Raw genomic sequence first — 72089 nt, forward strand, 5'->3', positions numbered from 1 at the left:
GAACTTCATCGAGTCGTTCTCGTTCAAACCAACCTCCTAATCTCATTCCTCCTCCACCTTCATCTCTATTAGGATCTTGTTTTAACATGTCTGAGTGTCGTAGAGACGAATTGTACACTAGGTACAGAAATTCTTTTCAATCTTATAGAATCCGGGAAGAGCGTATTCCTTCTCTTCAAGCTATGATAGATATTGATTTTAAATACCTTCCGATTCTTAAAGCTTGGAAGTTTGATAAAATGTTTCAGCTTAAACCTATCGTTTATCAACAGTTAGTTTGCATTTTCTATTCCAATGCGGTATGTATTCAAAACGAAACTCAATGTGTGACTATAGCCATTAGATCCTATCTTTTAGGCCAATATATTAATATTGACCCCGAGACTATATCTTTCCGTTTTGGGTTAGATGATGATGGGTCATATAATGAGACTAAAAATGTAGAATATCCCTATGTTCCAAATTCTAGTGTTAGTACTCTACGATCTCATTACGATCGTTTTCTTCATTTGATGATCTCTTGGTGGTTTAGACCATCCGGAGGTAGGTGCTCCACTCTTCGTGCTAGGGATTTATGGTGGATGCACTGTATTAAAAATAAGATCAAATAAATCTACCCCATATTATTTTTAGTCAACTAGTGGACATCATAAACATTGTTCCTTCAAAACATGTTGAAACATTGATTTATGGATGTCTTCTGAGTAACCTTTTTATTAAACTCGGTCTAGACGTCTCTCTTGACAATCCTATCTCACTCCAAAATCAAATCAATCTTACTTCCTTGAAGAAAGTGGATTGGAAACAAGACGAGGAAATCGGTCTTTGGGTATTTCGACCTGGTAAGCAAACCCCGGGAGCTAGCTCTTCACTAGCTGCTCCTAGCTCTTCTCGTGCTCCTCCTCCTCCTCCGACACCGGATGCTGACGATGATCCTGATTTTAAAAAACTTATGCAAGATATCGACGATCACGTTTCAGACGATGAGCCTGCACCGGAACCGGCACGGCAAGAAGATCAAATGACACCATATTTTTTTATCCTTCTTGGAGTCGTTTGATCTAAGGTTTGCCTCCATGGAGTCTCAGATTACTGAGTTTCAACGGGAGATGCGTGAACGTATGGACGCTCTCACTCTTAAAGTTCGAGCTCATTATCCTCCTCCTCCCGATCCTCCTATGGAGTGAATTTGTTTCCTTGTTATGTTTTCTTGGATTTTCAAACTTGGATTATTTTGATGTTTCTGGATGTTTAAATTTGATGGTTATTGGATGTTTTGAACTAATTTGTTGCTTTATGGATTTTTGAACTTAATATTTATATATATTTGGTTTGAATTTTCATTATGAGCTTAATGTTTATTAATTTTATTTTTACATCATTTACATACTAGTTACATTATGACCAATTATGCCATTTCACATTTGTTTATGAATATTGGTTATGTAACTAATGGCTAATCTCTCTTTTGATTGTGATCTTAGCAGCTTAAGCTATATATATATATATATATATATATATATATATTTAAAATCAATTGGCTATGCTTTTCAAAACCTTGTTTAAAACATTTTAATGTCTTTTTGATTTAACAAAAAGGGGGAGAAATATTAAGTGTTAAAAGAGAGAAATGTTATAGTAAGGGGGAGTAATTTTTCAAAATTGATTTCAAATTTTTAGAAAATCTTAAAATAACACAAATGTTTTGTTATATCAAAAAGGGGGAGATTGTTGAAAACATTTTTGTGTTTCGATATAACAAATTAAGTTTAAATAAATTTTAAGATTTTACAAATGATTTTATAAGTATATTCGACACAATTATTTGAATATCAAATCAATTACTCCAAGTCTTTTCAAGATCAAATTCAAACCTTACCAAATGTGTAAAATTGTGTTTTATACTTAATATATTTTTGAAAGAATTTTCACAAAATATTTTGAACCAAAATCAAGCCTAAAATCTATTTTTCAGAGTGATGCACCGATGCACCAATCCATGCATCGATGCACTATGAATTAAATTGAACATCGAATGCATTTCATGCATCGATGCACATACCATGCATCGATGCACTGAGGATTTTATGAAAACATCGAATGTATTTGATGCACCAGCCATGCATCGATGCACTCTGGCTATTTTGAAACATCGAATGCACTTGATGCATCGATGCACTCTTAGTGCACCGATGCACTAAGGGTCCAACGGTCAAAATATTTGAATTTTACACTGATGCACAGATGCACCATGGGTATGCATCGATGCAATGACGCTCCCAACTGAATTTATTAATTGTTTTCACACTTAAACGACTCTATTGACTCCACTAAGTATCCCCAACATTCAGAATCATTTGAAGGTGTATTTAAACAAGCTTAGAAGCCATTGATCAACAACAAGAAACAACAATCAACTAGAATCAAGAGAGAATCAAAGAGAAAACATCAAACCTCAAGTTTGAGCATTTCAAGCCTATTTTTCATTCAATATTCATTTTGCTTTCAAGAACACTACTTTTACTCAATTGTATTCATTTTTTAGTATTCTTTTGTTTGTTCTAGAATTGTGCAAACAATCTACCTTGTGAGGATTTCCTTGTAAGTTTGTAAATTTGTAATCTTCTCTTTGAGAAAGAGTGTTATCAAGAATTGGGGTATATTCTTGAGGGGGTTGTAAGGTTATCTCTTTGGCCTCAAAAGAAAGAACCAATTAGTGAATTTGTTGGAAAATCCTTAGTGTGGATAGCTAAGGTAGTGGACGTAGACTTTGATTCAGAAAGTCGAACCACTCTAAATCGATGTGCAATTACTTTTAATTTTCTGTAAAAGCTTCCACCAAAATTTTAATTTCCAATTCACCCCCCTCTTGGCCGATTCCGTCGATCGATGAACTCAACAGAGGAAAAAATAAAAATAAAAATAAAAAATATAATAATAATAAAGTAAATAAATAAATAATATTTCTAAACCTGGACAAAAACGGGTGTCTACAAAGTGAAATAAAATAAGTAAATAAAAAATAGTAACTAAATAAATTAAAATAAATAAAACAAAAAGGCCTCAATTAGGATACTTGAAAATAGAAAACAAGCAAAGAAATTAGATAAAATATTAAGTAAAAATAATATAATAATAATCGATGATAAAAGAACTAAAAGATGAAGCAATACAACAAAAAACAAAGATTAAAGCCAATATGATAAATAAATAATTAACAACTAAATAAAATCGAAAACAAATTAAATATGATTGAGAAGTGAGAAATTTATATATTACTCGAAAGAAACCTGAGAGAAAATAAAAGGAAAAAAATGTTAGATTAAAGGCTAAACACAAAAAAAAAATCTAAAATAAAATAAATTATGATAGATATAGAATATGGACCAATATAAAATGAAAATAAAATTGAATGACTAAGTTAAATAAACAAAAATGGCAAAATGGGTTGAATCAAATTAATGGAGAAAGTTGGAGGTATGAGGGAATGATTTTACCAAAATTCTTCAAAATAGGTGGATTACACCCTGAAATCCTGTACACACTTTCAATTGATTTTGACTTTGTGAGAACCAAAATTAAAAATTGGTTCACTCTTTCTCTTTCTCAAAATGTGAAAGAGGGGCTTTCTCTACACTGCTCCAATTTTCAGAAACCGGCGATGGAGCTGCCACAACGAACGTTGTTGGTTTCGATCCGTCGTCGTTTTTCGCAGTCCGCCGCATATCATCGACATCCATTGCCACTGTCCACCATTCGCCAGGCTCAGATGGACACCAAATCAAATCGGGAAGCTCGCCTCGACGAGAAGAGTCCAGATATGGAGTCGGAATCACCAACAACAACTCTGATTAGCATAGATCGACCTTCGAACGTTTTGGTTTCTTCTTCTCTTCCTATCTTTATTTTCGCAAATCACTCTTTTAAAAAGTAAAAAAAATGCATGCACGATATGTAGAAAGAATGAATCAAAAAGACATTTTATTTCGCTGTTTTTTTGAAATTACAATGGTCCTCCATTTCACCCTCCTCCCTTTGTGTGTTTCGTATAAAATTTCTGAGTAAAAATCCTCCCCTCAAATTCGTGTAGTTACATGTTTATTTATACTAAAAAATGCTATTTTTAGAATCCTATTCCGAGGAGTTCGGCGTTGGTTGCGTGAGAAGAGAGGGTTTGACAAAGTTGGGTGAGAAGTGACGCTGGGGAGTCTTCGGGGTGAAAAGCTAGGGTTATAAACCCTAATTGGTTCGGGTTGCTCCTAACATCTGGGTTGCATGTCGGGCTTCAGTGGTTCCAGTTACCTGTTGGTCTTATTGGTCACCGTTTGGGCTTCTAGATAATGGGCTTGGGTATGTAAAAAAAATAAAACATGTATTATTTTAAATATAATATATAATATATGTATGGATGAAAATTAATGTCCACAAGTATAATTAATAAAAAAATTGAGTGAGACAAAATAAAAAAATTAAAGTTCTGTTTAAGTAATTCTTCATGTATTCTTTCATGATAATTTTTTTTGTAGAGGGTAGTTGCCCCCAAACTCCTACCTACCTCCGTCCCTGTCTAAAAGCTCTGGGTGGGTTCGAATGAAAATTGTTTTAGGATGTAAATGAAGTTATAAAATCCTGTCTAAATAGATTTACCAGATAAGGTTTGTTCTATCAGCTACAGTATTCTTTTGAAAAGTTAATCAACTACAGTATCTAGCTTAATTATTAATGCTTCCGGTTAGTAGCCAGTGAGTGTGGGTTCAAATTCCATGAACATCACGTTTTTCATTCTTTCTTAATTTTTATCATTTATTACCAAAGGTGTCACGTTTTTCATTCTTTCTTAATTTTTATCATTTATTGCCAAAGGATGTTGGTTAAATTCGGTTTGAAGCCCTTCATTTTACTTTGTGCTACTGATTGGTTTCCAAATTCTAATAAAGTCTTAATTTAATCCTAATATTCCTTTAAGAAATTTTTATTATTGTTACCTCGGAAAATTGGGGTGTGACAGTAGAAGAGAGTTTAATTCACCGTATAGATTTACAGTGTGAAGGATTCAAAAATTATTATTATTGTTTACGCCTTATTTATGAGAAATTATTAGATAAATCCTTTCCACCACCTCATCCATAGTCCTTAACCAATTAAATGAGTACACATCACATTTATTTTGAACGTCATATTTCCTTAAAAATTAAAATTTCCAAATCATCATATTCTTCTTCATCCTATCCTTTCCTTCCCCAATTTTAAAATATCAAATATCCATGTTTTGCTCTACTCTTTCTTTAATTCACCATTATAATCTAAATTAAAAATCACCACTTCTTCTTTATCTCGTCCTTTTCTTCCCCAATCTTAAGCATTAAATCTCCATGTTTTGCTATGCTTTTTCTTTGGTTCACCATTATAATCAAGATTTAAAATCAATACAAAATTTTAAGTTTCTTTCAAATTTATTATTTTCTTATTATATATTTTTATATTTATTTATTTTTCTTAACCAACAAAATCTCATTAAAAAATATATATGAGAATTTCTAGATTGATGTATGATATATGAGAATTTCCTTCTATATGGCACAATTGAAAAGGATTAATGCTTAAGATGGATTATAATGGTGAACCAAAGAAAGAATATAGCAAAAACACAGAGATTTAATACTTTAGATTGGGAAATAAAAGGATGAGATAAAGAAGAAGTGATGATTTTTAATTTAAATCATAATGGTGGATTAAAGAAATAGAAAAGCAAAACATGAAGATTTGATGTTTTAAGATCGGAGAAGGAGAGGATGGGATAAAGAAGAAGATGATCATTTGGAAATTTTAATTTTTAAGGAAATATGACGTGGAAAATAAATGTGATGTGTACTCATTTAATTGATTAAGGACCATTGATGAGGTGGTGGAAAGAGTTCATGTAATAATTTCTCCTTATTTACGGCTGAAGACATAGACATCGTTATTGTTCAATATAGTGTAGTGCGTGATTTAGTTGTTTATGTGTGCACGTTAATGTTAAGTATTGTTCCCAATGTTTTCCATATTCTCATCATAGGAATGCTTCAATGCATGTACTCCCTCCCAAGCTTCTTACAATTTCTTTTATAAGTTGAAAACGCCTAGTCATCACAAAATTCAATTAATACATTTATTTTTTTCCTTTCAATTTTCACATTTTTTTTATTTTTATTTTTTCATGGCTCATGCACTACTTCCATCTACATACTGCTAAACTTCTATAACGAGTTTGCCCATTAGCATTGATCTGAAATCCCTTTATTAGATTATACATCTATTCCGGGATTTAGAGAATATCCTAGATCCATAGAAACATTTGCCCTTCTTGTGTTGAAATCTCTGGTCAGTGTATTGATTTCAACTTCGGCGAATGTAGCCCCCGTAGGTATAATAACTAAACGGCGTTCCTTTACCGGTGCTCCAATCAAAGCCGATATCAGGTGTGATATAAAATCCATGTGCAGAAAGGTCTATTCGCTCCAGGTAACATGCAGACCAGCTCGGCAAAAGTACAATTCTGACATTTGGAATCTCATAGACATTGTCCGAGTGAAACATAGCACGCTCAAGTACCCCAGGGGAATGATCCACTGAATTTCCAGCATTATTGTATATTTCAAGATCCAAAGCCAGCACTTTTGCCTTACTTGTAAATCCAACCTATATGAAGTAATTTTATTCTACTATACAATATTGAAAAGTTTCTTTAGATTGATCCATCATGTTATCCCACTTAATAGTCGGTACCTTGTAGTTTCCGAGAAAGCTGTGGTACTGCCCTGTTGTGATCATGTCTATATCTCTATCCATTTTCAATTTCACTGCCCTATTCATCAGATAAGATGGCACAGCAGCAGCAGCGGCAATGAAAGCTGATCGAGTCTCCTTTCCACTGAATCCACCACCAACCCTTTTAGTTTTACAAACTACTTTAAACATAGGAAGACTCAGAACACGAGAAACATATTTCTGGTGCTTTTGAGGAGTCTACACACAAACAATGACAATTACACTATCTACAAAGCATCCTACTTACCTTTTAGGTCGATTCGTGTAGTAAATTTGTTAAACATAGATATAAAGTATAAACAGAGTTAACTTGGGATGCAAGATATCCATCCATTCACCAACTTGAGGGTGAATGATTAATTATGCAGATTATACTCGAGAGTTTTTGTGTTTTTAGGAGTTTCCTAAGATAAAGGGAGTCATTATCTTTATCTTTAGAGAATTTGTCATCTTTATTTCTAGAGAGTTTGTTAGGGAGTCTATTAATACCAGATAACAATCTATAAAAATGGTAGTGTTACAACCTACTGAAATTAATATAGAACAATTTTACTATCACAGTTCTGTCATTATGAAATAATAACGTTGTTTTCGAACTCCAAAAGGCCTCTGAAGACAGATATCACTCACTGAAATTATAAGTTCTGGCAATCTTACTTGAGTGGCTGAAATCATATGAACTTCATTACCACTGTCCATTGTCCAAACCAAGCTGGTTTGTGTCTCCGTGTAGAAGTGTTCTTGACCTCTCACTCAAACTTTCCCCTCTATGATCTTTTCACATTGATCTGATTGGAAACATAGATCTACATCCCCTTTTCTCAAAAACCTCTGTGAGTTGGGATGAAAACCTTTTGCACTGATTGTATCCTCTAGTGACAAGATTGAAGGAAGCTCTTCATACATGAACTTCTCCAGCTGCTAGTTTAGCATTCTCATGGGTATCAGCCACCACAATTCCTATAACCTGTATAAATTATAAATGCAATTTCAATAAGATTTTTTTACAAAAACATATCAAGGAATTTGTTCGAGCACTGATTATTAAAGTTCAGTTCAGCGTAAAAAGCTATCTCAAGTTTCCACCAGTATCGCATGGATGTCACATCTGATGTACCTTTAGTAATTGAAGGTTGAAGATTGGTTTTAGTTGCTTTCTCAAGCATGCAAAGGAGCCTCTTTCTGTCCTCTCAAGGTTTGCCAAGGATTCTCACTAAAAATTGTTGAACTATATAAATTGTATTCAATAAGCTTATTTACCTGCCCCACACAAGTGACAAATTCTGAAGCAAATAGCTCCTCATCCAAGACAACTGATCCAATTTTATTACTGCCAGGAACATCCTTGGCAAAGAAGACGCCAGCAAATCCATGTGAAATTCGATGGATAATATTTGAGCATAGGGCTTTTTGCTCAAAACTAATACTGTATGCAGAGCATTGGGAGGCATTGGCACGTCATCGGTATATTCTGCCTCTCCAGTAACCTAAAGGATATGGTACCATAAACACTGTCATGAAGATAGTCTTGGAGATAAAACTCAGTGAAAAAGTAAGAATCGAAAGCACTAAGTCAACATCAGTTGGAAAGTACAAACCCAGTAGTAAGGAGTAGCTTGTGAATTTTGCATACCTGAAGCCTGGATGATAGATGAACCTCAGGAGAACCTACTGATGTTCCATGGTTCCTGATTTCGTAGTCCTGACTTGCAACCAGTGGTGGGCGGTGAAACGACTTGATGGCTGATAAATGCGATAATGGTACATTTTCCTTAATGGATTTCTTTCCCTCAATTTGATGTGAAACCCAAAGGAAGAATTTAAAGAAGAAGCTAAGGGTCAAAGATCTTCGAAACTCCACCATCCCACCAAGAGCATGTTCATTGAGCACGATATCGGTTCGTAAAACATTCAAAGCACCCAATACATTCCGGTTCAATTTCTTTCCGATTAAAAGTTCCTTTGTTTTGCTTGCATGTAAAGAGAGCGTATTAAGAAAACAATTAAGAGAATAGGGAAATACAGATGAACTTTATTGAAGAATCTGAGCTCTGAATACAGGAGTAAGCCTTGAGCTTTACACACAAACTGTAGAGCTGACCTAACTCAAAGTATGTTATAACCAACGTTATAACCAATTCTCAACAGATTGTGAGTTAGCATAACTGACCAACTTACAAGCTTCTAGACTAAATCCAACATCCTCCCCACTTTTCTTTTTTCTCTTCTAAAAGCACACAAACCCCCAGTTTTTACCTAAACATTGCAAAGTAGTCTTTGGTTAATGCTTTCGTTAAACCGTCTGCAACTTGGTGCTCAGAAGGCACAAAGTTGATCTTGATTTTGTCTGCTGCAACCTTCTCACGTATGAAATGTACATCCAGCTCCACATGTTTGGTTTTTACGTGATACACCGAATTCGTGCTCGTGGCTATTGCTCCCATGTTATAACTCCAAACAACTGGAGTAGACTGCACCTTAACCCCCACGTCACTCAACATGGAACATGCATAAACTGAGCATCAACAAGCGCGTTGCCAACATCATCTCTAATAAGTTTCATAGTTGCTATCATGGGCGTTGGTGTTAGTGTGGTGTTGTTCGTACGTGTCTTAACCAACTCCATATTGTACTTCTTCTGACTTAAGAACAACATATCATCTGTTCGTTTCACCTCAATGCTAAGAAAAAATTGAGCAGTCCTAAGTCCTTGAGAGAGAACTTTTCACCAATCAATCTTACTACATTTTCAACATCATCAATCACGCTACCAGTAACAATGATATCATCCACATATGTCAGCACATATGTTACTCCTATCACTCATTTCTTAACAAACAAAGAGCTATCTGTCTGAGAACTTTGAAAACCAACACTTATATGGTATTCTTTCAACTTGGAATACAAATTTCGGGCCTGCCTTAATCCATATAGTGCTTTATTAAGTTTATACACCATAATAGATCCATTAGCTGCCCTTGTCTCAAAAACTTGAGGTTGTTGCATGAATACATCCTCATGCAACTCTCCATTTAAAAAAGCGTTGTTCAAATTGACTTTCCTCAAAACCCATTTATGTCGATCCTCCAACAATAAGACAACATTAATAGTAGCAGGTTTGACTACCAGATTGAATTATCCAGGAAGTCTTGCCTTGGCATGTGCGAGAACCCTTTGGCCACAAGTTGGGACTTATATCTTTGTATCGTGCCATCTGCGTTTTTTTTATCTTGAATAGCCACTTACAGTCTACCACCTGCCTTCCTTCAGGCAATGACACCAACGACCAAGTATCATTATTCTTAAGAGCTTCATACTCTTCATGGATTGCCTCCCTCTAGTTCGAAGATTTCATGGCTTCATGTACTCAGTTGGGTTCAACTTCTTCACCAACTTGCATGGCCATATACATTTTGGTTTGAATATCCCATGTTTGCTTCGGGTTATCGTATGATGTCTACTTGACGAGATTGGCATATCATTCACATCATTATGATGGCTATTTGATGAGGCTGGTGCTTCATTCACTTCATTACAATTATTATTTGATGAGATTGCTTCTTCATTCACTTCATTACAATTTCTATTTGATGAGGCTGGTTCTTCATTCACTTCATTCTGAGAACCAAGACTTGCCACTGTTTGTTCCAACGACTCCATCCATTGACTCAACCATACATTCATTCTGTAACTGAACATGCATACTGCTCACGTAATCAGCAGATTGTTCCGTGCCTCCATATCCATATTATCGCAAGCTAGATAACTCTATAACAGGACCCATGCAAACCTTACTTGCACCATCAACCATAGGCAACTCATCTGATGACTTGACTTGCCCCGTATCAAGATCACCACTATTATTAGCCACGCCTGCAAAAGGAAAATATTTTTCATCAACTACCACGTGTTTGGAATTCTTCCATCTGAGGCCATGCACTAATAGCCCTTTTGCTGCGAGCTGTATCCCAAGAACGTACACGGCTGTGACCTGAAACACTACTTATGATTTTTGTATGGTCGTAAATGAGGAAAGCAACGACACCCAAATTCTCTCTAAAACCTATAGTCAGGTTGTTTTTTGAACAACAACTCAAATGAAGACTTGCCATGCAACACCCAAGAAGGCAGACGATTTATAAGATGAACTGCTATGCTCACAGCATATGCCCAAAACTGAAATGGCAAAGAGGCTTGAGCCAATAGAACAAGATCTGTCTCAATAAAGTGGTGATGTTTTCGTTCAACCACACCGTTTGCTCTGAGGTGTGGGGGCATGAAAGACGGTGAACATTTCCATCAACTTCAACATCGAAGAAAGAGGCCTATACTCACCTCCCCAATCGTTGTGCACTTCCTTAACAACTATATCGAATAGTGTTTTAACCATATTATAAACATATAGAACGATTGAAGCACTTGATCTTTAGTTTTAAGCATGTATACCCATGAGTGTCTAGTACACGCATCAACAAAAGAGACGTAGTATCTAAACCCATTCGACAAAACAAGTGCTGGTCCCCAAACATCAGAGAATACTGGTTGAAATGGCTTGTCATAAACAGTTGTACACTCAATGAAGGGAATTTTATGGCTCTTGCGCAATCTACAAGGTACACAAACATCACTTTCAATTTTATTGCTTTATAAAGGAAACACTACAAGAATTTGTTTACATGCTTGCACAAGAACAACATGAGCAGGGTGCCCAAGCCTTCTGTGCCACAGATTATACGCTCTACTATTACTATGGGATTCCTCAAGCTCTACATGGTTACAGCTTCTAGTACTATCCATCGTAGTAGCAAAATGATACAAGACATTGCTTTTTTGCCCCAATAACAACACTTCATTCGTCCTTTCATCCTTAACCACACACACATTTGCATGAAACTCGAAATTGACTACATTATCATTAGCAAACTTCAAAATAGAAAATAGATTTTTAGTCACCGTAAGTACATGCAAAAGATTATTAAGAATCAGCGTTCTAGACTTAGCAACAATCATAGAACTTCCAGCCTTTTTAATGTTCAAAATATTACCATTACCCATAACTAGTTTACCTGGTCCCATGTAGTTAGAACTCTCAAGCACTTTAGAACCATCAATAGTGACATGATCTGCAGCCCTTGAGTCAACCAACCAGTGATCAGAATCAGTGGAGACAACATGTTCTTGGGCAGAGTTGTTGCATGTATGCCATTCATTATTCGTATCTGGAGATGTAACATGCACCATTGCCAAGTAATCCTTGCCAGCTAGAACTCCGACGAAAATCTTGTCAAACCTATGCTAACAACGATCCACCGATTACCCATTCTTCCCATACAACTGGCATTGCAACCTTACTCATCCAAGACCTCGACCTCCCGTTCTACCACTAGCGTACTGTTGATTTCCATTATATTGAGCATATTGATTGACTCCTTTATCATCACTTTGAACCCTAGCCATGATAGCACTCATAGGAAGTTGCAACTCTAACTGCTTTAGTTGCGCCTCAACATCAACTAACTTAGACTGCATACCATCCAGAGTGAACCCTTCGCGACTAGCCGTAATAACCGCCATAAATGACTGATATTCAAACAATAGACCAACAAGATCGTAACTACTTGGTCAAGATCAGATACATCACTCCCATATATTGATAATGTAACATCCTCAACCCGTATCTGACCCGGATCCGAGTTCGAGGTGTCACATTGACTTTTCAAAAATTCTTTTATTTACAAATCCACCAAAAATCTTAAATTCATCATTTGAGAAAGTGAGTACTTTTTAGAAATAAATATAATCAAATTGTTTTACAAACCAATAAGAGCATATTCAATCCAAATCTTATAACTACATGCCAACTAAATTCTATAACACAAAATATATATATTCCATAGATTTCTGATCTGATATTCGTAAGGAAGATGCTAACTTGTCTTGCTACTCTTAGCTTCTCTTCTCGTTTCTGTAACCTACGTGTGAAACAACCACACGTTAAGTTTATGACTTAGTGAGGCATTGAAATTATAAAAGAACTCTAACTATTTACACATGCATGAACATATCATCTTATAATGCCACATCAAAATAATATAACATTATATATAACGTACTATACACATATACATATCACACATTATTTCCATCTCTAACCTTATTCCACTATCAATATTCTTATCATTTATATCTTATAATTATATCCTCTTATATCTATTCTTTTAATCAACATATGATTCAATTAACCAAACAATACAAACATCATCATATAAATCATATCAGATTATCTAATAAGAAATACATGCATACATATAAATCATCATTAGTCACTTATCATTTAATCACATAGCACATATACTTAACCTTCTTAATCATATACTATACCCAGACCTCATCATGTCATTTCTATAACATTTATCATATCACAACATATATTTGTTATTATCTCTTGTTTAGCCCATGTCTATATGTGAGAACTATATATATCTTAGTCTCTAGGGGTTGTGCACTAATGTTGTCACCACAACTCGTATAAATGCACCGAAGTGCCACGTAGAATTGCACCGAAGTGCCGTGTAGAATTGTACCGAAGTGCCGCGTAGAATTGCACCAAAGTGCCATATAAAATGTCCCTAAGGACCACATAGAAAATTCCTTAAGAATCATATACATATGCCAAGGACCAAATATGTGTCTCAAAAGACCTCATACATGTTCCAAAGAATACATATATGTCTCGAAGGACCGCATATACCCTCGACTCTTGGCATGCCAACTATACCTCTAGCTCTCTTGACACATAACATGGGCATTAATATTTAGATTATATCACATTCACATATATACATTTAGTCTCATAGTTCTTCCACATAACTCATTATCACATTTCCATAAGATCACACATAGTCACATAGTTCATTTCCATATAGTTCACATGTACTTATTGTAACATCCTTAATACCGGGTTATTGACTAAATTGTAAAGTTTCAGAATTTGGTGATTAAAGTATAATAATTGAATAGTTAAGGACTTATATGAAAAATATGGTGTAGGATCAAATTGAAAAGAAGAAGGAATAGAAGGACAAAATGGTCATTTACAAGGGAAATAATTTAATTGTTATGGTTATATATGTTTCCATGTAGAGTGAAGAGAGAAACATATAAGCTTCCAGAGTTCTCTTCTTCTCTTCTATTCTCCACACGTGAAGACTTATATCAAAGGTGATATTTCTCATAAGATGATTGTTAGTTGAAATTTAAGTTTGGTTTTGATCATTAAATGATAATTAAGCTTAAGGAAAGTTTAATTTGCCTCAAAACAACAAGATGAAGGGTGTAGGAAGAATTAAAGGTTAGGAGTTCTTGAATGAAATTTTGAAATAAAGTTCATAATGAGAATTGGAAGTTGAATTTGACTTGTCACCAACTTGATTGAGGGATATGAAATGTTAGAATTAGATTTAAAACATGTTGGAATTTGAGTGAGATTCTTGAATTTTATATGGAAGATTGGATTTTCAAGTTTTAGAGGTATTGAATGGATAATAATTAGTTTAAATAGGTGTATGCAAGTTAGAAAAAGAGGTGAAATATGAAGTGTTAAGAGGATTATAAAGGGATTTTCGTGCTCAAAATAACATTTCTGGGCTGTGTGCATCGTACACATTCAATGTGTACCGATGCACTCTCAAATAAATAAACATCGAATGTAATTAGTACATCGATGCATGAGGAGTGCATTGATGCACCCCCTTAAAATACAAACATCGAATGGGATTTGTGTACCGATGCATAGATAGTGCATCGATGCACACGTTAAGGGATGCATCGATACACTGTGTAGTACATCGATACATACATTTATTAAGAGATGAAAACTAGCCTTTCTTTTAGTGTAAGAAGGGATAGTTCGAAATATATCAATTAGTATACTGATATGTATCAATGTATTACTATGTAGATTTAGAGTGTAATCCTGTTCCGGAATAATCGAAGGATTAGAATCGAGTAAAAACAAGACTAAAGTGAGTGCATATCTCATAGAAATTGTATTGAGATAAGACTTGCGATGAGTCTATCTCTTATAGTTAAATTTATGATTTCAAATTAATGTACATGCATATTTATATATGTATTAATGTTATAGTGCTTTCATGCATAATTTATTCATGCTTTAATATGAACTTATTTAAATGAATGCAATTATATGAGAATCCATTCAGGTATGGGAAATAATGAAAATGATCATGTGTACTCATATGAAGTGAATTATGTGTTTATGTGAAAAGTGATAGAAGAGATATGAAAATGAGAATTGTATTATAATTAAGCCCATGTTACTTAATGTGAGAGCTGTAGGTATAATTGGCATGCCAAGAGTCGAGGGATTATCAGTGGTCTTTCGGGACATAGTGGTCTTTCGGGATATAGTGGTCCTTCGGAACATAGTGGTCCTTCGGGACATAGTGGTCATTCGAGACAAATATTCAGTGCCCCTAGTGGGATTTTATTCAAGCTGTGGTGACAACATTGTGCACAACCTCAGTGTACTCACGTACCTTTGGTTCTCAATAACGTACATGGGCGATCCAAAGATAAATTAAAGTGAAACTAGCATAAGAATACAAGTTTTATATATGTGCATATTATCATCATATATGTTATAGTGTAATAGATACATGCAAGTTGAAATGTCATGATCAATGGCAAGAATGCATGTTCATGAATTCATTGTTATATATGTATATACATATATTTATGTTATCCCTCACTAAGTCTGTGACTTAGCGTGTAAGTGATTTACACGTATGTACCATGAATCGGGAAGAACAGAAATAAGAGTGGCAAGAACAACAACACTGCTAGAAAATCAGATCAGAAGTAACTGATAAAAGTATGTATTTTATTGTGTATAATGTGTTGGCATGTAAGAAAAGTGTTAGTTATGAATGCTCTGATCGATTTTGGTTATTTTGGTCAATTTATGTAAATAAATTACTTTATTTTAATGAAAGTTTTAAATTTTCCTTGAATTTTGTCAAGAGTCAAAGTTTGAAAAGTCAATGTGACGCCTCAAACTCTTATTCGGGTCGGGTACGGGTTGGGGGTGTTACATTTAATGGTATCAGAGCTACATTTTAGTTGATTCCCGGCATAAAATGAAGTCTAGAGAGTCTTCTAATGTATACATGCCAACAAAATAGTGAAAACTTCTGATCTGATATAATAGTAAGTATGTTGTTTTGCTAATAGAACGGTATGATTACATTTTTATAGATGTCCGGACATGATAGTTCTAGAAGTGAAGCGGGAGATGATAGGCCCGCTGAAAGTAGCAATTCACCTGCCCTAGCCAGGCAAGGTGAAGAGCATGCACCTTCTAGAGTGCCTGTAGCGAATCAATATGTATTCTTTAGGACTTTGGATGCGGTATTGGCGCGTTTTCATCCTTCTGTTACTTCAACTCTGAGAATGAATGTTGTAAAGTAGTTGAAGAGTTTAGGAGCACCAGAGTTTAGAGGTAAAGCTAATGAAGGTCCTGTTGCCGGACCTTTGGATCAATGATGTAAAAATCATGTTGGAGGGACTTCATTGCTCCGATTCAGAGAAGTTAGATGGGGTGGTTTCTTTGCTTATAGGGAAAACAAGGATTTGGTGGACAAATGTTACACTGAGAATGAGTAGTGATCAGGTAACATGGTCCTTGTTTCTAGAGAAATTTAAACATAAATACATTAGAGACCAGTTCATCCGACAAATGAAACAAGAGTTCATGAATCTGAAGTAATGGAACCGTACAGTTTATGAATACGAGTATGAATTCAACAAGCTGTGCCGTTTCGCTGCTGAGTTAATTCCTACAGAGAAGAATGCTTGCGAGTGGTTTATAGAGGGATTGTGTCCTCGTTTAAAAGAGATGCTTATTGTGTTAAACTTATCTTTATTTCAAGAAGTGGTGAATTGTGCTAAAGCTCTGGAAAGAGATCAAAATGAGAGGTTCAGAGATTCCCGAGCTCATACTTCAAAAAGATCGGGCGCATCATCGAGTGGTGCACCATCAAAAAGAGGAAGAGATGTGAGTTCTCGACCCCAAGCGAGATCAAAGTTAGTTGCATCTTCTGCGAGTGGATCAAATCAGATGAGGGGTCGACAAACAGAGTTAGTGGGATCTGGAACTGGGAGATCTAACCCAAGTCAAGTCAGACAATATCCACATTGCGGAAAGAATCACTCGGGGATATGTAGGATGATTTTTGGAGCCTGCTTTAAATGTGGGGACACCGAGTATTTTGTTCAGGATTGTCCCATGTTAGCTAGTGAATCTGCTTAGCCAGAAAGGTCTACCTCGGCTACCCAGAGGGGAAGAGGTTGAGGTAGAGGAAGAAGTCAGTCAGAGTCCTCAGCTCCACAAGAGATACGTTCTACAGCTCGTGTGTATAATCTCAAGACTAGCGAGGATCGAGATGACCCAGAGATTATCGTAGGTATTTTTCAGTTGTATGGTAAGAATGTGTTTGTACTGATCGATTCGGGGTCTACTTATTCTTATATTTACAGTAAGTTAGTAAAAGAATTAAATATTCTGTTAGAATATATTAGCAGTGAGGTGGTAGTGACTAATCCGTTAGGGCACAGTGCTCGAGTCAATATGATGTGTCGAGGGTGTCCCATACAGATTTAGGGAATTAAATTCCCTGCTAATTTGATGGAATTACCTTTTGGCAAATTTGAGGTGATACTGGGAATGAACTGGTTATATTGTTATTACGCTAATATTGATTGTAGACTTAAAAGAGTAACGTTGAGAAGTTCAGAAGGTATAAAAGTTATTGTATTTAGTGAAGGATGGAACTCATTCGCTAATGTTATATTAGTGATGTCAGAAAAGAAGTTATTGTTACAGGGATGTCAAGGGTTTATTGCTAGTGTGTTTGATGTTAGAGCTAAAGAGAAGAGGATTGAAGAAATTCCTATAGTTAGAGAGTTTCCCGACGTTTTTCCTGCAGAATTACCGGGTTTGCCTCCAGAAAAAGAGGTAGAATTTCAGATTGAGGTAATGCCAGGAACTACACCTATCGCCATGGCACCATACAGAATGGTCCTAAAAGAGTTACAAGAACTAAAGATCCAATTACAATAATTACTAGACAAAGGGTTTATCAGATCGAGTGTCTCACCATGGGGAGCTCCAATTTTGTTCGTCAAAAAGAATGATGGATCCATGCGTCTTTGCATTGATTATAGACAACTCAATAAAGTGACTATCAAGAACAAGTATCCTCTCCCCCGAATTGATGATTTATTTGATTAGTTAAAGGGAGATTCAATGTTTTCGAAGATTGATTTACGTTCTGGTTATCATCAATTGAAGATTCAAGATAAAGCTATTCTAAAGATGACATTCAGAACGAGATATGGGCATTATGAGTTTATTGTTACGAATGCACCGACTGCTTTCATGGATCTTATGAATAGAATATTCTAACCATATTTGGATCGATTCTTAGTGGTGTTCATCGATGATATTTTAGTGTATTCAAAGTAAGAAGAAGAGCATAGTTCTCATTTGGAGATTGTTTTACAGACCTTGAGAGAAAAGAAGCCTTATGCTAAACTCTCTAAATGTGAATTTTAGTTGAAGGAAGTGACGTTCCTTGGACATGTGATTTCTGTAGAACGAATTCGAGTGGATCCCCAAAAGATTAAAGCCATTTTAGAGTGGGAAGTTCCAAAGAATGTGTTAGAAGTCCAGAGTTTTCTGGGGTTAACAGGCTATTACCGAAGGTTCGTTAAAAACTTTTCGATAATAGCATTACCCCTAACTAAATTATTGAGGAAGGAGATAAAATTTGTGTGGACTCCGGAGTGCCAAGAGAATTTTGAAAAGTTAAAGAAGTTTTTTATAGAAGCTCCAGTCCTAGTTCAACCCGAGTCTGGCAAGAACTTTGTGGTATATAGTGATACACCTCATAACAGTCTAGGATGCGTGTTAATGTAAGAGGGAAAAGGGGTAGCGTATGCATCGAGATAATTAAAACCGCACAAAAAGAATTATTAAACGTGTGATCTAGAGATGGTTGCAGTAGTGTTCGTACTTAATATCTGGCGTCACTACTTGTATGGTGAACGTTGCTACTTGTATACTGATCACAAGAGTTTAAAGTACTTAATGACTCAGAACGAGTTGAATTTACGACAGAGAATGTGAGTACAATTTCTCAAGGATTACGATGTTGTAATTGATTTCCATCCAGGGAAAGAAAATGTGGTAGCGGATGCCTTAAGTCGAAAAATATTTGCAGCCTTACGAGCTATGGATGCCAGACTATCGTTAAGTGGAGATGGTGCAATTTGTGCAGAATTGACTCTCAAGCCATCATGGTTAGAGAGAATTAAGTAATTGCAAAATAGAGATGAAAAATGTTTGAAGAAGTTGCAACAAGTAAAGGACGAGAAGATAAAAGACTATAAGATCAAGTCTGATGGGAATTTGTATTATCAAGAAAGATTAGTGATTTCTGATAATGATGAATTGAAGAAAGACTTGTTAACGGAAGCTCACTGTAGTCCATTGACCATGCATCCTAGAGGAAACAAAATGTATATGGATCTCAAAAGTCGATATTGGTGGCATGGAATGAAGAGAGATATTACGAAATTCGTATCCAAATGTTTAACGTGTCAGAAAATTAAAGCTAAACATCAGGTTCAGTCAGGATTTTTGCAACCAATGTCTATTCCTCAGTGGAAATAGGAGAATGTAACAATAGATTTTATAACGGGGTTACCTTTGACTCTGAATAAAAGAGATTCAGTCTAGGTGATTGTTGATAAATTGACTAAATTAGCTTATTTTATTCCGGTACGAGTTGACTTTTCTATGGATAAGTATGTCGATTTGTATATCAGGGAGATTATATGTCTACATGGTATACTTGTTTCTATTGTTTCGGATCGAGATCCTAGGTTTACTTCACGGTTTTGGAAATCATTACATAGAGCGTTGGGAACTAGGTTGAACTTTAGTACAGCGTTTCATCCTCAAATCGATGGGCAATCCGAGCGAACAATCCTAATTTTGGAGGATATGTTGAGAGCTTGTGTTATCGAGTTCAAATGATCATGGGAGAGGTACTTGCCACTTTCCGAGTTTGCATATAACAACAGTTATCAATCAAGTATTTAAAATGGCACCTTATGAAGCTCTTTACGGAAGAAGATGTCATACGCCTCTAAATTGGTTCGAGCTTAAAGATAAAAAAGTTCTTGGTCCTGAGTTGATCCAGGAAGTGAAAGAAAAAGTCCAAGCGATACAGAATAACCTCAAAGCTGCAGTTGATAGACATAAATCTTATGCAAACTTAAAAAGAAAAGAAATTGAGTTTCAAGTGGGAGATAAAGTGTTTTTAAAAGTGTCTCCATGGAAGAAAGTTTTAAGGTTTGGACATGAGGGAAAACTTAGTCCAAGATTCATTGGACCGTATGAGATTGTTAAGAGAGTTGGACCAGTGGCATATCAACTGGCTTTGCCACCTGAGATGGAAAAGATTCATGATGTCTTCTATGTCTCAATGCTTCAAAAGTATCAATCTGATCCCTCCCATATTGTGACTCCAGAAGATATCAAGATACAACCAGATTTGACGTATGCAGAATAACCGGTTCGAATCTTAGCTCATGAGATTAAGCAACTAAGGAACAAGACTATTCCATTAGTCAAAGTATTGTGGAGGAATCACAAGGTAGAGGAAGCAACATGGGAGCGTGAAGAGGATATGAGGAATTAGTACCCCTATCTCTTCGTGTAATGAAAATTCGAGGATGAATTTATTAAGTGGGAGATTTGTAACATCCTCAATATCGGGTTAGTGACTAAATTGTAAAGTTTCAGAATTTGGTGATTAAAGTATAATAATTGAATAGTTATGGACTTATATAAAAAATGTGGTGTAGGATCAAATTGAAAAGAAGAAGGAATAAAAGGATAAAATGGTCATTGACAAGGGAAATAATTTAATTGTTATGGTTATATATGTTTCCACGTGGAGTGAAGAGAGAAACACATAAGCTTCTAGAGTTCTTCTTCTCTTCTATTCTCCACACGTGAAGACATATCAAAGGTGAGATTTCTCATAAGCTGATTGTTAGTTGAAATTTAAGTTTGGTTTTGATCATTAAATGCTAATTAAGCTTAAGGAAAGTTTAATTTTCTTTAAAACAACAAGATGAAGGGTGTATGAAGAATTAAAGGTTAGGAGTTCTTGAATGAAATTTTGAAATAAAGTTCATAATGAGAATTAGAAGTTGAATTTGACCTGTCACCAACTTGATTGAGGGATATGAAGTGTTAGAATTAGATTTAGAACATGTTGGAATTTGAGTGAGATTCTTGAAATTTATATGGAGGATTGGATTTTTAAGTTTTAGAGGTAGTGAATGGATAATAATTAGTTTAAGTAGGTGTATGCAAGTTATAGACATAAAAGGAGGTGAAATAGGAAGTGTTGAGAGGATTATGAAGGGATTTTCGTGCTAAAAAAATATTTTTGGGTTGTGTGCATCGATACACATCCAATGTATACCGATGCACTCTCAAATAAATGAACATCAAATGTAATTAGTGCATCGATGCATGAGGAGTTCATCGATCTACCCCCTTAAAATACAAACATCAAATAGGATTTTTCTACCGATGCATAGATAGTGCATCGATGCACACGTTAAGGGATGCATCGATACATTGTGTAGTGCATCGATACATACCTTTATTAAGAGATGAAAACTAACCTTTCTTTTAGTGTAAGAAGTGATAGTTTGAAATATATCAATTATTATACTGATATGTATCAATGTATTATTATGTAGATTTAGAGTGTAATCCTGTTCCGGAATAATCGAAGGATTAGAATCGAGTCAAAGCAAGGCTAAAGTGAGTGCATAACTCATATGAAATTGTATTGAGATAAGACATGCGATGAGTCTATCTCTTATAGTTAAACTTATGATTTCACATTCATGTACATGCATATTTATATATGTATTAACGCTATAGTGTTTTCATGCATAATTTATTCATGCTTTAATATGAAATTATTTGAATGAATGCAATTATATGAGAATCCATTCAGGTATGGGAAATAATGAAAATGATCATGTGTACTACTCATATGAAGTGAATTATGTGTTTATGTGAAAAGTGATAGAAGATATATGAAAATGAGAATTGTATTATAATTAAGCTCATGTTACTTAATGTGAGAGTTGTAGGTATAATTTGGCATGCCAAGAGTCGAGGGATTATCAGTGGTCTTCGGGACATAGTGGTCCTTCGGGACATAGTGGTCCTTTGGGACATAGTGGTCATTCGAGACAAATATTTAGTGCCCCTAGTGGGATTTTATTCGAGCTGTGGTGACAACATTGTGCACAACCTCAGTATACTCGCGTACCTTCTGTTCTCAATGATGTACATGGGCGATCCAAAGATAAATTAAAGTGAAACTAGCATAAGAATACAAGTTTTATATATGTGCATATTATCATCATATATGTTATAGTGTAATAGATACACGCAAGTTGAAATGTCATGATCAATGGTAAGAATGCATGTTCATGAATTCATTGTTATATATGTATATACATATATTTATGTTATGCCTCACTAAGTATGTGACTTAGCGTGTAAGTGAATTACACGTAGGTACCAGGAATCGAGAAGAACAGAAATAGGAGTGGAAAGAACAACAACACTGCTAGAAGATCAAATCAGAAGTAACTGATAAAGTATGTATTTTGTTGTGTATAGTGTGTTGGCATGTAAGAAAATTGTCAGTTATGAATGCTCTGATCGATTTTGGTTATTTTGGTCAATTTATGTAAATAAATTACTTTATTTTAATGAAAGTTTTAAATTTTCCTTGAATTTTGTCCAGAGTCAAAGTTTGAAAAGTCAATGTGACAACTCAAACTCGTATTCGGGTCAGGTACGTGTTGGGGGTGTTACACATATACTCATATAGCTATTATCATTTCTCCTGTAATCACATAGATCACATCTCATAACATACATCATGTACATATAGTAACTTATCGCATATCATATAACTTATTGTTTGTACTTTTATACTTACATCATTTATATACGAATTTCATATATTGCCTTAGTTCAATTTCACATAGTTTATCACATATACATGTATTCTCATAAATTATCATCAAATAGCTCCTATAACATCTTCTTATGGCTTCATTTGAGCCTATAAATCTTTCTCATATAATTTATCTCTTGTTCTCATATGTTTATATTTATCATACAACACATAACTTTTATTGCATATTTATATCGTAATTCTACTTCATAATATAATTTATATTGTATCATCTATCTTATTCTTTATTTCTTGGTATGTACTTATATTACATAACATATGTCATATTTATAAACATATATCTTATATTATATATGTATATCATCACTTTATATACAAGTTACTAAGTGATATATTATTCCCAGTTCATTTTATAATTCAATCTTGTCTAGTTTTCTTAAATTCTCATAAATCATATAATATCTAATACATTAATTCTCATAATTGATCATATCACTATGTACTTGTCTAATTCATGTTTCCATTTTTCATATAACCTTTTTACATGTTTACCTAGTTCCTATTGTTATCATGAATTCAATTTCATCATATTCTATTATTATTCATATTTTATCATATAACCATATATTCACATAGTCTTGTATTTCATTATCATATAACTTATATTTGTTCTCTTATAACTCTTCATATTCATATATTTTCATTTCCATAAATTACATAAATCTTATCACATGATTTATCCTTTATACTCATATAATTTATGTAAACATTTATATAATATTTATACCAGTTCTTATATCTTATCACACTAACATAAATTCATACAAATCATGTTACACATACAATAAATATATTACTCATACACCCATAACAAACACATACTCAAGTTCGTGAATTCATGCATAATACTATTGGAAATAGACTTGTCGCAAGTCTTATTTCCATCAAACATCATATAATATCTAATAAGTACTCATCTGGCCTCACTAGTCAATTCGATCTCTTATCTTTCCCTTTATCGATCTTACTTGCCAAATATTTCGGAATTGCTTTAAGCTCAGAATCTACATAAATATACATTTTAAGACAATTTTTAGATACCTACACCTTATAATTTGATACTAGCAACTTAAACAAACTTAATAAACCAATATTCACTTTTTCCTTTAGGGGGTATCGATACCCTCCTTAGGGGTATCGGTACCCTCATTGCATTCTGAAATTTTTTGTTTGAGAGGGTATCAATATCTGTTGAATGGGTACCAATACCCCTAGCTCAGAATTCACATTTTTAGCACAAAAATTACTTCATTTTAACTTAAACACTTCATAATTCAACCCTTTTTTATATACTAAACTCAAACATGCATACTTAAGCCCATTTGTACTCATTTATCCCATCTTAAGTCTCAAAATTCTATCTTCCATTAAGAATTCAAGAATCATACTAAATTTTCTACTTGCTCTAAATTCAATTCCATCACTTCGCATCTCTTAATTAAGTTGAGGAAAAGTCAAATTCATCCTTAGAATTTCAAAAACCATTCTATATCAAAATTTAATTTCTAAACTCTTAATAGAAATTCCTTTCTAATTTTCTCTTCTTGATGTTATAAGCTTATATAAGCTTTCCTTAAGCTTATATAACCCCCAAAGATTCAAAACCAACTTATAAATTCAAGAAATTAACAGCTAAAAATCAAATTTACCTTTAAGCTTGAGCTACGGGAAGAAGAAGAAGAGAGGTAGAAGAAGGCTTCCAGAAATCTCCCAAAACCCATGTGTATAACTCTTATTCAAAGGGAAAAAATATCCTTAAACTGAAAAGACTAAATTGCCCCTTTAATTATCCATTTACGCTATTTAATCCATCATCAAAATTCTTCACTTAAATCCCAGAACTTTTATCTAATGTCAAAATTGAGCACAAAACTTTCAAAATTCTCATTTTTTGTCACTAACCGAATTTTGGGATATTACAAATCTCCTCTCCTTTAAAGAAAATTCGTCCTCAAATTTTCACTGCATACCTTTATAATATCATGTCTTCTAATATTTTCATGTTGCTTCCCTTTCTTAATCTTTCCTGCTACCGCTAGCAAACTTACCATTTTCCCATACTCAATTCTTCATATACGTCCACATCTTTATAAGTCCATATAATATCATTCATTATATAGATAGTAACCCCAATTCTTATTCCTCAATATTATAAATCAATTGATCTTTTTCATCATTCTCTATGTGCTTTACACATAAATCAAACTTTTGCTCATTTCATAATCATTGTCGGTATTACTATACACAGAATCTTTTCATATAACCCTTACGTATTTGTTCAAAGAATAGTCACCCGTTCTCGTTCTTCTAATAATTGAAAGTTGTATCATTTCAATATCAAGCTTATAACTTATATCTCAATATACCTTTTGTCATACTTGATCTTTCAAACTCCATCTTTGACTTTTCCTATCCCTTTATTCTTTCATTCCTTCAAAAATCAAAATCTTCTTATACACAAATCACATCGTTCCTTTCATGTTCACATACTCTTGTCCTATCACATATACTCATCTCTGTGTACCAATCTTCATTGCATCCTCGCAACTTTGATAACCCAGTTTACTTATACAGAATTTCATTCTTTACGGTCTCTCATACTTGTATTTTTCCTTCCTTAAAGTTCCATACAATACTTTTCTCCTTATCTACATCATAGTTATCTGATTAGAATACCCAACTATATTCAGATTCACATCATAATTGATTAACTCAACTTTATCCTTTCTTCCAATCTTTATAACTTTATCACCTTTACTCTGACAGCTAATCCATAACATCTATTCAATCTAGGGAACAAGCCCTAGTCAACCAATCATATACATCCTTTCCAATCAAAATTAATTTACTTAACTAATCAAATTCACCTCTATTCTCATACATCCTGTAATTTTCATTTTTCAAACTCAATATTCTAACTTACTTTGTCTTATAAATTGATCATCAATATACCCATTCATAAACTCTTCGTATCAATCCTTAGCTTGTATCCATATCCACTTCATATTTATTTATCTTAACCTGACAATATCTTATAATCTTATAATTCTGGTACATTTTTATCACATACTCTGGTTAGCCAATGCTAACTCTTTCCCTCTTAAGTGCAAACCCTTATCATATACACATTCTTGCTTATACACAATATTATTTCTTCGTTTCAAACTCATAAGCTCTGACTTTATACATCTTATATGCTTGTCACTGATACACTTATTCTTGAACTCTTCTACCAATTCTCACTGCATCATTTGATCTTTTAACGCTCTTATGGTGACACTTGTTCACCATATTCTATCATATCCAAGAAATAACAAAACGAATCCATGTCACATTTCCGATTCAAAACAATGAAAACTTTCTATCATTATTCAGATATGATTTCAACTTTCTAAAATCAACCCTTAATCTTATAAGACACTTCTGAGGTTTCCGCTCTTCATCCTTACTCGCCAGGGCAGATGAATTGCTATCACCATCAGATTTGTCACCTAACGATTCACTTCGACAATTTCTATAATCAATTTCTACTATAACATACAAATTTTATTCTATTAGCAAGACAACATACTCCTTACACTATCATATCAGAAATTTTCACATTTAGTTGGCATGTACACATTTTTAAACCTCATTTGACTTCGGTTTAATCCTAGAATCGACTAAACCTTAGCTTTGATACCATTAAATGTAACATCCTCAACCCGTATTTGACCCAGATCCGAGTCCGAGGTGTCACATTGACTTTTCAAAACTCTTTTCTTTACAAATCCACCAAAAATCTTAAATTCATCATTTGAGAAAGTGATTACTTTTTATAAATAAATATAATCAAATTGTTTTACAAACCAATCAGATCATATTCAATCCAAATCTTGTAACTACATGCCAACTAAATTCTATAACACAAAATATATATACTCCATATTTTTTTCTAATCTGATATTCGTAAGGAAGATGCTAACCTATCTTGCTCCTTTTAGCTTCTCTTATCGTTTCTGTAACCTACGTGTGAAACAATCACACGCTAAGTTTATGACTTAGCGAGGCATTAAAATTATAAAAGAACTCTAACTATTTATACATGCATGAACATATCATCTTATAATGCCACATCAAAACAATATAACATTATATATAACGTATTATACACATATACATATCACACATTATTTCCATCTCTAACCTTATTCCACTATCAATATTCTTATCATTTATATCTTATAATTATATCCTCTTATATCTATTCTTTCAATCAACATATGATTCAATTAACCAAGCAATACATACATCATCATATAAATCATATCAAATTATCTAATAAGAAATACATGCATACATATAAATCATCATTAGTCACTTATCATTTAATCACATAGCACATATACTTAACCTTCTTAATCATATACTATATACCCAGACCTCATCATGTCCTTTCTATAACATTTATCATATCACAACATATATTTGTTATTATCTCTAGTTTAGCCCATGTCCATATGTGAGAACTATATATATGTGAGTCTCTAGAGGTTGTGCACTAATGTTGTCACCACAGCTCAGGACCATAGACCCTCGACTCTTTGCATGCCAACTATACCTCTAGCTCTCTTGACACATAACGTGGGTATTAATATTTAGATTATATCACATTCACATATACATATAGTCTCTTAGTTCTTCCACATAACTCATTATCACATTTCCATAAGTCACACATAGTCACGTAGTTCATTTCCATATAGTGCACATATACATATACTCATATAGCCATTATCATTTCTCCTGTAATCATAGATCAAATCTCATAACATACATCATGTACATATAATAACTTATCGCATATCATATAACTTATGATTTGTACTTTTATACTCACATCATTTATATATTAATTTTATATATTGCCTTAGTTCAGTTTCACATAATTTATCACATATACATGTATTTTCATAAATTTTCATCAAATAGCTCCTATAACATCTTCATATGGCTTCATTTAAGCCTATAAATCTTTCTCATATAATTTATATCTTGTTCTCATATGTTTATATTTATCATACAACACATAACTTTTATTGCATATTTCTATCGAATTCCTACATCACTAATTCATAATATAATTTATATCGTATCATCTATCTTATTCTTTATTTCTCTGTATGCACTTATATTACACAACATATGTCATATTTATAAACATATATCTTATATTATATATGTATATCATCACTTTATATACAAGTTTACTAAGTGATATATTATTCCCAGTTTATTTTATAATTCAATCTCTAGTTTTCTTAAATTCTCATAAATCATATAATATCTAATACACTAATTCTCATAATTGATCATATCACTATGTACTTTTATAATTCATGTTTCCATTATTCATATAACCTTTTTACATGTTTACCTAGTTCCTATTGTTATCATGAATTCAATTTCATCATATTCTTTTATTATTACATATGTTATTGTATAACCATATATTCACATAGTCTTGTATTTCATTATCATATAACTTATATCTGTTCTCTTATAACTCTTCATATTCATACATTTTTAATTCCATAAATTACATAAATCTTATCACATGACTTATCCTTTATACTCATATAATTTCATATCTATTCTTATATCATCATATAATTTATGTAAACATATATATATTATTTATACTAGTTCTTATATCTTATCACACTAACATAAATTCATACAAATCATGTCACACATACAATAACATATTACTCATACACCCATAACAAACACTTACTCAAGTTCATGAATTCATGCATAATACTATCGGAAATAGACTTGTCGCAAGTCTTATTTCCATCAAACATCATATAATATCTAATATGCACTCACCTGGCCTCACTAGTCAATTCGATCTCTTATCTTTCCCTTGATCGATCTTACTTGCCAAATATTTCAGAATTGCTTTAAGCTCAGAATCTGCATAAATATACATTTTAAGACAATTTTTAGATACCTACACCTTGTAATTTGATACTAGCAACTTAAACAAACTTAATAAACCAATATTCACTTTTTTCTTTAGGGGTATCGATACCCTCCTTAGGGGTATCATACCCTCATTGCATTCTGAAATTTTTTTGTTTGAGAGGGTATCGATACCTGTTGAATAGGTACCGATACCCCTAGCCCAAAATTCACATTTTCAACACGAAAATTACTTCATTTTAACTTAAACACTTCATATTTCAACCCCTTTTTATATATTAAACTCAAACATACATACTTAAGCCCATTTGTACTCATTTATCACATTCTAAGTCTCAAAATTCTATCTTCCATATGGAAGTCAAGAATTATACTAAATTTTCTACTTGCTATAAGTTCAATTCCATCACTTTGTATCTCTTAATTAAGTTGAGGACAAGTCAAATTAATCCTTAGAATTTCAAAAACCTTTATATATCAAAATTTTATTTCTAAACTCTTAATAGAAATTCCTTTCTAATTCTTTCTTCTTGATGTTTTAAGCTTGTATCTCTTAATTAAGTTGAGGACAAGTCAAATTAATCCTTAGAATTTCAAAAACCTTTATATATCAAAATTTTATTTCTAAACTCTTAATAGAAATTCCTTTCTAATTCTTTCTTCTTGATGTTTTAAGCTTATATAAGCTTTCCTTAAGATTATATAACCCCCAAAGATTCAAAAACAACTTATAAATTTAAGAAATTAACAACTTACCTTTAAGCTTGAGCTATGGGAAGAAGAAAAAAAGATGAAGAAGAAGGCTTCCAGAAATCTCCCAAAACCCACATGTATAACTCTTATTTAAAGGGAAAAAATATCCTTAAGCTGAAAAGACTAATTATTACCCCTTTAATTATCCATCTATGCTATTTAATCCATCACAAAAATTTCCAGAAATCTCCCAAAACCCACATGTATAACTCTTATTTAAAGGGAAAAAATATCCTTAAGCTGAAAAGACTAATTATTACCCCTTTAATTATCCATCTATGCTATTTAATCCATCACAAAAATTCTTTACTTAAATCCCAGAACTTTTAACTTATTTCAAAATTGAGCACAAAACTTTTAAAATTCTCATTTTAGTCACTAACCGGATTTTAGGATATTACAGATAATGCATCACACACCTTCTTGATTTGAGTCAAATAAGTCCTCATGATTTCATCACCTTTCTTGATGGATCTAAGCTTGCAATGAAGACCTGTGAAACTTGTGTTAGAGCGATTCACAAAGTATTTTAACATCGTACGCCAAACATATGCGACTGTTTCAACACCCACGAACTGTGGCAAGATGTGATATATAATCATAGAAAGAAGCCACGATGCCAATACACTGTCTTGCACAAAAAAGATCTCATAATCGCCATTAACAACCAAATTTCCTTCAATGTTAAGAATCTTTTCTTGTGGACCACTCAATTTGCCTGTGAGTATCCTTTCTAAATGATGACTGCGCATAATAAACATGACTTATTGTTTCCATAGCAAGAAATTCATCTCATTAAGCATAACATTGATCTTCTTATTTATGAAGACTTTGCCGCTCCTGGACGATTCTACTAGATCAAACACCTGACCAGTACTATTATCAACCATCTTGAACACGTTCTTAAAGGGCCTCAACACACAACAAATTTGTAGTGGATATAAGAAAGAAAAAACTCCAATATCAAATGGCAAAAGATACCATATTAAGAAAACACTTAAGAGAACAGAGAAAGAACGATGAACTTTATTGAATAATCTGAGCTATGAATACAGGAAAAAGCCTTGAGCTTTATATGCAAAATGTAGAGTTGATCTAACTCAAAGTACGTTATAACTAACGCTATAACCAATTCTCAACAGACTGAGTTAGCATAACTTACCAACTTACACAGCTTCTAGACTAAATCCAACAGAGCAGCGCCACCCCGCCATAAACAACCGATGCATCTGAAACAACCAACTTTTCACCTTTCTCCTCTAACTAGACATGCATTCCAGCATTCACAATTTCAATATCATCATCCCTTCTATGCGCCTGTTTAAATTCTTTGACATATTCAAAGGGCCTAGTCCAAGGTAAGAATATTGAAAATAATATTTCATTACTATTCAAATCCACTTTACAGTAGACAAGGAAGAAATTTTCTATAAGAGTAGTTATAACCAGGGTTTCAAAAAACGTTCCAAAAATGCGATTTCGTCCGTGATATAGCGGTTTCACCGCTGTCCGAGTTACCCGTTACACCGTAATAGCACTCGCGACGGCCGCAATCACAGTAAACCTGAAATGACCGAAAACACTACTGCGATTTGAAACCCTGGTTCTAACATTCCCATTACAGTTAATGATTCAAAATTTTGCTCTAACGACCATTCAGAGTAGGTTCATGTCTAAAATTGGACTAGCCGTAAATATATTTCCCCTAACAGATGCAACATTTATTTTTTGTGTCCCAGTAAACCACTTTAACTACTCAATGAAGGCCTTGCATGTTGATGTTTCATAAGCCGGATGTAGGGTCACTGCCTCTCGAAATAACTTCATAAGTACAGTCATTTGAACTGCAACACCTATCTCTATTCCATCATTCTTAACATTTAAAATAGCAAGTTCAGGAACATGTGCAACAGAGATCAAAACTTTATATGGAATTCTCTTCGGCGTCATCTCAACACCGACTTCGGTATTATTCCCTACTATTAATTTTGCAGTTGGATATTTCTCCTTCAACTCGAGCATATCTTTAATTGTTAAGGGACGATACCATTTTAGCCCTCCCAGTCCACTCAAATTTAAAGGACTTAATTTCCTTCGTAACAACTAAGGAGGAAAAATAAGTTCTTTATCTGTATATGTGTTTTCATCAACCTCACTATAAGATAAAGGTTTATACCTTGTGCTACAAATAGATCGAGCATCGGTGTCAGTATTGTGTATAGTTTTTGAGCCACAAGAACATGGCTTACCTATTGAAGGAAAAACAAACTCACCTTCTTAAGGGCTAAGTGAAGATACATCTGCATATAATACATCATTGGTTTATGCAAAAAATTGAAAAGCGTCAACAATTGGTCTGTAACCAGTGTAACGACACAAGTTTCCAGAATGAGATTCTTCAATTTGCTCTTCGGTATGAGGTGTTTCACTTGACTGAAATAATTCATACAATGACATGATGAATCCAGGAGTGCAAAATCCATACTGGGAGCCATGAGAACTTGCCAATGATTCTTTTAGAAATATATGAAAATTACAACGAATAGTGGAACATTCTTTCCTTTAAGGACTCTCGTTTGCTTTTTTAGAGCATATTTCATATTTAAGTTTAAATCACTTCAACTAGATATATATTAGTTATTGACAAGATTTAAGCCAATGGCATAAATAGATTTAATGAACTATTAAGGGATTTAAATAGCATTCTGTTATCATAATAGTGACTGTTATTTAGCAGTAGCAATCTAATCCGAAATCGTTATTACATGACTGCGATACCCGCAATGACCATAATAGCATATGCTATGTCTGCAATCATGATAATGTCATAGCTGCTACGAAGGATGCAGGACAGGTGGAACCGTGCAGGAGCTTGAGGGAAAGAAGAATCCCAACATCCTTAACATATTTTGTCCTATCTTAGGGAATATACTATAAATAAAACGAGTGTAAGCCCTATAGACATGAAAAAACCTAAATTTACTCCTTTGTTTGAAATCTAAGCTTTTCTTCCGCATCAAATTTTCTCAAATTTTATATCGTCCTTTATTTCAAGTTTGATCATAACAAATTGGTGCTTTCATTGACCTTCTTCATGGTGAATCATTATGAGTACATTAAAGCCCTTCAGTATGTCATAACGTCTTCCCGGGGGATCCATAAGATTTAAAACAAATTTGTTTTTGGGGAAAAACGATGAAATATGATTTGAAAATAATTTTTGATTTTAGAGTCACCACCAACCATTAAGTTAGGTAGGTTGAAAACCTCAAATGTCAAAAAATGATATGTGTTTTACCAAAGATTCATTTTTAAGAGTTCACGAGTCAATTACGTGTGGGGAAGGGTGAGCACCCCCACAACGCCCAAACTTTGGTACCTAAACGATTATACGCTGTTTAAATATTAGGAATTACAAACTCAAAAATATATTTAAATTACGATCCTATTATTCATTCGAATTTATTCAAAAAGTATCAATTTTCAGAATATTGATGCCCTTTTGTGTGAACAATCTTCGGAAAAACACTTCCTTTTCAGTTAGGAGACTTTCCCATAAATTCCCCTCACAAAAGACATTATTTCATAATTTTAGTAAAGATAAAATAAAATAAAATAAAACAAAATGAAAGTGAAAAAAAATGAAAAATAATCCAAATAAATAAACGTGAAACAAAGAAAATTATCGAATACTACACAAACATTTATGTGAAAAATCCTCGTAAAGACACATTCCCTTATAGTTGGGACATGACCTCGTAGATTTCTCGCACACTGAAATTTTTTGTTTTTATACATACATATATGAAAAAAACAAAGTTACAAATTTGGACCAATATACACATTTACAAACATGATAAATTAAAATACAAATAAAAATAGACATGCTTAGTAAAATAAAGGACTAAATAAAAAAACATAAATTTACAGGATTAAAACAACAAAAGCTTAAAGGATTAAAATAATAAAAACAGAAAATTAAAGGACTAAAATAGCAAAAGCATATAGTTTAAGGACTAAAATAGTAAAAACAATAAGCTAAATGACCAAAACAACTAAAATAGAAAGTTAAAGAACTGAACAGTAATTACAAATAAACCTGAGCCAAAATCACAAATAATAAGCAGTACATGTACTAGAAATGAAAATATCCTAAAAACAATGTTTATGGACTAAAATAAAATACACTAGAAACATGGAGGATTAAACAGTAATTTAACCAACTACCAAACAATGACTAAAATACAATATTTGCAAATATGGTAGCCAAATTCGAATATCAAAGAAAAATACACAATAAACTAAAACAATGACTAAAATGAAATAATTATAAATCTTGTAACCAGAGTCAAATATAAACAAACATGGTAAATAAACAAAATAGTGACTTAAATGTAAACTCTAAAACATAAGTGCTCAAAATAAAATATAAGACATTTTCATTAATGGCCAAAATAAAAGATTACAGATAAGAAGAGACCTATATCGTGATTTACCCAAAAATTGAAAAACATGTGTGTGAGATTACAAAGTTATAAGGACCTATGCTGCTATTTACCCATTTGTTAAAACACGCATACCCTGACCCCAATAGAACGACGTCGCTTTGAGCTTTAAATATAAAGCCTAACATGGCTAGATTTTCATTTTCTCACCTTTCCTCTTCACTCCAAAAAATAGAGAGAGCAAAATGCTCTCATCCTCTCTTATCCCTCTCTTCATATCCCCGCCATACAAGAACCAAAGCTCCGACCACCATAAGTTGGTGGCCGTGGGGAGTGAACCCACTCCGAGTCTTTCTCATCTCCCCTCCTATCTCTGAAAACCCACAAACCGAACCCCCAAAACCAAATCGAAAAAAACTTTTTACCTTCAGAGATGGATTCCCCCAGTTCCGGCGATGCTATCAATGGCCGGATCTAGGCTAAGGTAAGCCCTTCACTTTATTTCTCTTTGGTTTTTCTTTCTAATTTTTCTGTTTTTTTGTTTTCTTCTCTCGATATTTTTTCCTTGAATCCTCTTTGTTCCCTCTCTTTTTCTCTTATTTTTCTTTTTATCTTCTCCCTTTGATTGATTTTCTGTTGATGGATTAGATTGTCACCGAGGAGATCCCTCCGGAAGATTTTTAGATTTGTTTTTCATTTTTCTATTGGTTTTTCTATGATTTTAGTTCTAAGTGATGTGGTGGTTGCTTGTCTAATATGATTTTCAACAGATATCAGTCACTATTGATGACAACATAGGGCAGTGGAACAATCGGCGACGGCTCGAGAATGTTCGGCGTGGCTCACGCGCCGGTGAGAGTTGAAAAGTGAAGTTCACGAACGGCTGGGAGCTGACTTCAATTGTTGGAGGCGGTGACTGCTTGTTTCTGAGAGGAAACCCTAATTGTTTAGGGTTATCAAGTAGGCCGGTTCAGGCCCCCTCCGGGTCGGGTCGGATTCGGGCCTGGAATGGGTTGTAGCTGGGTTTGTGTCTGGGTCACCCGAGTGGATTAATAGCTGGATGGGATTGGGTAGGTTGTTGGTGTTTTTGGGCTTCTAGTGGGCCTCAGTTATAATCTGCAAAAATTTGTAATAATAATAATAATAATAATAATTATTATTATTATTATTATTATTATTATTTAAATAATATTTTTTATAGACCCAGACAAAAACGGATGTCTACAACTGCCCCTCTTTGCACATTCTCTTTTTGTTTTTTTTAAAATTGGATATGTTGTTGTTAGGGACAACACTGCTCATACACGATGAAGAGGTTTGGTCGTCTAACGATGACACGACTCCCACGTGATGAGGAGATCTGGTCGGGAGATGAAACTACTTATACGTGATGAAGAGTTCTTGGCCATCTTTAGGGAGGGTGATAACATGATTCCTACGAGATGAAATTTGTTTTAAAATTCTCAAGCGAGACAAAATTTGTTTTAAAATTCTTAAAATTTATGGAAAAATGTCCCAAGCGAGACAAAATTTGTTTTAAAGAGAAAGTTGTCTTGTAACACCCATCTCCCGTATACCCATACGTATACGAGGTATAGTACGTATACGAGGTATAGATGTTACATCATTAATATTATTATTCTTAATTCAAAATCTGGTAAAATTTTGTTTCATTTTATAAAACATTTAATACTTAAAAGAAAACATATATTAACTTAAATAGACAAACAAAAAGAGATGTTCAAACACCTCCTCATTTTACATCAGTTTAATCTAAATACGATTTAGGCGTTTTTACTACACCCTATTACATGCCAACTAAAATATAACAAAAGTAGACATATATGTCATACGGTTACTGATGAGGTGACTTTGACTAGATGTCCAAAGATCTCCTTACTCAGTTGTATTCAACCTACGCGTGAAATAAACACCCGTTAAATAATACATAGTGAGGCATAATTAATCACAAGTAAAGTTCTAAACACAAGTTATTTTATTGTACTTCACGTTCCAAGGAATCTTTAAATTCAATAGGTAATTATATAATTTGCATCACTGATCCTATTAACCTCATTTATCAACAATTACTAGCATCTATAAATTAAATAGGAAATTCATACAATTAGTATGATTTCCTTATCATTTTAGCACACGAAGTTCCCTATCTGGAAATTCATACACTTAGTATGATTTTCTTATCTTTTTAGCACACGAAGTGCCCTATCTGGAAATTCATACACTTAGTATGATTTCTTTATCTTTTTAGCACACGAAGTGCCCTATCTGGAAATTCATAAACTTAGTATGATTTCCTTATCTTTTTAGCACACAAAGTGCCTTATCTGGACATAACCCATACCATAACTCCAATTCTTAATACTTAATATTATCATTAATTGATTTCTTTCATTATTCTCTAACTACTTTGCATATAACCCAAACTTTTACTCATTCCTTAATCCTTGTTCGAATCATAATACACATATCCCCTTTTTATTATCTTAAACTTTTCTGTCAATCTATAACTTCCGTCAACATACAAATCCTTTAACTCTAATACTCTCACTATTACATTACTTTTCTATTCATCCCAGTTCTTTCAATCCAGAGCCTAAACTTTTTTCAAACTCTTCATATATATTCTTTCCAGTCAAAATAACTCATACTCCATTTACTCAACTTATCAAACCTTTATTCTTACTTAACATAATACAATTTCCTTGATTTCAAATTCAAACATTCCATCTACCTTTGTCTTATAAACTGATCATTGATGTATACATTCTTAAAATCTTCCAAAACAATGTCCCCATCACTTGCTCATTCAATATTTTCCTGATAACATCCATACTCTATTCTATATTTTGTCAGTATAGAAAATGAACTACTCTACCTTAGAACAATGGAGATTCCCCTAACACTATAATTTCCAATCCATCTTATATAATTAGCTTTACCATTTTACTCCATAATCAACATTTACATGATAGCGATTTAACCTATCCATTCCCTAAATCCGAATGGAACACCCTCGACATATCTTACTTATCCAAGCACTATGCCCTATTAGAGTTGTCACCATCACATCATTACTATTAGCTTTTAATTGTATTCCAAATTCTCTCATCAATTACTACTAATATATGAGTATTTAAACCTCATCTCAATCAACGCCATAATATCTTTATAATATAATAGAAAAGTACATGCGATTATTTCTGGATCATCTTCAACTTTTGTGGTCTTGAGATTAAACACTCGAGCAGTAGAGCGTACTTCCTGTTAAGTAGAGGATTCTGGTTGACTTCTTCCTCTACCTCTTCCTCTACCTCTTTGAGAAACCGAAGCAGATCACTTCGACTGTACAGGCTCTACTGTCCCCAACAGACAATCTCTCATAAAATGTTCTATTTCCCCACAACGGAAACAGGCTTCAGATTCAACTCTACATGTCCCACCATGATATATTCCACAAGTCTGACAGTGTCTCTGTTGTGTTCTTCCATCACCAGACCCTACTGATTGAGTTTGTCTAGCTCTCATTTGATTTGATCCTCTAGCAGAGGATGCCACCGTCTTTGAACTTGCCTGAGACCGAAAACCAGAATCTCTACCTCTCTTAGGTGGTGTATGACTTGATGAAGTTTCGGTTCTTTTTTACGGTTGGGCTCTTTTCTCCCCAAACCGCTTATTCTAAGCTCTCTCTAGAGATTTTGCATGGTTTACCACCTCTTGAATCAAGAACAAGTTCAACACGATTAACATTTCCTTCAACCTTAGGCGCAAGCCCTCCACAAACCATTCGCATGCATCCTTCTCTATTGGAATCAACTCGGCCGCAAAATGACTTAACATGTTAAACTCGCACTCGTATTCATACACAGTGTGATTCATTTGCTTCAAATTTAGAAATTTTTGCTTCATTTTCTTAATAAACTGATTTCCTATGTACTTGTGCTTAAAATCTTCAAGAAATGAGATCATGTCACTTGATCACTGGTCATCCTCATATTAACATTTGTCCACCAGATTCTCGCTTGCCCACGAAGCATAGAGACTACTCCATCTAGCTTTTCCACACCAGAACAGTGGAATCCCTCTAACATAATCCTTACATAGTTGAGCCAAAGGTCCACAATAACAGGACCTTCTTCAGTTTCTCCCTTGAACTCAGGAGCTTCTAATCATTTTAAATCCTTAGCTACATTCATCCTCTGAGTTAAGGAGGCAGGAGATTGGAAACGCGTTAATATAGTGTCCAACGTCCTGAAAAAGAAGTCTTGGTCTTGTACATGCTCTCCAGAAGGTGTCTTTCCTTCACCTTGCCTAGCCAGGGCAGGTGAATTACTGCTCTCAGCTAATCTATCATCTACCACTTCACTGCGGGAGCTATCTTCTCCGGACATATAATAAGATATAACCAATATTTCTATTAGCAAAACATCATACTATTTACTCTTATCAGATCATAAGTTCTTACTACTATGTTGGCATGTACACTTGATGAGTGTTCAGAATCGTTAATATATGTTCGTTATTTCTTCGATTTTGTGAAGTTATTGCTGCTGATTTGGTTGTGTTATGTCTATTTTCGTGCAGGTCCTTACTTTCCAGAATTGGTGATAAAACGGGCGAATTCTGCATTTTTTTTATTATTTGGTCACGGCTGGAGACATGGGCACGACTCTGGGCACGACGCGGTCTGACATGGCAGTTTCTAGAAGGTCCAGTAAGCGACGGTTTCTAAGAGACTTCGTCTGCACACCTTCTGGAGGATTGACGAGCAGAGTTGCATTAGGAGACTAGTTTAAGTTTGAATTTAAATTTAAAAACAATTATCTTTTGTATTATTTTATTATTTTCTTTGTTTATCCTTTAGGCTTTGAGAGGCTATAAATACCCACTTGGGGTAAGCCTAAACTCATCATTCAGAATACATTCTTCTTTTCTCTCTAGTTTTTTTAAAAGTTTTCTCTTTCTCTTTTCCTTTTCAAGTTCTTTTTATTTTTCTTTATTTTCAAGTTTTATTTTTATGCTAAGTATGACTTTTGTCATGCTTAGCTAAACTTTTCATAAGCCGAGAGCTGTCGCGATGATTCAATTCCAACGGGAGAATTGAAACGGTCCCTTAATATCTTCGGAATCTCTCTCTCAATCTCTGCGCTTATTTTTCAAAATCAAAACAGTTTTCAAAATCGAAGATTGACTTTGGTCAAGAAGTTGTTGCGATTAAACGTGTGGGAGGAAGATTCGGCTTATAGAAAGCAATTCGAATTCCTGGGAACAAACTTGGTGAGATAGCTTCGCCAAGAGGGAATTGAGATCGAAATTGACGGTTATAGAAACAACAATCCGAGTCGGTCGCCACGAACTTAAACGGTATTTGATCTACGACAATAGATGTTGTTAGAATCAACTACCGAAGCCGGAATCAAAGATTGCCTTGGGTATTCGGTATACAAGATAGAGTCACAAGGATAGCCCTTGTAGACAAAGTAACCGACGTGAATCCCGAAGAGAAAATCTTATTCGATGATCTAAAGGAAATTGAATCAAAGCGAAGCTTGAGGCTACTTTTACCGTATTTATTCACAATCTTCATCTTCTTATTTTTACTTTAATTACTTTTATTTAATCACTTTATTATCTTTTACTAAAATCCCCCTATTTTTACTGTTTCACGCCTGGCATAAATAATTCAGACAGAAATTTATAATTTTCTAAGTCCCTGTGGATTCGACCCTACTTCTCTACGCTACGAATTTTTCCTTTAATTATTATCCGAGAAGAAGGAATTTATTTTGACATCAAAACGACAGTTGTCAAATTGGCGCCGTTGCCGGGGTCTTCACCAAAGTTACTAATTTTTGTTTATTTTTTATTTATGACCAGGACTAATCCGGGCACATTAGTGGATTACAACCCGGAGATCGAAGCTGAAGCTAGGAGACTCCACGCACAGACACTTCGGGAAAGAATGAGACAACAATTAGATCCATAAGAAAGATCAAATTCAGGTAATACAAATCCGATGGCCGAACCTACTATTCGGGAGTTAGCCGCGGCACCCACTGAACAATGACATATGTGCATTAATTTTCCCCAAGGCGAAACTCTATACCAGTTGAAAACTGGCCTTATTCATCTCCTCCCTACATTCCGCGGATTGCCAAACGAGGATCCACACAAACATCTCAAAGAATTTCACATGGTCTGCTCTAGCATGACACCACAGGGAGTAACCAAGGACTAAATAAAACTTAGAGCTTTCCCTTTTTCCTTAGCCGACTCGGCTAAAGAGTGGTTATTTTATCTTCCTCCTAATTCTGTTACTACATGGGCTAATATGACTCGTCTTTTTCTTGACAGGTTTTTCCCTGCAGCAAAAGTAAGTGAACTACGAAGGAGAATACTTGGAATCAAGCAACTTGATGGAGAGTCGCTCTACGACTACTGGGAGCGGTTTAAGAAGTTGTGTTCTAGTTGCCCACAACATGGGATAACCGAACAAACACTCATTCAATACTTCTATGAAGGATTATCTCCCCTGAAAATGAAGATGATCGATGCTGCTAGCGGTGGAGCCTTGGTGAATATGACTCCTACCGAGGCTAGAGACTTAATATCGACGATGGCTGCAAATTCCCAACAGTTTCGCGCAAATAATGAACCTTCTCGAAGGGTTCATGAGATAAGTTCATCTTCCTTGGAAAGTAAAATAGATAAGTTAACTGAAGTCGTAAACTCTCTTGTTGCAAGAAAGACAGGACAAAACCGATTATGTGGAATATGTGCACTACCTGATCATCCAATAGACGGTTGTCCACTGATTCAAGACGATACAACAGCTCAAGTCAACGTAGTCGGAAACTTCCCGGGACCTCCCCAAAAAGCTTATAATCCTTACGGTAATACATACAACCCAGCATGGAGGGATCGCCCAAACTTCAGTTATGCACAGAACCCCGGACCGAATCAAGGCTATCAAGCGAGACCTTCACCACAACAACAGCCGCAGAAGACATCACTAGAATCGATTGTCGAAAGGTTAGCACTATCCCAGGAGAAATTCCATACCTGAACTGAAGCCCACTTCCAAGAGATGGACAAGCAATTGAGCCAACTGGCTCAAATCGTTGGGAGATTAGAGTCACAAGGTAAACCTCCGTCTCAAACTGAAGTGAATCCGAGGGAAAACGTTAGCGCCATCACCCTTCGGAGTGGTACAGTAGTAGCGCCACCTATCCCATCAGACCAAGCAGTCCAAAAAGAAAAAAAGACCAATGACGCAGGATCCCAGAATAAGAATGAAGAAGAACAATTGGACGATCCGAAGCCATCTCCCTACGACGTGCCACCACCTTTTCCATCAAGGTTAGTTAAAAAGGATAAAAAAGCTGAGGAAAAGGAAATATTAGACGTACTTTGGAAGGTGGAAGTTAACATACCTCTCCTCGAAGTTATCCGAAAAGTTCCAAGGTATTGTCGATTTCTGAAGGATCTCTGTATGACTAAAAGGAAGCTTATCGGGGTCGAGAAAGTGGATTTAGGCGCGAACGTCTCAGCAGTTTTCCAACGACCGCTTCCACCGAAGTATAAAGACCAAGGTATGTTTTCAATACCTTGTAAAATTGGTGAGGTTAAGATCAAGCGAGCTATGTGCGATCTAGGTGCCTCTATCAATGTAATGCCCCTCTCCGTCTATAATTAAATTTCCACCAAGCCTTTGAAAGAGACGAGAGTTACACTTCAGCTAGCCGACAAATCAATTATTTATCCTGAAGGACTCATAGAAAATGTTCTAGTGGAGGTAGAAAACTTAATTTTCCCTGCTGATTTTTATGTGATTGATATGGAAAATGATCGTAGCAACATTGGTTCTGAAATCCTCCTCGGTCGTCCTTTTCTGAGCACGGCAAATGCAAAAATTGATGTTCGAAGCGGTATTCTTACTATGGAGTTTGACGGTGAGATCTTAATTTGATGTTTATAAAGCAATGAGATATCCGGATAACATTCATAGTATTAATTTTGTTGGCATTTTTGAACTTGTTGATGATGAATCTAACTTTGTTGATGATTTATGCAAGGAATCGGATGATAAAAAAGACGACACAAGGGAGTTGAAAAATATTCAGTTGTTGATTCAAATTTGATCTCAACTCCTTTAAAAACTAAAGATTTACATTCCTTTTTGCAGGCATAAAAATTAAGTCGAAATCATCAAGGAGTCGTTTGAAGAAATCATTTTCTGGTAAAAAAGATGTTTTGACGGCCATTCTTCTGGACAAGATTTTAAAATTGGGAAATATCCGAAGAAATCTTTGTGAGAATTTTCAAATTTCTCATAAGGAATTTCTTAGTTGGAAAAGGCGAATGAAGTGGAAGTGTCTGTCACGGAACCTGTAGACTGAATCAGGTCGTCGAGCTAATGACGTTAAACAAAAGCGCTTCATGGGAGGCAACCCATTGTTTTCAATTCCGCTATATTTTTACTTTTTATTTTTATTCATTCAAGCATGCTTAATTTAATTTTTATTTTTATTTTGCAGGAACCGAATATTTTTTCAAACTTAAACGGCGAGAAATTATGGAATTATGATTCGAACAGTGTTAATTTCAGAGTCCATTGAGCAGTACACGATCGAATTGAGCAGAAAAAAAGAGCCTCAAGTCGTGCGCACCGTTTAACTAAACGGTGCACGTTAGCAAAACCCATAGAGGGGCCGGCGCACGTTAGCAAACCCCATTTTTTTTCTTTCCCCCTTTTTGTTATCTTCTGTTGCCCACCTTATCCCCTTCCCTCTTTTATCTTACTTTGACCATGGACCCCACCTTATCGTTTTCAATCACCTTTTCAATTTTTAAGTATACCTTTTTCTAAATTACAGAAAAACCAAAAGTCCTCATTTACTCCCAACTCTACAACCCACGGCAAGAACCAATTTTAAACCAAATTCAACCAAAATTCCAACCATCTTCATCTTCTCAAACCCGATCGCTCATTCCCCAAAAAACACGAGACCATCATCCTTTCTTCCTCTCCTCACCGTCGCCCTTGCTAACGTGTTTTCAACCTCTCCACTCACAATGGTACGCACAATCGGGGGATGTAGATGTTGGTTTTCCACCGACAACATGATGTTTCCAGTACCTCCCACCATGGCCGCGGTCGACATTAAATCCGGGGAGTTCTCTGTTCTTTCTCTTGCACTTTAATTTTTTTCGTTTTGAGGCAAAACGCTTTAAGTGAGGGGGAGTAGAGTGTCGGTTGTATTTCCCTTTGTTTATTTTTATGCTTTGAATATAGTATGTGTTAGTTGAATTGGTCAGAAATTTCATTGATTGTCTTTGTCTTGGTGAAAATTTTTGGAATGCTATGCTTGTTTGGGAACACATGATTATTTAGGTTATGATATTCTTGATAATGGATAGCATGGATTGTGATAAGTTGGTATTTCTGTGATATTCCATGATTTTTTTTGTTGAAATGTGATTAGCTCAATACATGAAAACAATTTGGTGAGATTTGAGCCTTTACGAGCATATCATTTTCGCTCTCATTTTGTTTGATTGAGTGTGTCGAATTTGACATTGGCATTCTAGAACCTGCATGTTAAATACTGTCGAGATTACACATGAACATGATGCTTAGAAATGATTTGGGCACCTTAGGATTAACCATTCTGTTTCCCCACTAAATAGCCTACCCATGCATATTTTCCCTTAGTTAACCACTTTTGAGCCTATTTCCATTTCTTTGTTTCCACCATATTCATAAACCCGAGCCTTTTTATTTTATCCCTCTTTTCTACCTTTTTCAGGGCAAGTGAATAATTTTACCATTGTATTCTCCATCACAAAAAAAATGTTGAAAAAAAAATAGCAGTTCGAAAAAGAAAAAAAACTGTTCGAAAAAAAAAGACATGAAAGAAAAAATGGAAAACAAAACAACAAAAGTGTGAAAAAGAAAAAAAATGCATTTCGACGAGAAAATTGTTGTTTGATATGTCGTCTTTTTATCTTGTTGTGCTTAATGTTTTGATGGAGTTGAGATTATTATTTGTTAGTTCCTTGCCTTGAATTTTAGCCATATATTTAGCCTTTTCCCCACCTTTACCTAAGCCACGTTACAACCAATAAAAGACCCTTTGATTTATGCATCTTGTTCTTATTAGTAGTGGAGATTTGATTTACTTGCAGGCTTATGGTAATATCGTGTCGATTCTGACATTGAGCGTTTCTTTACCCCAAACACATTGAGTGATTTGAGTGAATCCCGGTAAGGTATTGAGTTATGAGCATTGAGATTTATGAATGAATGGATATTACAATTGCACTTGACTTGTTTCAATTGGTGATGTTCAGTTGATTGATTTCTTGACTTCAATAGTTATTGTGGTCTCTACCTTGCTTCCTTGAATATGAAACTTGAAAAAGAACGTTTAATGAAGTTTTTGACTGATTTGGTTAATCATACTTGAGGACAAGCATGAGATAAGTGAGGGGGAATTTGATGAGTGTTCAGAATCGTTAATATCTATTCGTTATTTCTTCGATTTTGTGAAGTTATTGCTGCTGATTTGGTTGTGTTATGTCTATTTTCGTGCAGGTCCTTACTTTCCAGAATTGGTGATAAAACAGGGGAATTCTGCATTTTTTTTATTATTTGGTCACGGCTGGAGACATGGGCACGACTCTGGGTACGACGCGTCTGACATGGCAGTTTCTAGAAGGTCCAGTCAGCGGCGGTTTCTAGGAGACTTCGTCTGCACGCCTTCTGGAAGATTGACGAGCAGAGTTGCATTAGGAGACTAGTTTAAGTTTGAATTTAAATTTAAAAACAATTATCTTTTGTATTATTTTATTATTTTCTTTGTTTATCCTTTAGGCTTTGAGAGGCTATAAATACCCACTTGGGGTAAGCCTAAACTCATCATTCAGAATACATTCTTCTTTTCTCTCTAGTTTTTATAAAAGTTTTCTCTTTTCCTTTTCAAGTTCTTTTTATTTTTCTTTATTTTCAAGTTTTATTTTTATGCTAAGTATGACTTTTGTCATGCTTAGCTAAACTTTTCATAAGCCGAGAGCTGTCGCGATGATTCAATTCCAACGGGAGAATTGAAACGGTCCCTTAATATCTTCGGAATCTTTCTCTCAATCTCTGCGCTTATTTTTCAAAATCAAAACAGTTTTCAAAATCGAAGATTGACTTTGGTCAAGAAGTTGTTGCGATTAAACGTGTGGGAGGAAGATTCGGCTTATAGAAAGCAATTCGACTTCCTGGGAACACACTTGGCGAGATAGCTTCGCCAAGAGGGAATTGAGATCGGAATTGACGGTTATAGAACAACAATCCGAGTCGGTCGCCACGAACTTAAACGGTATTTGATCTACGACAATAGATGTTGTTAGAATCAACTACCGAAGCCGGAATCAAAGATTGCCTTGGGTATTCGGTATACAAGATAAAGTCACAAGGATAGCCCTTGTAGACAAAGTAACCGACGTGAATCCCGAAGAGAAAATCTTATTCGATGATCTAAAGGAAATTGAATCAAAGCGAAGCTTGAGGCTACTTTTACCGTATTTATTCACAATCTTCATCTTCTTATTTTTACTTTAATTACTTTTATTTAATCACTTTATTATCTTTTACTAAAATCCTCCCATTTTTACTGTTTCACTCCTGGCATAAATAATTCAGACAGAAATTTATAATTTTCTAAGTCCCTGTGGATTCGACCCTACTTCTCTACGCTACGAATTTTCCTTTAATTATTATCCGAGAAGAAGGAATTTATTTTGACATCAAAACGACAGTTGTCAACACTTTTTAAGACACTCTGGACTCCGATTTATGCCAAGAATCGACTAAACATTAGCTCTAATACCATTAAATGTAACACCCCCAACCCGTATCTGACCCAGATACAAATCCGAGGTGTCACATTGAATTTTCAAACATGTACATTTATAAAAACTATGAAAAGTTTAAGCTTTTATTAACATAAAACTTGTAAATACATACTGAAGTTTAAACTATTACAAAATTGGTAAGAGCATGTGTACTTTACGACTCTATTTGCATGCCAACATATCTGTTACATAGCCCTAAACATATTGTGTAAAGTACTTATGATCTGATCATCACGCGGAGATAAGCTGCTCTACTGCTCCTATAACTGATCTTCTTATTTTCCAGTACCTACGTGTAAATCACTTACACGCTAAGTCATAGACTTAGTGAGACATAAACATATAATAAAGAATTTCTATAAATATGAACAAGAAATCTACTATCCAAATGCAATTATACCTTTCATATCATAATTTATCATATCATATATGAAACAATGTAAATAATAATACTGTATTAAAATAAAATCATATACATACTCTTTATGTCCTTTATAAGCCCATGGACATTATTGAGAACTCAAGGTATACAAGTACTATGAGGTTGTGCACACATATACTGGCACCACAGCTCGTATAAAATCTACTAAGTGGCATATGAAATTTGTGTCCCGAAGGACCTACCCATATGTTCCGAAGAACATAGGTAACCTGTCCATATGTCTCGAGGGACATAGGTAAAATGTCCATATGTCTCGAAAGACATAGGTAACCCTCGACTCTTGGCATGCCAACTATACCTCTAGCTCTCGTTTCATATAACATGGGCATTCTTTTTCATATAATTTCCTATATTCATATATACATATGGTTCACTTTCATATATTACATATCATATCTCATAGGGTTCAATATCATTAAAATTACTTCACTTTTTCATTTTATTACACAGGCAAATAATCTTATATGTACTATCAATAACATATAACTTACGTATATACTCAAGTGTATTATTTAAGGTAATTTGCATATAAACACTTCAATCAAATAGCATATAACAGATCATATAAACATATATATACTCATGCATGTATATGTACATAGTAAATATCTCATATGCATGTTCATAATTACCTTACCATGAAGACTAATATAGGAAATAGACTTATCACAAGTCTTATTTCCATTGGATTAGATCTATATTATGTACTCACCTATAACACCTTGCCTTTCCATTGATTGCTCTTACTTGTAAATGGTTCCGAAATTCATGTAGGCTCAGTATCTACATAAATATAATTTCCAAGACATTATCAGAAACCTAAACATATAATTCAATTCTAATAACTTAAACTACTTAAGGATCAAAATTCACATTTTCCCCTAAAGAGGTATCGATACCCCTAAGTACGGTACTGATACTTCCCTTCAGAAGGGTATCGATACACTACTAGGGTATCGGTACCCAAATTAAATTCAATATTTACAGGTATCGATACATGCCTAATGGTATCGGTACCTCTTGAAGATGTTCATCAAAATTGGTCTTAGGGTATCGGTACCCATTCCTAGGTTATCGATAACCCTTGCCCAAAATAGCCTATTTTAACCCAAAAATTATCAACACTTCACCAAATTTCATTTATAAAGCTCTTGTTATGCTACCAAACTCAACTGTAAACACTTTAACTAACTTCTATCATTCCAACACCTTATTATCTTCCATATATCCCCTAAATTATTAAAACTAATAATCTCACTAAATTTTCCATGTAATCCAAACTTTGTTCTAACACTTATAACTTCTTATTCACATCTATGACAAGTCAAATTCAGCTCCTAAATTCATTTAAACCTTCTTATTCAAATTTTCACTTATTAATTTCTTTCCTTTAATCTTCCATAACTTACAACGCTTTGTGTTTCTAGATCCCTTATCATCCCCACCATTTATCCTAAGGCTTCATTAACCAAAACCTCTCTTCAATCTTAAGGATTAACCATGGAAAAGCAAACTCACCTTAGCTTATGTGCTTCACGTTTGGAGAAGAAGAGAATAGAAGAAGAGTTGCCTGGAAACTTGGTTTCCCAAACATATGCTCCACGTGGGTATTAAAATATCCACAACCCATTTTTTTATAATTATTTTCCTTGTTTAAAGACCCATTTTCCCCTTAACTTCTCCTTCATTTGCTAACTCATCCTACAGAAAATAGTTCAATTAAATCCTTGAACTTTTTAATTTATCTCATTTGGCCACTGCATTTTAAAATCTCTCAATTTGGTCACTAACTTGATATTGAGGATGTTACAAATCTCCCATCCTTTAAGAAAATTCGTCCTCGAATTTTCACCACACTAATAGATAAAGATACTATCTACACATTTCCTATTCATATTCACATATTAACTCTTCAATTTACTGTTTCCTCTCTCAATCCTTCATATACATCCAATCTTTAAAAATCCATATACTGTCAGTTATTATATAACCCATACCATAACTCCAATTCTTAATACTTAATATTATCATTAATTGATTTATTTCATTATTCTCTAACTACTTTGCACATAACCCAAACTTTTACTCATTCCTTAATCCTTGTTCGAATCATTATACATATATCCCCTTTTTATTATCTTAAACTTTTCTGTCAATCTATAACTTCCGTCAACATATAAATCCTTTAACTCTAATACTCTCACTATTACATTACTTTATTATTCAATCCAGTTCTTTCAATCTAGAGCCTAAACTTTTTTCAAACTCTTCATATATATTATTTCCAGTCAAAATAACTCATCCTTCATTTACTCAACTTATCAAACCTTTATTCTTACTTATACATAATACAATTTCCTTGATTTGAAATTCAAACATTCCATCTACCTTTGTCTTTTAAATTGAGCACTGATGTATACATTCTTAAACTCTTCCAAAACAATGTCCCCATCACTTGTTCTTTCAATATTTTCCTGATAACATCCGTACTCTATTCTCTATTTTGTTAGTATAGCAAATGAACTACTCTACCTTAGAACGATGGAGATTCCCCTAACACTATAATTTCCAATCCATCAGACATAATTAGCTTTACCATTTCACTCCACAATCAACATTTACATGATAGTGATTTAACCCATCCATTCCCTAAATCCGAATGGAACACCCTCAACATATCTTATTTACCCAAGCACTATGCCCTATTAGAGTTGTCACCATCACTTCATTACAATTAGCTTTTAATTGTATTCCAAATTCTCTCATCAATTACTACTAATATATGAGTATTTAAATCCCATCTTAATAAACACCATAACATCTTTATAATATAATATAAAAGTACCTGCGATTATTTTTGGATTTCGTGGTCTTGAGATTATACACTCGAGCAGTAGAGCTTATTTCCTGTTGAGTAGAGGATTCTGGTTAACTTCTTCCTCTACCTCTTCCTCTTTGAGACACCGAAGTAAATCACTTCGACTGTACAGGCTCTACTGTCCTCAACGGACAATCTCTCATAAAATGTTATGTTTCCCTATATTGGAAACAGGCTCCAGATTCAACTCTACATGTCCCACCATGATATCTTCCATAAGTCTGATAGTGTCTCTGTTGTGCTCTTCCATCACCAGACCCTATTGATTTAGTCTGTCTAGCTCTCATTTGATTTGATCCTCTAGCGGAGGATGCCACCACCTCTGAACATGCCTGAGACTGAAAACCAGAATCTCTACCTCTCTTAGGTGGTGTATGACTTGATGAAGTTCCGGTTCTTTTTTACGGTTGGGCTCTTTTCTCCCCAAACCGTTCATTATGAGCTCTCTCTAGTGCTTTTGCATGGTTTACCATCTCTTGAAACAAGGACAAGTTTAGCACGATTAACATTTCCTTCAACCTCGGGCACAAGCCCTCCATAAACCATTCGCATGCATCATTCTCTATTGGAATCAACTCGGCCACAAAATGAGACCATGTCACTTGATCACTGGTCATCCTCATATTAACTTTCATCCACCAGATTCTCGCTTACCCACGAATCAAGGAGACTACTCCCTCTTACTTCTCCACATCAGAACAGTGGAGTCCCTCTAACAAAATCCTTACATCATTGAGCCAAAGGTCCACAGTAACAGGACCTTCTTCAACTTCTCCATTGAACTCAGGAGCTCCTAATCCTTTTAATTCCTTAGCTACATTCATCCTCTGAGTTAAGGAGGAAGGAGATTGGAAACACGTCAATATAGTGTCCAACGTCCTAAAAAAGACGTCTTGTTCTTTTACATGCACTCCAGAAGGTGCTTGTCCTTCACCTTGCCTGGCCAGGGCAGGTGAATTACTATTCTCAGATAATCTATCATATTAACGTGTTGTAGTTGGGTTTGTGTCTGGGTCACCCGAGTGGGTTAATAGTTGGATGGGATTTGATAGGTAGTTGGTGTTGTTGGGCCTCAGTTTGTAATCTGCAAAAATTGGTAATAATAATAATAAATAAATATTTTTTAAAATAATTTTTTATAGACCCGGACAAAAACATGTTCCTACACATGATATAACAACTCACGATGAAGAGGTTCTTGCCTCATTACAGACCTATGTCATGAACCAGGAACAATGAAGCACAAATACCCAACTCACCCTCTAGGACATGGCCAATCAATTAAACGTTATCTTGACACAGTTTGGAATTTTGGCGACTACATCCGGTAAGGAAAAGGTCTGCACCAATTCGAATGATGTTTTTCCCTTTGCTCCAAAGCCACTTCAACTGGAACTTCCTTTGTTTATTGGGAAAGATCAAGAAGAATTGTTAGTATCAGCCCATGATTTCTTTGAGTTCTATGGCACGAAAGACCATCACCGCATCACCATTGCTTCTTTCCGAATGGATGGCACAGCGAAGAAATGGTTCCGGTGGATGCAATGTCAGTGGCAGCTGGCCGGGAGGAACCACTTGGTTGACTCGATTCGAAATCAATTCACTGTCCTGGAAATTAAATCACCGCGGAACAATTATCCAAACTAACTCAAACAACGATAGTGGATGATTATTAATCTCTATTCGAGGATTTGGCCTTGCGTACTCATAATTTATCCGATGAGTTTTCAACTGACTGCTTTATTTCAGGATTGCTAGAAAATATCAAGAATGAGGTGTTCAGTCATCGTCTTTCATCTATGATTGAGGTTCAGGCACTAGCTTGTTTTTAAGAACCTCGTTTACACGATCAATAGAAATTGGGTTGGGCCTCCTCCAACAACCTTCCACCATTATTACCCACTCTCAATCTGGTTATTACTAGGCCTAAGTTTTAAATGGGCTACCCCTCCATTGGATCAACCTAATCCGACAATTTTCTCTATTTTAACCTCTCATCCTATTTCATCGGTTGAGGCTCAAGCATGCCATGAAAAAAGGGTTGTGTTATTACTATAATGCCAAGTATATGCTTGGGCTTAAATGCAAAGACCCTCAACTATTTCTTTTGGATTATGAAGGCACAATTGATGTTCTAGCACTACCACAATCACTATCGATTATGGTTTCCTCGAACGGAGATGACATCAACGAATCTGGGTATGATCAATCCTTGGTTTTCTTTAATACCATACGGGTTGCGGGGGACATTTCTGGTCATCAGGTTCGAATTTTAATCGACAGAGACAATATACATAATTTTATCCAATCTCATGTGGCCAAGCATTTGGGGTTTCTAATTACACAGACTCTAAATTTAGGGTTCATGGTGTATAATAGACAAAAATTACAGAATGAGGGGTGTATCAAGGAACTGAAATTGTGACAGATTTCTATGTGCTTCCGTTGGAAAGTTCTAAATTGGTTCTTGGGGTTGCCTGGCTGGCTACCTTGGGCCCAATCAGAATGGATTTATCCAAATTGTAGTTTCAATTTCGATAGGGTACCATTGACATTCGTTGGGTGGTTGAGTTCTGGGCCTCAACAGGTTAAATTTCAATCTCATCGTCAGATAGCTAAAACAAAAGCCATGACCACATGTTATTTGTTGCATCTCCAACAAACACCCATGGTCGAACCCTCGGTTGAGTCGTCTGACATGGCAACTCTATTGGATGAGTTTGGGTCAATGTTCGTTCCCCCCTTAGGTCATTCCACCTGTTCAATAAAATGACCGTGCCATACATATCCAACCCAATACGAAGCCATTCAACGTTCACCCTTATCGTTATCTCTATTTTCAAAAAGCGAAGCTCGAACGCCAAGTTCAACGGATGTTGGATCATAACTTATTTCGCCAGAGCACTAGTACATTTTCTTCCCCGATCTTCCTCGTCAAGAAAAAGGATTGTACTTGGCGATTTTGTGTGGACTATAGAACAGTGAACATCATTACAGTCGAGGACAAATTACCTATTCCAACGACAGATGAATTGTTTGACGACTTGGGAAACTCAGTTTTTCTCAAAGCTTGATTTGCTTGCTGGCTACCACCAAATTCGAGTTCAGGCTACCGATGTTCACAAAATTGCATTTTGCACACACGAGGGCCACTACGAATTTCTCGTCATGCCCTTTGGATTGACCAATCCTCCGTTTACTTTTCAGGCTATGATGAATGATATTTTTACCCCTTTCTACGCAAATTTGTCCTGATATTTTTATATGATATACTCATTTAAAATAATTATTGGCAAGACCTTTGGAGCATGCGTTGAATATTTGGCATGCACCGAATGTAGCATGCAAATGTTGAAAGAAAGAAAAAATTAATCCACCGAATACAATTTTCAAAAAGGTAGTACACAATTGTTGAATTTGGGCAATGGTTAAATCTCAATTTTAGTCATTGTAATTTAGGGTATTTACAAATTAGTCCTTAAGCTTCAACTATAAATACCCTAGTTCATTTAGCTTCAAAATCATCCCAAATCATTCTAGCTTTCTCCCAATACTAGAGAATTTAGAGAGTTTTCTTAAGAGTTGTTCTCCTTTTTATCAAGAGATAATTATCATTATTTTCTCCTTGTTAGATCGAGAGAAGTTGTAATTCCTATTTTCTCATAGTGAAATTCTTCTACCATTGCCCGTGGTTTTTATCCTATATTATTTAGGGGTTTTTCACGTAAATTTTATTTATTCTTTATCTTCATTTTTTATTTTCTCAAATTATCAGTTGCGATTTTGCTCTATCTGATAGCCGTATTCCGCAACAATTGGTATTAGAGCCAGATTTGAGTGTGTAATATCTACGTATTTTCTTTGTGGTTGCCACCAAAAGGTGGATCCTCCAACATAAGAAAGTAAAAAGGTATTACCCATTCTTTGAAGGTTCCAGAGAACTATTCACTATAGTGAAATAGTGGGAGCTATCCGTAATAGAAGCTATGGCAATGAAATTTGATATTGAAAAATTCAATGGGAGAAATTTCTCATTGTGAAAATTGAAGATGAAGGCCATCCTGAGGAAAGACGGTTGTCTAGCAGCTATCAGTGAAAGGCCGGTAGATTTCAAAGATGACAACAAATGGATCGAAATTGACGTGAATGATATGACAAACTTTCATTTAGCATTAGCAGATAAAGTATTGTCAAGCATCTAGGAGAAGAAGACAGCTAAGGAGATAGGAGATCATCTCACAAAATTGTACGAGGCCGCATCGTTGCACAATTTTTTTTTTCCTTAAGAGCAAATTGTACACTCTCCGTTTGCCATAATCTACTTCAGTGACGGAGTACTTAAACACACTGAACACTTTTTTTTCAGCTTACATCCTTTAGATGTACAATAGGAGAACAAGAATGGGCTGAACTTCTACTTCAAAGTCTACCTGATTCGTATGATCAACTCATCATCAACTTGACAAACAATAATGTCATCAGTCTAGTCTTCGATGACGTTGTAGCTGCTATTCTACAAGAAGAAAATCGGCGAAAGAACAAGGAAGACAGACAAGTAAATCTGCAACAAGAACCGTTGACAACGATGAGAGGGAGATCAACAGAACGTGGCCAAAGTAGCAGTCACAAACATAGTAGATCGAAGTCAAGAAGAAAAAAGAATTTAAAGTGCTACAACTCTGGAAAGAAGGGTCACTTGAAGAAAGATTGTTGGAGTCTAAATAAAAACTCCAATCGACAAGGCAATACCGCAAACACTTCAGATGATGGAGATTCTCTATGTTGTAAAGCTTCAACCACCGTGGAAGGCAGAAAAAGATTTACAGATATATGGCTCATTGATTCGGGAGTAACATATCACATGACCTCAATAATAGAATGGTTCCATCATTATGAACCTGCCTCAGGAGGATCTGTGTATAGTTGCAATGATCATGCCTTAGAGATCGTTGGTGTGGGAACCATCAAAATGAAGATGTATGATGGAACAATTAAAGTTGTTCGAGATGTGCGGCACGTGAAAGGCTTGAAGAAAAATTTATTATCCTACGAATTGTTGGATAATAATGGAAGCAAGATTGAAACACGGGAAATGAATCATGAAGGTGTTTCGTGGAGCTCTTGTGGTGATGAAAGGCGAAAATATAGCAGCAAACTTGTACATACTGAAAGGAGAGACTTTGCTAGAAGCAGAAGCCTCTATTGCCTCATATAGTTTAGATTTTGCAATGCTATGGCATCAGAAACTTGGACACATGTCAAAACAAGGAATAAAGTCCTTGTGGAGAAAAAACTACTTCCAGGCTTAACAAAGGTATCACTTACTTTGTGTGGCATTGCATAACAAGTAAGGAGCACCGATTAAAATTCAACACATCAAGTTCTAGAGGCAAAAGTGTTCTAGAATTGGTTCACTTTGACGTATGGCAAGCACCAGTTACATCCCTAGGTGGAGCAAAATATTTGTCTCATTTATTGATGACTACTCAATGAGATGTTGGGTGTACCCTATTAAGAAGAAGTCAGATGTGTTTTTAACTTTCAAAAACTTGAAAGCACGGGTGGAACTTGATTATGGAAATAAGATCAAGTGTTTCAGAACAGATAATAGAGGAGAATACACAAGCGAAGAATTTGATGACTTTTGTAGGAAAGAAGGCATCAAAATACAGTTCATATTGGAAAAACTCCTCAATAAAATGGAGTGGCAGAGCGGATGAACAAAACCTTGTTAGAAAGAAAAAGAGCAATGTTGAGGGATGCAGTCCTAGAAAAATTATTCTGGGCAGAAGCAGTCAATACCACATGTTATTTGGTGAATTGAGCTCTATACACTGCAATAGAGCTGATGACACCAATGAAGATATGGAATGGTAAACCATCTGATTATTCAAACCTCTATGTATTTGGAAGTATTGTGTACGTGATGTACAACTCCCAAGAAATTTCAAAGTTAGATCCAAAATATAGGAAATGAAAATTCTTGGGGTATGCTGATGGTGTAAAGGGGTATCGCTTGTGGGATCTCACTGCCCGCAAAGTGATCATTAGCAGGGATGTTATCTTTGTATAAGATAAGCTACAAAGAAAAGAAAAAGATAGTAGCACTGAAAAGTCAGAGACTACACAGATACATGTGGAAAAGGAGTTTGAACAAGGAGATTCTTCTGAAGCAGAACCAACACGTGATGAACAAGAACCAGAGAGTTCTGAAGCTCCAATAACTCGTCAATCAGATCATGTGAGAAGACGTCCCAATTGGCACTCAGATTATGTTATAGAAGGTAATATTATGTACCGCCTTTTAACAGAGGACGGTGAGCCATCAACATACCAGGAGGCAATAAACAGCTCAGATGCTTCACTGTGGATGATGGCAATGCAAGAAGAAATCGAAGCCCTTCATAAAAATAATACATGGGACCTTGTACCACTACCACAAGGAAGGAAGCCAATTGGTAACAAATGGGTCTTCAAAATCAAACGAAATGGTGACGATCAAGTTGAGAGGTATCGTGCAAGACTGGTGGTCAAAGGATATGCTCAAAAGGAAGGTATTGATTTCAATGAAATTTTTCTCCTGTGGTTTAACTAACAAAAGTTCGAGTAGTTTTGGCAATGTGTGCTACATTGAACTTACATCTAGAGCAGCTAGATGTTAAAACACATTTTCTTCATGGAAATCTTGAATAAGAGATTTACATGCTCCAGCCTGAAGGTTTTGAAGAAAAATAAAAGAAGAACTTGGTTTGCAGGTTGAACAAATATCTGTACGGTCTAAAGAAGGTGTCGAGGTGTTGGTACAAGAGATTTGATTCCTTCATTATGTGCCTTGGATACAACAGACTTAATGCAGACCCTTGTGTTTATTTCAAGAGGTCTAGTGATAATGATTTTGTTATATTGTTGTTGTATGTGGATGACATGTTGGTTCCAGGACCCAACAAAGATCATATTGAAGAATTGAAGGCACAACTGGCTAGAGAATTTGAAATGAAGGACTTGGGATCAACAAACAAGATTCTAGGGATGTAAATTCACCGAGACAGAAGTAATAGGAAGATTTGGTTTTCACAAAAGAATTACTTGAAGAAGATATTGTCACGATTCAACATGCAAGATTGTAAGCCAATTTTTATACCTCTTCCTATTAACTTCAAATTATCCTCCAGTATGAGTCCTAGCAGTGAAGAAGAGAGGATATAGATGTCTCGAGTGTTGTATGCATCGGCAGTGAGAAGTTTAATGTTCGCTATGATATGCACAAGACCAGACATTTCACAAGCAGTGTGAGTGGTTAGTCGGTACATGGCTAATCCAGATAAAGAGCATTGGAATACAGTAAAGAGGGTCCTGAGATACATCAAAGGGACCTCAAATATTGCATTATGTTATGGAGGATCAAATTTACTTATCAATGGGTATATTGATTCTGACTATGCAGGGGATTTGGATAAAAACAAATCTACTACAGGATATGTGTTCAAAGTTGTTGGTGCAACTGTAAGATGGGTTTCAAAATTACATTCAGTTGTGGCTACATCCACAACAGAGGCAGAATATGTAGCAGCTACACAAGCCAGTAAAGAATCAATTTTGTTAAAGATACTATTGGAGGAGCTTGGGCACAATCAAGAGTATGTCTCTCTGTTTTGTGACAGTCAAAGTGCCTTGCATCTAGCAAGGAGTCCAGCATTTCATTCAAGGACAAAGAACATACGAGTTCAGTACCATTTCATTTGTGAAAATGTGGAAGAAGGGATGATAGATATGCAGAAGATCCATACCAAAGACAACATAGCATATTTCATGACGAAGGAGATTAATGTTGATAAATTTACTTGGTGTCGATCCTCTTATGGCCTGTCAGAGACGTAAGCAATATGATGGCACAAAGTAGAAAGAATGGTGTGAAGATTTGATTAGAACAATCAAATTTTCAAGTGGGAGATTGTTGAATATTTGACATGCACCGAAAGTAGCATGCAAATGTTGAAAGAAAAAAAAAATTAATCCACCGAATACAATTGTCAAAAAGGCAGTACACAATTGTTGAATTTGGAAAATGATTAAATCTCAATTTTAGTCATTGTAATTTAGGGTATTTACAAATTAGTCCTTAAGCTTCAACTATAAATACCCTAGCTCATTTAGCTTCAAAATCATTCCAAATCATTCTAGCTTTCTCCCAATACTAGAGAATTTAAAGAGTTTTATTTAGAGTTGTTTTCTCCTTTTTATCAAGAGAGAATTATCATTATTTTCTCCTTGTTAGATCGAGAGAAGTTTTAATTTCTATTTTCTCATAGTGAAATTCTTTTATCGTTGCCTGTGGTTTTTACCCTATATTATTTAGGGGTTTTCCACGTAAATTTTGTGTCTTCTTTATCTTTATTTTTTATTTTCTCAAATTATTAATTGCGATTTTACTCTAACCGATAGACGTATTCCGCAACAGCATGTTCGTTAAGTCATTTCACGATTGCAAGAGACTAGATTTGTTACCAAATGAAGCAAATGCACATTCGGGCAACATATAGTCGAGTATTTGGGGCATATTGTTTCAAGAGGGGATTGGCTATTGACTTGGACAAAATCGAGGCGATTCATGATTGGCCCACCCCCACAACAATCTGGGAGGTTCGTAGCTTTCTCGATCTCGCAATGTAATACCAACGCTTTATAAAAAGTTGCACATCCATCGCGACTTCGATCTTGGATTTGTTGGACAAGGATCAACCTTTCGAGTGGATTCATGTGGCTCAAATAACACTGGAGTTCCTTAAAATGTGCCTTTGCTCTGCACTGGTGCTAGGTCTAGCTCTGTTTGATTAGGAATTTCAGGTCGAAATGGAAGCATCTGACTTCAGCATCGGGGCTATTCTCACTCAAGAGGGTACGCCACTGGCCTATTTTAGTTAGAAAAATTACCTCAGTTGCAGACTCTCGTGGAATGTACGCGATAACACAAGCTGTGGGAAAATGGCACCAATATTTGGTGGGCCGTAAATTCAGTATCCTTACGGACCAATGTGCACTACGCGAATTAAACCAGCAGACACCAAAACAGCAAAGATGGCTCTCCAAATTAGTGGGTTATGATTTTGACATCCACTATCGTCCAGGAAAACACAATACTGTCGCAGATGCCTTGTCTCGTGAAACATTGGCCAATTTCATGGCACTATCTCGGCTTGTTTTGGGTATTATTGAAGCAATTCGTGCAACAACACTCACCGATGGGGAAATACAATTGGTTTGATCAAGATTAGAACAGGGTTTCATTGATTTAGTTGGATATGATGACAGGGATGACTTAATTTTATTTCAAGGTCTTGTTCTATTTCCTAACGAGACAGTTTGCTTTTGTGCGAATTTCATAGTTCAGTTTTAGGTGCTGGGATTACAAGAACCTTTCATCACCTTGCTATTGGGTTTTATTGGAAAGGAATGTGTCAGGATGTTCACGATTTTTCCTCAATTGCCAAGAAAGAGTGACAGTTTATTACCGGTAGGTTTGCCTCAGCCTCTTCCTATTCCTACCCAAGTATTTGAAGATATATATATGGATTTCATTATGGGCTTGCCTATGTCGAATGGTAAAGAAGTTATCTTGGTAGTCTTGTATCGCCTTACAAAATATGATCATTTTTTTTGCTTTGCCTCGCCATTTTGATAGTGCCTATATTGCTCGCGTCTTTATGCGAGGAGTGGTCAAATTACACAGTATTCCACGTACCATTATGAGCGACAAGGATCGCATTTTTATGAGTGAATTCAGGACAGAATTGGCCAAATTACAAGGAACAGAGTTATGTTTTAGTTCTGCATATCACCCCAAATCTAATGGTCAAACGACAGTGTTAAATCGTTGCCTAGAAATGTATTTACGCTGCATAACGAGGGATGATCCTAGTAAATGGGAGAAATTTTTAGCTTGGGTGGAATATTGGTATAATACGAAGTTTCAAACATCCGCATGCACGACACCTTTTTAGGCGTTGTATGGTCCCCCTACCATTCTTACATATTTGGAAGGTAGTTCTCCCAACGGGAAGCTCGCTCAGGAACTCTTGGAAAGAGACGACCTTTTCCAACTACTGAAACACAATTTGACAAAGGCTCAAACTCGAATGAAGAATCAGGCCGACAGGCACTACCATGATCTTGAATTGGATGTTGGCAGTTGGGCGTTTATGAAATTACAGCATTACGATAATTATCTTTGCGACTGCAGCATCATCCGAAACTCGGGCCTTGCTTCTTTGGTCCTTACCAGGTTCTACAACGCATTGGGTCGGTTGCTTATAAGCTTGACTTACCAAGCTCGACAAGGATTCATCTAATCTTCCATATTTCTCAACTCAATCCTTGCATTGGACGTCCACTACAGCAGATCACACCTATGTCGTTGATGCGTGAGAACATTTTGATTGCTCGGGTACCTCAAACCTTGAGGATAAGGTTTCTTCTCCATGCAGGGGTAATGTCACAGTTGCTACTGAGGATGCAGGACAGGTGGAGCCACGGAGGAGGAGGAGGAAGGAAAGAAGAATCCCAACATCCCTAACAGATTTTGTCCTATCTTAGGGAATAGACTATAAATAAGACGAGTGTGTAAGCCCCGGAGGCATGAAAAGAAACCTGAACTTACTCATTTCTTTGAGATCTAAGCTTTTCTTCCTCATCAAATTTTCTCAATTTATGTATTGTCCTTTATTACAAGTTCGATCATAACAGATAAATACAACAAAAACCATTAGCGCAATCGTAGTTTAAATCCTTACTAACAATTGTTGAGACGTTTCTCTGCCTGGCGATGGAGAGTGCAAATAGTACACCCCAGAAGGTGTACTTAGTCTCGAAAAAGTAAGTGTTTATCCTTCATGAATCAGATTAAACACCAAAATTATAGAGTCGCCACCAATCTTTTAATTCGGTGAGATTGATCACCAAAATATCATATTATTTTAATAAAAATTCCTAAGAATAATATTAAAATAATACAACTCGGGTCTGCTTACCAGAAAAATGAGTTCGAGAGTCGGTTACGTATGGGAAAGAATTAGCATTCCCACAACGCACAAAATTGGTACTAGTATTTATTAATTAAATGTTTTTGTCGTATTTAAATTTAATTTACAAATAATTTAATTTAGATAATTACTAAATAATATTAAACATAAATATTACTAGTCTTATTACACTATAAAATATTAAAATTATATAGATTAGATTAATCTAATAAAAATACTATAATTAATCCTATAATTAATAAATAGTGATTAAAATAGAAAATATTAAAATTAATTACTCTAATTCGAAATAATATCAAAATTATGTACTAATTATGTAATTTACCCTAATTACTAATGTAGGATTGAAATATGAATAATTAAAAATATAAGAAATAAATATAATATCTTACCCTAAATATATAAATATATAGGCAAGACTAAAATATAAATAAATAAAATTAAAAGACTAAATTAAAATGCGTAAAACCTGTTTCCGGGACCAAAATGGAAGATTACAAAAGCTGGAGGGATCGTGCGTATAGTTTACCCATACTAAAATTACAAAGATACCCTCCCTTAAAACGACGTCGCACGAGGGAGGGTATAAATGCCTAAAAATCGGCCCTAAGGCATTTGTTCTTCTCATTTCTCTCTTTTCCCTCTCTCTCTTTCTTCGCCTGAGAAAGATCGTTTTCTGCTAAATTTCCCTCTCTCTAAATTTCCTCGCCTGAGAAAGATCGGTCACCGAACGACCCTAACCTACCTAAAATATAGATCAAGACCCACTCTCTTCGAATCCGAGCCCCTTTTCTACTAAAAACCCTTCAATAAGCCTAAATCTGGATTTTTACCTTCGGTAAAATCGTTTTTCCGACGACCTTTGGGCTTCAGCGATGGTAAGTGCTCTTCTCTTTGCTTTTATTGCTTCTGTGGATCGTTGTGGTAGCCTTCTTCTTACTTTCTGTATTATTCTCGTTGTCGTGGATTCTTGCTCTCTTTCTTTTGCTTCCTTGCAGGGTCGAGGCTATTTATAGCCCTCAAAGATTTGGTGCAATGATAACAAGATTCGGTGAGTCACCGGACCTATGGTTGTGACTCACCCTAGGCAGTGAGCTGTGCGATTCTTGTTGATTTTCTAGAACCTTCAAGATAGCTCGGAAGAGATCTGGAGAGGCGACAATAGTCGTGACAGCGTCTGGTTGGAGCAGCGAGAGGTGGTGGCCGGAATAGACCCTAGGGTTCTTGCTGGATGGTTCCTAGCCCTTGGATCTACCTCTGATCAAACGGTTAGAAGAACAATGGCGCTGGAATAGTTGGTGAAAACCCTAACTTCTAATGGATCTGGGCCATCAGATTTCCATCAATCGGACAGCTGAGGATGAGTTGCAGAGCTAGAGTATAGATTAAACTCTAGCTGCTCAGGCTTCTCTCGTGTGGGCTTGCTGTTTGGGCTTGGATGGGTCTGGGCCTAGATCTGAATCGAGCTCGGGTTTGGTTGTAACCGGGCCTGTGATTTGCTTTGTAACCGGGCAATCCTCTTGTAAATGGGCCTCCATTTGTAATAATAATATATAATAATTAATATATATAATAATATATATATACTAATCATAGCACTCGGACGAAAACTAGTGTCGACAACAACAAACCAACAGAAGAAGAAATGTTTATTACTTGAATGGGATGCAAACCACATTTGTAATTCCCAACTCCCTCCTGTAACACCCTTAACCCATAAATGTACTCAATTACGAGTTAAAGATATCACATTAACTTTTATACATTTAATAAACAAAATCGGGTCTAAATTTGAATATTTTTGAAACTTACACAATTATTCCTTTTTTCATCAAACTGATTTAATCGTGTAACATAAAATTTAACATTTTGACCTAAAAAAATCATATCCAATCTCAAGAAACACTTTGACACTGAATCATAATTAAAATGAAAATGCCTATGTAAAAGTTCATTTAAAAGGCATTATAACTATAATTTAATAATTACTATTCAAGCAAAATATTAACTATATCAAATAATTTACATACTACTTAAGCTAAATTTATATAATACAACCCGACTTATGAAACTAATCAATTAGAGCAACAAAACATATATTTAATATGCATGCCAACTAGCTAAGTCAAAAGCGGTAAAAACTGTATTGCTATTGAAAGCAGGTGTGACCCGCAAAAATCATGCTTGTTATGCTTTCTACTCCACTGACTTATCTTTTTCTTTACATATGCATCAAATATCCATACACTAAGTATCAACTTAGTGAGACATTATCTAAATAAATAAATCGTATCGATATAAAAATGAATGAATAAATTTCTTATAGAAAATGTCTTATAAAAATATAAGAGCATATAATAAATTGAATAATTCTTTTCTTTCATCAGAAACCTAAAAAGTCATTCCGAATATAAATCCATATTCACATATCAGAATAATCAAAGAAAGATTTTCTTCAATGAATTAGTCAATCCTGAATATTTCATATCATTTAAATAGATAGCCCAATGTACACAACTGAGAATACGAGGTACATGAGTCAGAATGAGCGTGTGCACAATATGCAATCGTAACTGTCAGAACAGAATGCACCTTTGGTGCTAGACATAAATGCAGGTACTGTAAAACACATCATCATTTTATTGAAAATAGAAATCAGATAATGACAAATCACAATGTCAATACATCGTGAAGCCCAGAACACACAAATAGTGTCAGACATATGTACATAAATGTACTAGGTACATAATCACTCAACCTCATGGCATGCCAATCATACCACTAACTCTCAATGCACATACAATGAGCTTAAAAATTAAAATATGATTCCAATTTGCATTTCACAAATAACAATAACATAAATTAGTGAAGTTGTACAATATATACCTGAAATCATTCTTAAATCCTTTTAGAAAAATATTATGACTTTTTTTAAAAAAATCATATTTATTTCTTTTGAAAATATCAGAGGTCAAAATATTGCAAGTCTTCCTCATATCATATATATATATATGATAAATAAATTGCACTCACCTTATATGCCTCACTAACATATCTTTACTTCGATATTTGTTACTCATGTACTTTTTCCTTAACCTTTGGTTTTCTTTGATCACAGTTTTTTGGAGTATCTAAACAAAGATCTCATTCACAACACATTCATTTCAATATGTTAGTATCATACTAATATAAGCAAAATCTAATAATAAAAATTTATTCTATACTTTTTCGATATAAAAATCACTTCACAACTCAATATCATCCTTAACATTTTTAAAATGACACACTAATTCCTTATACATTTATATTCATCACCAAACCAGTTAACTTTCATAAACCTTGCTTTTTAGTCCACATTTGTGAATTCTTTTAGAATTCATACCAACTTTTGCTATTAACTCAAAATGGTTCTTCACCATTTTATTCAATTCAAACCCAATACCAAAATTTCTAGAATTAAAATAATATATTCAATCTAATAAATTCACATTCACAAACTTGCAATTCAATCCCTAAATTTTTTTATATTTTCAAACTAGTCACCAAACATTCCAAATTTTCAATTTGGTCCCAATTCAAAATTCCAACTTAAAATTCAGCATACAATTAACGATTTCCAGTATTGATCACTTATAATTGGACAATAACACATCAATGTCTCTTAATTTCCAAAACTTGCAAAATAGTTCTTTTACTACCATAAAGTTCCAAATTGATTCAAATCAATCTCCAAAGCATGTAGAATAATTCCATTATCAAATATAGATCATAGTAATTTTTTTGTAATTTTCCCTATTTTAAACCCCTTGGCCAAACCTAATTAGAGAAATAGGACATGATTTTCATTCAATTTCAAGCATGAATTCAACCTCCTATGATCAAATTCATGCAATTCCAATCATCCTAATATCAATTCAATCCAAATTAAATCAAAATTCAACAATTTCTTATAACCCGAGCTATGGTCGAATTTCACAAATAGGTTTCTAGATGATTTTAATCATCACACATGCTTGGAAATTAATATACAACACCAATAACATAAAAATCATTCTTTAATTCTTCATAATTCAACATGTTCTTCATGAACCCTGATCATGAATTTCATCATCCAAGCATGTTTTCCATGAACTAATTATACCAAATGATTGATAATTTCAAGTAGATTAATTCTCTATCTAATAGTTTAATCTCTCTTGCAATGAAATGATTTTGATCTAACAAAAAGTGACAAAGAATTCTATTCAAAATTTGTTTTGTCAAACTTTTCATCTTTGCATGTTTTTTTAATTTTATTCTTTTTCAAAGGGGAAGAAAAATTTAAAAAAATCTTACTTATAAACAATTTTGACATTTTCAAAATTTATTTTTGAAAACTTTTTACAAAATGGTTTAGCTATATCAAAAAAGGGGAGATTGATAAATGTAATTAAATGATTTTGATATTACATAGGACTAAATTGAAATTTTTATAAAATTATTATTCTATTCGATTCAAGAATTTAAAGTTTTTAAAAATAAATTTTAAGGATCAAAATGTCAAATAAAATTAAAAATGTTTTTGAAATTTATAGTCTTAAAACTCTTTTGTAACAAAAAACAAGACAATTTTTGGGAATTTTTAGCCTAGTTTCGAAACCCTAAAGTAGTAGCAAAAATTAGCCTAAAGGTTTCAAAAATCTCATATTCAACGGTCAAATTTTTTAAAGAAGAGTTTTGAAACCCCCTAGGTGGTTTCGAAACCTTTGTACAGGTTTGCATTCAATGCGCGAATTTAATGCTTCAATCGGCTCCAAACTCCCTCCAACAACTACAAACGACTAAAAATCATTAAGGGCGTATAAAAGGGGTCTTCAAATAACCAAGAAGAACTAAGAAAGCTATTCCAACAATTAAAGATCAAGCAGAGCCAAATTTGTATTCTATTTTGTCTTTGTTACACAGTAACACTATTCTATTCATTGTGTTTTTAGTGTTCTTGGGTGTGTGTCCTAGCTTCAATTTGTAAACATTCTATCTTTGAGAGGATATTAAAGTTTTTCTCTTTTGTAATTACTTCTTGGGAATGGTTGAACACTTAGGACTTCGGGGGTATAAGTCTTACTGTTGTATAAGGTTACACCTTGTCCTAAAAGGTTATAACAAATTATTGAATTTGTTGAAATGATTAGTTAGGAAGCTAAGATAGTGGATGTAGACTTCATTAAGGAAGTTGAACCACTTTAAAATCCTTGTGTCATTTTCTTTCTTCTTACAAAGCTTTCAGCAATTTTTTAAATTGACAATTCACCCCCTCTTGGCCATTTTTTTATCAATTGAGTCAATGTAAAGCTATTTAATTTTGCACAAATTTAGGATCATTAGATGAGTGAAAATATATGGCTGAGAGTGACTACTTCTTCTTTTTTTAGTGAATATCCTTGTATTTTCTTCTATAAATCTCAACCATCTATTTTCACTCATCCAACGGTCTTAAATCTGTGTAAAACTAAAAGAGTTTTACAATGTGTAACATGATCCTATCCTTATTTTAATAATAAATTATTAATATATTGAAAATTGTTTAATTCAAATTATATATATATAGTTTCTCTTTCAAAAGTCCATTGATAAAAAGATGGACCTTGATGAATGTTCTTAATCGATAATATTTGTTTGTCTGTTCTTTGATCTTATGGATTTATTGCTGTTGATTTGGTTGTGTTATGCTTATTTTCGTGCAGGATCTTACTTTCCAGAATTAACAGTAAAACGGGCGCATTCAACATATTTTTTAATATTTGGTCACAGATAGGGCTGTAAATGAGACGAGACAGATCGCGAGCTATTCGAGATCGACTCGATCAAGGCTCGATAAATACTCGGATCGAATGGACTCGACTCGAGCTCGACTCGACTCGAGCTCGACTCGAGTTCTTAACGAGCTGAAACGAGCTACTCGATATTCGACTCGAAAAGCTCATGAGCAGCTCGAAAATATAATATATTAATATTTTATTTTAAAAAATAAATTAATAATAATATTAATATTTATGTATTGATTTTTTTTAAAATACAGTAAGATTTCATGTATTTAAGGTTCATGTTCGAGTTTGAGGCTTTAATCGAGTTAAGTTTAAGAATTTCTTTTTTCATTTCGAGCTTTTTTTAGCTGCTCACGAGCTTCAGTTCAAGATTTCGAGTTCGAGTCGAGCTTGAAAATTTTAAGCTCGCGAGTTTTCGAGTCGAGTCGAGCTCCATTTCAGAGTTTTCGAGTCGAGCTCATCAATACTCGAGCTCGACTCGGCTCGCTTACACCCCTAGTCACAGATGGAGACATGGGCATGACTCTGGGTAGGACACGGTCTGACGTGGTAGTTTCTAGAAGGTCCAGTCAGCAGCAATTTTCTAGAAGATCTAGTCAGTACCTTCTGGAAGGTGGACGAGCAGAGATATCTTAGGAGATTTATTTTTAATTTTAAAGTTTGAATTTAGAAAACATTTGGAATTATCTTTAGGATTGTTTTTCTTTTAATTTATATGATTATCTCTAGGATTTTAGATGCTATAAGTACCCTCTTGGGGTAAGTCTAAATTCACAATTCAGATTGCATTATTCTTCTTATTTCTAGTTTTATAAAGTTCTTCCATTTCTTTTCTTTTCAAGTTTTCATTTTCATTTTCATTTTATTTTAAGTTTTAGTTTTTAAAACCTCCTAAGTATGAATTTTTTCATGCTTAGCTAATTTCCTCATAAATCGAGAGCTTACGCAATGACTCAATTACAACGTGAGAATTGAAAAGCACATGAATAACTTTAAAATATCTCTCTCAATCTCTGCGCTTATTTTAAAAATCAAAGATTGACTTTGGTCAATATGTCATTGCGATTAAGTGTGTGGGAGGAAGGATCGGTGATGAGTGTTCAGAATCGGTAGTATTTGCTCGTTAATTCTTCGATCTTATGGAATTATTGTTGTTGATTTGGTTGTGTTATACTTGTTTTCGTGCAGGGCCTTAATTTCCAGAATCAGTGGTAAAACGGACGCATTCAACATTTTTTTTTTTATTATTTGGTCATCGCTAGAGACATGGGCACGACTCTGGGCATGACACGGTCAAACGTGGCAGTTTCTAGAAGGTCTAGTCAACGGCAATTTTCTAGAAGATCTAGTCAGCGCGCCTTCTGGAAGATGGACGAACAGAGTTACATTAGGAGACTTGTTTAAAGTTTGAATTTAGGAAAAATAATTATCTTATGGATTATTTTATTTTAATTTCTTTATTTATCTTTAGTTTTTTAGAGGCGATAAATACCCTCTTGGGGTAAGCCTAAATTTACAACTCATATTATAATTCTCTTTTCTTTCAGGTTTTATAAAAGTTCTCTCCTTTATTTTATGTTTCAAGTTTTTGATTTTTACTTTATTTTTAATATTTGATTTTAAATATGTTAAGTATGAATTTAGTAATGCTTAGCTAATTTTCTCATAAGCCGAGAGCTGAAGTGATGACTCAATTCCAATGGGAAAATTGAAACAAACCCTTAATAACTTCGGAATATCTCTCTCAATCTCTACGCTTATTTTTCAAAATCAAAACAGTTTTTCAAAATCAAAGATTGAATTTGGTCAAGAGGTTGTTACGATTAAATGTGTGGGAGGAAGGATCAGCTTATTGAAAGCATATTCAACTTTCTAGGAACAGACTTGGCAAGATAGCTTCGCCAAGAGGGAATTAAGATCAGAATTAAGGGCTATTGAAGCAACAATCCGAGTCGCTAGCCACGAACTTAAACGATAATTGATCTACGACAATTGATGTTGATTAGATCAATTTTTGAAATCGGAATCAAAGATTGCCTTGCGTATTCGGTATACAATATAGAGTCATGAGGATTTCCTTGTAGACAAAGTAACCGACGTGAATCCCGAAGAAAAAATCTAATTCGATGAACTAAAAAAAATTGAGTCAAAGTGAAGCTTGAGGTTGTTTTTACCATATCAATTTACAACTTTAAAATATTTCCTTCATTTTTACTTTAAATCGCTTTTATTATTTGATTTTCATTTTACCAAAACCCCCCTTATTTACTGAGTCACGCCTGGTTTAAAACCACTCAGACAAAAATTCATAATTTTACCAGGTCCCTAAGGATCGACGCTTACTTCTCTTTACTACGAATTTCCTTATTTATTAACATAAAAGAAGGACTTTTATTTGACTTCAAAACGACAATTGTCAAATTGGCGCCGTTGCCGGGGATTTCAACAAGGTTACTAATTTTTTATTTGCTTTTGATTTATGACCAAGACTAATCCGGGTGTATTAGTGGAATACGACCCAGAAATCGAAGGTAGAGCTAGCAGATTTAACACATAGACGCTTCGGGAAAGAAGGAGACAACAATCAAATTCAGGTGAATCCGTTATACTAAACCAATGGTTGATCCTACTATTAGAGAGTTAGTCGTGGAACCCACTGAACAAGAGCCTTTGTGCATTGATTTTCCCCAAGGCGAAACTCCATACCAGTTAAAAACTGGCCTTATTCATCTCCTCCCTACATTCCGCGAATTGCCAAATGAGAATCCACATAAACATCTCACGAAATTTCACATGGTCTGCTCCAGCATGAGACCACAAGGAGTAACCGATGACCAAATGAAACTTAGAGCTTTCCCTTTTTCCTTAGCCGATTCGGCTAAGGAGTAGTTATTTTATCTACCCCTAATTCTATTACTACATGGGCTCAAATGACTTCTCTTTTTCTTGACAGGAGAATACTTGGAATCAAGCAGCTTGATGGAGGGTCACTTTACGACTACTGGGAGCGGTTTAAAAAGTTATGTGCTAGTTGCCCACAACATAGGTTAACGGAACAAACACTCCTTCAATACTTTTATGAACGATTAACTCATGAAAATGAAGATGATCGATGCTGCCAGCGGTGGAGCCTTGGTGAATATGACTCCTACTAAGGCTAGGGACTTAATTTCCACAGTGGCTATAAATTCCCAATAATTCTGCACAAATAATGAACCTCCTCGAAGGGTTCATGAGATAAGTTCATCTTCTTTAGAAAATAAGATAGATAAATTAACTGAAGTCGTTAACTCTCTTGTTGCAGGAAAGTCAAGACCAAACAGATTATGTGGAATATGTGCATTACCTGATCATCCAACAGACAGTTGTCCACTGATCCAAGATGACACATCGGCTCAAGTTAATACAATCGGGAACTTTCCAGGACCTCCCCAAAGAGCTTACAATTCCTACGGCAATACTTACAACCCAGGATTGAGGGATCATCCAAACTTCAGTTATGCTCAAAACTCAATGCCAAATCAAGCTTATCAACCAAGGCCACCTCCAGCGCCGTAACAGTCGCAGAAGACATCATTAGAGTCAATTGTCGAGAGGTTAGCACTTTTACAGGAAAATTTCTAGATTCATACTGAAGCCCACTTCCAAGAGATAGACAAACAGATAAGCCAACTGGCTCAAACCGTAGGAAGCTTGGAATTACAAGGTAAACTTCCATCTCAAACTGAGATAAACCCAAGGGAGAATGTCAACACCATCACTTTTCAGAGTGGTATAGTAGTGGAGCAACCTGTTCGATCAGATGAAGCAGTACAGAAAGAGAAGAATACTACTGATTTAGGATCTCAAAAGAAGAGTGACGAAGAACAAATGGGTCTAACACCATCTCCCTATGACGTGCCACCACCTTTTTCGTCGAGGTTAGTTAAAAGGGATAAATAAGCTGAGGAAAAAGAAATACTAAACGTATTTTGGAATGTGGAAATCAATATACCTCTCCTTGAGGTTATTCGAAAAGTTCTAAGGTATGCCCGGTTTTTAAGGATCTTTGCACAACAAAGAGAAAACTTACCGGGAATGAGAAGGTAAATCTATGAGAACATGTCTTAACTGTATTCCAAAAAAATGCCCCCAAAATTGAAAGACCAATGTATGTTCACAATACCCTGTAAAATTGGTAAAATTGGGATAAAACGAGCCATGCGTGATCTTGGCGCCTCTATTAATGTAATGCCTCTCTCTATTTACAATATGATTACTAATGAGCCATTGAAGGATACAAAAATATTAATTCAGCTTCCAGACAGATATGTCATCTACACAGAAGGACTTTTGGAAAATGTGCTGGTGGAGGTAAATGATTTAATATTTCCCGCTGATTTTTATGTAATTGACATGGAGAATGATCGTACAAGTACTTCTTCTGATATTCTATTGGGGCATGCTTTTCTAAGTATTGTACACACAAAGATTGACGTAAGAAGAGGGACTTTAACCATGGAGTTTGATGGCGAGGTCTTTAAATTTGATGTGTATAAGGCAATGAAACACCGAGAAAAAGTGGCAAGCGTAAATTATGTTGATATTATTGATCCTTTAGCAAATGAGTTTATAGAAACTAATGTATCTTTTGATCTATAAAGGGAGTTAGAAGACAACAATGAGGTAATCAGGGAGTTGGAAAATTTATTTTTTGTTTATTCTGATTTACGTTTGATTCTTTCTAAGTCTAAAGGTCTTTCTTCTGTTTTACAGGCACCTGAGATAGAACTGAAACAAATGTCGAAAAACTTAAAGAGTACCTTTTTAGGATAAAATTCAACTCCAATGGTTATTTCGGATACGCTTTCAAAGGTCCGAAGAATAATCTATGAGAATGTTAAATTCTACATGGATAAAATAAAAGAATTATACGATCGTAGAATTTCTCATAAGGAAATTCTTAGTTAGAAAAACATATGAAATGGATAAAGTATTTCTCTAAGAACCTGTAGTTTGAATCAGGTCATCGAGCTAACGATGTTAAACAAAAGCGCTTCATGGGAGGCAACCAATTGTTTTTAATTTCGTTACATTTTAATTTTAATTTTTATTTCGATTGAACATGTTTCATTTAATTTTTATTATTATTTTGCAGGAACCGAATGTTTTTTAAACTTAAACGACGAAGATTTGCGAAATTATCATTCGAACAGTGCCAAATTTGGACCCCAAGAGTAGTGTAAAGTCGACACTGTAGTACCGATACTGCTAAGGCAATATCGATACCATGAAAACATAACCTCAAAATGGTTTCGATACCATTAAGTGGTATCGATACTACTCTATATAGTAGTATTGATACTCCTTTGATAGTATCAATACCGTTATTTTCCAACGGCGCTAGTTAGCACATTCTAAAGAGACCGAGGCTTTGGCTGTGGCCGACATTAAATCCGGGGAGTACTCTATTCCTTATCTAGTACTTTAATTTTATGTTTTGAGGAAAAACACTTTAAGAGGAGGGGAGTAGAATCTAGATTGAATTTCTCTTTTCTTATCTCTATGTTTGATTCTAGTGTATGTTGATTGGATTTGTGAAAATTTTCATTTAATTTCTTTATCTTGTTGAATATTTTTGGTATGCCATGATTGTTTGGGAACACATGATTGTTTAGGTTAGGAAGTTCTTGATAGTGGATAGCATGAATTGTGATCAAGTTGGTATTTTTGTGATATTCCATGATTTTGTTGGTTGAAATGTGCTTAGCTCAATGTATAAAAACAATTTGGTGAGATTAGAGCGTTTACGAGCATATCATTTTGCTCTCATTTTATTGGATTGAGTGTGTCGAATTTGACATTGGTATTCTAGAACCTGTAT

At 34.7% G+C, this 72089-nt stretch overlaps 1 pseudogene; it reads right to left on the reverse strand.

Annotated features, from left to right (window-relative positions):
• Positions 1-3590: 3590 nt before the first annotated feature.
• LOC120182470 lies at positions 3591-50009 on the reverse strand (annotated as a pseudogene).
• Between the last annotated feature and the right edge of the window lie 22080 nt (positions 50010-72089).

Source organism: Hibiscus syriacus, unplaced genomic scaffold, assembly GCF_006381635.1.
Source record: "Hibiscus syriacus cultivar Baekdansim isolate YM2019G1 unplaced genomic scaffold, ASM638163v2 tig00003721_pilon, whole genome shotgun sequence".
Lineage (NCBI taxonomy): Eukaryota > Viridiplantae > Streptophyta > Magnoliopsida > Malvales > Malvaceae > Hibiscus > Hibiscus syriacus.